Source organism: Triturus cristatus, chromosome 1_1, assembly GCF_964204655.1.
Source record: "Triturus cristatus chromosome 1_1, aTriCri1.1, whole genome shotgun sequence".
Classification (NCBI taxonomy): domain Eukaryota; kingdom Metazoa; phylum Chordata; class Amphibia; order Caudata; family Salamandridae; genus Triturus; species Triturus cristatus.
The window spans coordinates 39,354,720-39,421,681 of record NC_140579.1 but is presented as its reverse complement, the minus strand read 5'-3'; the positions used below and the strand labels follow the sequence as shown (position 1 = coordinate 39,421,681).

At 47.2% G+C, this 66,962-nt stretch overlaps 1 long non-coding RNA gene across 1 annotated transcript; it reads left to right on the top strand.

Annotated features, from left to right (window-relative positions):
- Nucleotides 1-6,662: 6,662 nt before the first annotated feature.
- LOC146869291 (uncharacterized) lies at nt 6,663-62,863 on the top strand. The gene is made up of 5 exons (XR_014981391.1): nt 6,663-6,767; nt 8,545-8,645; nt 43,683-43,752; nt 49,939-50,009; nt 62,707-62,863. It is a non-coding gene; the product is annotated as an uncharacterized LOC146869291 (long non-coding RNA).
- The last annotated feature ends 4,099 nt before the right edge of the window (nt 62,864-66,962 follow it).

The following is a 66,962-nucleotide window of genomic DNA, read 5'->3' as shown; positions in this document are numbered from 1 at the left end:
GTCACAAAATCTTGAATCAGAGAGGCGCTTGTTACCTCTTCCCCCTGATTAAATGTTACCATCCAAATAGATGCCTCAGGGGCAGCACTGACTGTGATTCCCAAGATAAAACTAGCACGTCTGAGTGATCGCTCCTTCAGCTACTTGACAGCAAAGCAGTGAAACTCCCTCCCTTCTGGTGCAGCGGTGGCCGGACCGCCACCGTGAGTTTGGCAGTCCTCGGACTGCCAAACTCATAGGCCCTAAGTAGTAAACTAAAATGTGTGAGGATCTCCCCGTAGAAAAGATAGGAGAGGTGGAGCTTTACACTCGTTGGTTTGTGAATAGCATTTTGTTCTATTTTAGTAGTACTATTGTATACTTAGTATACTACCAAAAGTAGTTTGCAGTTTGTGAATAGGACCCTCCAAATTTACCTTGCATGCCAACATTTTGAAAACCTTTATAGCAAGGTTTTGAATTAGAAAAGATGAAATCTGTATTTGTCCATTGACTTCCATTAGGGTGAGAGTAATTTCAGACAAGGGAGTAAAAGTCAATATTTACTTTAGGCATTTCATTTAGTGCAGGCATATCCCCAAGAGGCAGCAGCAGCATCTAAAACATTAGGCCCTGTACATACAACAATATTGTGTTGGGCATTAAAATGACAAGAACTTTGTGATAATGGGACGTTATAATTTGGAAACTGCCCTGTGCAGATAGTTTTTCACATTTAAAATTTGGATATATTTACAATTGAAGTCACAGGACAAAAAAATATTCTGCCACATTCACACAATGGTTTGGTCATGTGACAAACAGAGACCATTCCAAACCTGCCCTACCTTTGGCTCTAACTTGTATTACAATAATGTCCCACCTATGTGCATTAAAAGGCTATACATTTTTCCAATGGCGTATAATATTATAATTACAAACTACAATAGAACATGCTTTGGCAAGCCAGTAGGTCTGACTTCTATTTTGAGTAATGACTGAAATGCGATGTAAAATCCTGCATCAGTGAAAAGACAAATCAAAATAGGATTGCTCTTTGAATAAAATGCATCTCGGAGATAAATAATTTAATGTGTGATGATAAAGTGTACTTTTCAGATTTAAAATAGCCCGTCATGCATTGCAATATAACCAGTCCATGGAAGGCAGAATGATACACCAAACAGCCAATGGCATGACGTGAGAGGGTAATTCTCCTGCGAGATCGAGCCAATGTCCATTCTAAGGCCCTCTTTAACATAGCCCGGTTAATTGCAATATGTGCATTAATTTTTCTTACCACACATATTGTGATTAAGACATTGGTGGTTGATACTGCACTCCTGCAGGATTCTCTCCATAAAATTCGGCAGATCAAACCTGCTTGAATATATCGAGGGAAAAATGTCCGATAATTACATGGATTTGCAAATTTTGCTTTGTTAGGCACCAAAACAAGCATTTTAGTCCCCATTATTGTGGACACACTTGTAATTGGAAGTTATCAGACCGGATTAATTCCAACCCAACATAGTCTGATTTTATGTGCTCCTGGAAATAGCCCAAACACCGGGCCACTCATAATGAGAGTCTATGGATACGTTAAAGAATTAGTAACAATAGATGTTGCTGTTAGCTAGACCAAAAAGGTGTTGTGTGTGCACTAAAACCTAAATAGACTTAGCAGTGGTTTTTTTAAACATTTCGGCTGGTAGACGATCCTAAATCCTAACCCTATTACCCCAATCAACATTGGCTCTCAACCTTTTTTTTACTACTTCAATTTGTTTTTGTCATTACGGAACATCACCCCAAAACCCATGCTTCTAGGTACAGTGCCGGCTTTAGCGCTGGTGGTGCCCAGTACGACAATCAGTTTTGGCGCCCCCCATGACGACCACTGGGCAAAAGTGCCCCTTATCTCTCCATAACCCCATTCTCACGTACATTTAATTTGCTTTAAAGCACTGCTAAAGGCTGGATTTACTCATAAGAATGTATATCTACCCAAACTAACCTTTTTTTAGCAACCCCCCTGAGGTCAGCACACCCTCCCCAGGTAAATGCCCGGTGCGACCACACCAGTCGCACTGCCCTAAAATGGGCTCTGTCTATGTATTGTCCTAAGTGGGTTATATTCATACGGCACAGGGCTAGGCCCTTGGTGATGTGATATGTGATGCCAACTGTGATATCATCGGTGATATGACTGGTGAGGTGACATGTGATGTCACCAGCAGTGTAATTTGTGATGGTAACTGTGACATCATATGTGAGGTAATTAGGAGTGCATTTGAAAGAGAATTGTGGTTGCTTCGCTAACTATAACCAGGGCCACTGGAATTATGCAGCAGGAGAGGGCCAAATTATGCGGCAGGGTCAAGTAAATTATGCAGCAATATAAGCCAAATTATGCAGCATGATGCGGCACATTTTGTAATAGTGTTACTTCGTTAATTTGCCATTTTTAAGTCTCGCCTAGCGTTGCAGCACGCATGTGTTGCTCACTCTGCGAGAGATATTGTGGATGAGGAGATTTCAGAAGGGGACTTGAAGCCCCGCCCCTCATTTTCATTGGCTGGCGCCATCGTTTATGTAAAATGGTGGCCTCCGATTGAAACTGAGGCTTTTTGGTTTCCGCCCTTTCCGTCCGGCCCATCCGGACTGGATCGTCTGCTTTTCGGCTGTCGTGAAGCAATTTCTTATCTTTGGGAGCCGTGTACTGCCGGATCATGTTTCCGACAGCTTGTTCATTCTCTTTTGTGATCTTACCCAGTGATGCCATAAGAGAAGTTCTCGCTTCCCTGGGTTCTCTTTCAGAACACCGTGTATCCCTTCCATTTTGAACCTCAATGTCCCAGCTTAGGATGACCGATTATTTCGCCCAGAGCAAGGATGACACCCCGCACTGCTCTGGGCTCCCGAGGAAGCAAGAGCCACAAGCTGCTGGCCGAGCAGCCTGCCGTGCTCAGCCCCTCCCGGAGCATCGAGCTCTCTCTGCCCCGTATGCCGCCTGGCACTGACCCACCCACCTTGTGCACCCCCCGCTCCTCGGCCACCAGGAAGAAGCGAGCTCGTCCAGAATCCCACAGCGACCCCCATACCGTGGAGGCCAAGCGATCAGCCTACAAGAAGCTCATTCTCCCTGGGGAAGTGCTGCCGGTCTTTGAGCAGGTAAGATTCTGATTGATCTAGAGAGGGGGGAGGGTTTGCACAGAAGTTTGGAGAGTAACTAAAGAGGGGGAGAACGCGACAACAGTTTCCAATGTCGCATATATACAACAAACTCGAGCTCTGGAAAGGTCCTTTTCACCTAAATTTCCCCCCATTAGCGCCTCGAGGGAGGTACGTTTACTGGTTAATGACAAATGTGTAATGTACGATCCCGTGGATTAGTGTGTGTGTGTGAACCTTTTGTAGGTGCATTGAAGCAGGGCACTTATACTGGAGAATGTAACTTGGGGGGGATTTAAGTGCAATAATGCAGGAGTTTCTAAATTGGACGAGTCTGTACAAAACAGCAGCAATGGAAATGGGCGGAGGTACCTCGATTGGTATGATGTTGTGGGCCTATGGTGAGCGATATCGTATAGATAAGGAGGCATCCAGTATACCCATTGACTGTCCTACTTGGGTTGAAAAATTGAATAAATCCTACGGATGGGTATACCTTTCCTGTAAGTGAGAGTGTATAAACCAGTGGAGTTAAAGTGGCGACAAATTACTTGTGGCGTTCTTGTGAGCATTTTGTGGGTGGCGTACCCCACCGTACTTGTTTTGTATGGCCCTCGCCCTCCCTCACCGCTCGACCTCCACGGCCACTCAGGTCCGCTGCCCCTCCACGGCCATTCGACTTCACTGTGGATTCATCTCCTCCACTGCCCGCAAGCGGCCCTCTGGAGGGAGGTTCCCCTCGAATTGGCAAGAATAGGCAAATTTTTCAAAGCAGTGCAGGACTTCCTTAAAAACTCACGACAAAGCACTGAGATGATCATGAATCATTAACTCTTAGCCTTTGGATCACGGACATTAAGCATTGTAGAGTTTGACCACTTTGTAATTGAGTTTTTTAACTTTAGTTGAAACAATTAATCCATTTTATGGTGGATTTTAACTCATTTTTTTTTATTTTTCCCACAAAAGATAAGGGTAAGAAAAGAAGAAAGAGAGAAAGCCTGCACACCCAGAGTTTTCATTTTTCGGGCATAATATGCCAGCTATACTATAGGGTCTTGCACGGAACCATTATTCTCTTTTGCTTTTGTATACTATGTTCAATTGGATTCCCTTTGTTTATGTTTGAGAAGGTGGGCAAAGGTGTGCCTGGGTGGAATTTTTACTACCAATCGTCTGCTGTGAGAGACCAGGCACAGGCAGCAAATTCCCTAAATTTTAAAGGGCTTCAGATCACTGACTGCTCTTCAAAGTCTGTTGGAAAAGGGACACATACACCCACTCACAGTCCGACTTAGAGACTCGTGCATCCACTCACAGACGCACTCAGACACTCATGCAGTCACTCACAGACTGACTGATACACTCATGGAGGCACTTGCAAACCTACTCAGACACTCTCACACCCACTCAAAAACCAACTCACACACCCACACACAGACCCACTCAGATTCTCATGCACCCATTCAAAGACACACTCAGAGACTCACGCACCCACTCACACACCCAGTGAGACACTCACGCACCCGCTCACACACCCAAGGTTACAGGGGCTTTATTGTTAGGAAATAGAATTAAAAAAACCTTTGAAATTCAATGAAAAAACTAAAGGTTACAGGGACGCTATAGTTAGGAAATAGAATTTTAAAAATACTTTTAAATCATCCCGTGAGTATAAGTGTTTCGTAAACATTTCTGAGACTGAAAGATATATACTAAGCATCAGCATAAGTTAAATTGGTATTCTTTCTGGTCCAGGGAGGACCTGGCATGGCAGCTCGGGCTAGACTATTCCCATGGGCAGCAGGTTCAAGACTGATTTGCATATGGCTGGGTTCAAACTGGAGTGGCATGGTGAGCAAAATAACAATGGATTAAACCCAGATCTGTGATTGGAGGTGAATGTTTGACAATGTTAAGCATTCTGCCCATCATTTTTTTGTGTTGCTTTTTCGCCCTAAGTGGTAAGGGCATTGCCAGACTAGGGTTCCGTGCCCTCTATGCCACGGGTTTCATGCTAGCCTGGCTGATGAGGGATGATACCCTGAAACAAGTCCCAGGAAGCTTGTTTCCGGTCCAGGGAGAACCTGGCCTGGCAGTTTGGGCTGCACTGTTCCCATGAGGAGCAGGGTCAAGACTGATTTGCATATGGCTGGGTCAAAACTGGGTGAGCAAAAGAACAATGGATTAAACCAAGATCTCTTGACTGGTGGTGAGTGGTTGAAACGTTTCAGCACTCTGTCCATCATCTAGTTGTGTTTGGGGTGGGCCCCATCACAGTCACTGGGCTGATGTAATTGAAACAGCTCACACATCCAGTCAGTGTGATTGCTATTGTGGAATAAGTGGTACTGGAGCAGTACTTAATTTGTGCAATTGGTAGTAGGTACTGGGCACATGCACACATTTTTGGGGGCCGGGGCTTATTTTTCATCAACGTACTTTGACCCACAGCAAGACTGACATACGCACAAAAGGTGCAAATGAGGAAGGTAGGAAGAGCAAGATGAGGAAATAGTGACAGTAGGAGAAATCATGAGTGAAAATAACCTGCAACTGTGAGGTAACAAGACATGAAGTGTAGGGTGGCGGAAGAAAGAGACATTGAGGTGGGGTCAAGATGAGGCTGCACCGTTAATACCTTGCCCCCCTGCACCTAACAAATGAGGCACTGCTAGCTTCTTTGTACTTCCTGACACAGACACCAGACAGCAAGGGCATACAGAATAAATGAGTAATAACAAGCTACTTGGCAGCACAGGAAACTTATTTTGTTACTATATAAATGTAATTTCAATGATTGACCTAAGACCCTTAAAATGAGGATCAACAGAGAGCTTTGCAATACAGGTGGCGTCTTCTCACTCACTATGGAGACAACCCGAGCGCATGCGCGCGTTTTCCAATCAGCTGAAGAATGTTTCTGCTGCAAAGGTGCCTCCGGATGTTTGGACCTCTCCCAGCCTCCAGGGGGCGCTCCATGGTAACAGATACCAAGCGCTCCCTTTTGTTTTCAGACATACATGTCTGTGTGTGTTGCGAGGGGCATGGGTCACTCTGTGAAGGGACTGTCCGTGCTGGTTGGGACTTTGGATCTCCCCTGCCCCGCCCTTCAAAACTTAGGAGGGGGTGCTGGAAGATCAAACAGAACGATAGAAGAATCACAAACGTATAGCACACATCATCATACGTTTCGTTCTCTGTCCGTCGGTGCTTGGACTTATTTTGGCCTCTGAACAAAATCTGCTATCCTCGAGTTACCTGCAAATAAGCGCGGTGCGTACATTAATCGACCGAGCTAGCTGCACATCTGGGCAGCATCGCTGCCTGGCCTTGAATGCTTCGTGGGGTGGACGGGGACTCAACCATGTACGGCCCCGAATAGGGGCCTCTATAGCAACGAGAGAATGGACGGCTCTTGTTGAGGGCTCTGTTGCCCGACAACCACATTCTGATGCTAATCATTGTCCCTGGGCAGGAGGAGCCCAAGCAAAGAGGGAGGCGGGCATGGGAGGGGCCTCACAGGGCAGCAGGCCCTCCCTGCCAGGGTCCACACACAGCTTTCAGCGATTGCAGACTGACGGATGCCAATGCACTGAGGTACCCACTCGTGTGTGAGTACACGTCCACGCTGTCCTGTCTCTCTGGCTGCTGATAAGAGGTGTTCAATTTCCCACTGTCCTAGCGCTCTGCTAATAGAGGGGATCGCTCCACACTGTCCTGATACAGGGTTTTCTTCCACACTGTCCTAGCTCTCTGCTGAAGAGCTGTTCCCTTCCATATTGTCCTGTCTCTATGTGGATAGTTTCCCCTTCCACACTGTCCCCTGTATGTCCTGTCTATCTTCTGATAGAGGTGTTCCTTTCCTCACTGTCCTGTCTTTCGGTTGACAGAGATGTTCCCTTCCACACTGTCCTGTCTCTGTGGTGGCAGAGGTGTCCTCTTCCACACTGCCCTGTGCGGATAGGGATATTTCCTTCCACACTGTCCTGTATCGGTGGTGATAGCGGTGTTCGACTCCACACTGTCCTGTATTTTTGCTGCTATAGATGTTCCCTTCCACACTGTCCAATTCCAGTACTGATAACGATGTTTCCTTCCACACTGTCCTGTACCTGTGCTGATAGAAGTGTTACCTCTCACACTGTCCTGTATCTGGGCTGATAGAGGTGTTACCCCTCACACTGTCCTGTACCTGTGCTGATAGAAGTGTTACCTCTCACACTGTCCTGTACCTGTGTCTCACACTGTCCTGTACCTGTGCTGATAGAGGTGTTACCTCTCACACTGTCCTGTATCTGGACTGATAGAAGTGTTACCTCTCACACTGTCCTGTACCTGTGCTGATAGAGGTGTTACCTCTCACACTGTCCTGTACCTGTGCTGATAGAGGTGTTACCTCTCACACTGTCCTGTATCTGGACTGATAGAAGTGTTACCTCTCACACTGTCCTGTACCTGTGCTGATAGAAGTGTTACCTCTCACACTGTCCTGTACCTGTGCTGATAGAAGTGTTACCTCTCACACTGTCCTATACCTGTGCTGATAGAGGTGTTACCTCTCACACTGTCCTGTCTCTGTGCTGATGATGATGTTTCTTTCCATACTGTCCTGGCTCTATGGTGATAGTTTTCTCTTTCACACTGTCCCCTGTTTGTACTGTCCTGTCTCTGTGTTGGCAGTGTTCCCTTCCATACAGTACCATGTCTGTTGTGAAGGTACCCCCTCCCTTAGCCACCCCACACTGCCCTGTGTGTGCATGTGTTGACAGATGTTTGCTGTGTTCTGTTCTCATAGGGGTGCCCTGTGCTCCCCCTTCCGTGTATACTCTAATGAAGGTGTCCAGTCTCCCAGCTAAACCATCAGATGACCACCTCGTTACCTAGAATGCAACGCTCAAGTCTTGGATTTTCGGATGGGATGCTGATGCATTCTGGGAGTGTCTTCCAAATTATTGTCATTGAACACACCTGAAAACAATGATTTGCAATAGAAAAATGCAGGACTTGACCAGTGCTACCTTTGTGCCCTGGAGTCATCAATCAATCACTCATTTATATAGCGCAACATTATCGCCCATAGGAATATCTGGGCGCTGAGGTTGCCGCCTCTGCATCGAAAAGCCAGGGCTTGCATCCCATTCTGCAGTCTGCGAGTGAGGGTGCCATGTAGAGGGGGACGGCATTCCAGGCCTTGGCGGCGATGTAGGAGAACGGGATAGATGAGGGTGACATGTGCGAGGGCGAGTGAAGTGGAGCGCAGGTGTCTCGAGTGCAGGAGTCATCGATAAAAGAGGTTTCACTGAAGGTCCGTCGCCCTTTGACCCCTTGCACACTTCAGCAGCACGTGACAGTGCACTGTCTCCACGTGTGTCTTTGCTTCCCTTCTAGCCTAGAAGAGTTGGGCTGTTGGCAGGATGACCTCGGCGTACCACTGGGAAGCCCGTCGAAGGCAGCGCTTGTTGGACAGGAGGCGGCACGAGAATGAAGAGGTGGGTGACTTCATCCTGCCAGGCCTCTGGCACCTATGGGCGGTGCCACTGGAATTAAGCGGCAGAAGGCGGACCAGCTTTGCCCCAGGGTTGACTAAATTATGTTGCAAGAAAAGGCAAATTATGCTGCATATGTGACACAGTATGTCAATATTTACATAATTTGGGGCAGATTTACAAGCCCTTTCAGTCACTTTTGCGCCTCCGTCGCATCACTTTTTGTGATGCAGTGGCGGCTTAAACAATGTGGCACGTTGCTGCCCATTTACACGGTGACGCATCTAGGAAGATGCGTCCCCTTGTAAAGCTCTGCACCACATTATACCTGCGTCAGGTATAATGTATGTAGGGTGGGCGTTCCCGCACAGGAAAGCCTCGTAGAAGTGACGTGCGCCACTTCTAGGATGCCACTGCATCAAAACCTTATGCCTGCTCGGAGCTGGCATAAGGAGTGACACAGCACAGTAAGTATAGGCCTCCCCATGCATTGCTGGAGTTGCGTTGTGCTTGCGACACAGCTCCAGCAATGCGTGACTTTGCACCAACAGATGCGCCAGAATTTCTCACGCATCTATCAATCCTTGCGCCATGGTGCGCCGTATTGTAAATATGGCGCACCCATGGTGGTGCAAGGGTTTCACATGGAGGCGCAGGGAAACTGAGACATCTCTACAGATGCGTTAGTTTCTTGTAAATCTGCCCCTCAATCTTTTGAACCCACATTGATAATGTTTGAGCTAAAGTTATAACTCACTATCACCAGTCTAAAACCCGAAAACAGCAATCCCCAACAGAAAGGTGACCAGTTAACATTTGAAGTCTCCCACTGTATTTTTATTAAAGTTTGTTCTCTTTCTGCTACCATTTATTTGAAATTAAGCTGACATCAGCAAATTATGCACTAGATAATAGATTAAGTGGCAAGTGTAGTAAATCCATTAAAATGTGGAAAAAGACGTAGCCGCATAATTCCAGAGGTCTTCTCAAAGGGTTTTTGGAAGCACGCGGGCAGTGGTTGTGGCAAGCATTGCCTGTTTTCTCTGAAGCCACAGGAACCGGATGCTACTCCAAGCTATTACTTCCTAGAGTTTGACTGCCAGAGAGTAGCAATGTAGAGGGTCAGAGGTTGCTTATGAAGTTTGATGAAGGTTAGAAACTCTAGTTCAGTGCATATGAATACTACACAATGAATGGACTGTCCATTCAGTAGTATTAATTTTATAAGTAAAGGAATTTTATTCTATTTAAGTCTTATACCGTAGTATAAGGAATAGATTTGCAGTTATTCAACAATTCTACCTTAATGCAGAGGTAACAACTTTCTTTAATGAAAGCAGCTTCCTATGAAATTTGTTAGAGGGACATTTGTGTCCAATCTAAACACGGGGGCCATGAATCTGAGTCTGTCTTAATCCAGGTGCTTTTTGTTGAACTAGATAAATAGCGATAACCTGACACACGCTGCGATAAATAGCGCCTGTTGCAATTTTCTGGGGATCATGCAGATTATACTGTGTACATCACCACAAACTGCATGGACAGTAAATGCTATACAAGTTTCACGTGGTTGACCTGCTAAAATGTAATGAAGGGTGAGATATTTAACACACCTGGTAATTACCGAATGCTGCAAATATCACCCAACCCGTAATTCCGACCCCTGAACAAAAAGGGGTTTGTGCAGGGGTTGAAAACCCCGACCAACTCATAATCAGGGTCTGTGTGTCTGATTTGTGAGTTCAGCGTTTGCAAACCTAGCTATACACTTATGTGTACTTGCAGCAAATTTGCATGAAGATCCACGCGGCTTACAACGGTGAAGTTGCAAGAGCATCCTTTGGTCCATCGATCACCGACTGGGGAGAAAGGTCTGACATGTGGCGCCAAAGGCCCCAGTAGGAAGTTACTGTGATATAACGCATCAGTCTTTGTTTGGCACAGGAGCATGTCAGCAGGGAGCATTCAGAGAGAACATGCACTCTCAACGAGTGGTTACTTCCTTCTCAGCATCAGAAAGGAGATCTGAGCAGGAAGCCTTGGCTGCTGAGGGCCAGAGGGTGACAGCAGCAGGGAAGACGAGCAACTCAAGGAGACCTGCCGAAAGGTAGCAGTCAGCACTGAACGGCTCTGGGGGTTATCCCCTCCTTACAACACCACTGACACAGCGCCTCGGTTGACAGTGGGCATGATGAGGGAAGAACAGCACCAGTCAATTCCTTGGTGCTCTGCGCTCTTCATTGTTGGCCACAGTAACTGCAATCTCTAGAGGCCTCTCAGTATTAAGCTGAAGGCCTTTCTGGCAGCACTCTCAGCAGCAGGGCGTATAGTTCTACTGCTAGTTGAGGTAGGCTGTAATAACCCAGGTCAGTATAGATCCTTTCCTTCATGTTGTAGCACAGCTTTCCTCAGTCCTGGAACCTGGTGAATACTCTTTCAGCAGAGACAGCCACATTTCCTGCCTATAGTTCGGTCCTTTCCTTCTAACCAAAAGGTGAAGTCACCTACCCGAGTCATAGGCCACTCTACATTCAGAAACAGTGGTAACAGGCAATTGATCACTCAGGTTGTACTTTTCTCTTGAAATGTTAGAAGGATCCAATCAATGCCAAGTGAATCCTGCTGTAGATATATAACTGTTAGACCTGGCACTTTGGCGCTGGTCTCCCTTCCATTCTTTTCGTTGTGCCTCATGTGTTTTGTTGGTGTTGGCCGCTCAGAGCACTGTGCCACTGCCAACCAGTGCCACAGTGCAAGTGCTCCCTGTGTGAAATTGTATATGTTGGTTGAATTCCATGATTGGCTTATTTGGTTTACTGTCAGCCCCTAGTACCGTGCACCAGGAGTGCCAGGGCTTGTAAATACAAATGCTGCTGGTGGGCTTGCAGCACTGGTTGTGCCACCCACAAAAGCGGCCTAGTAAAATGTGTCTAAGGTCTGCCATTGCAGAGCCTGTGTGCAGTCTGGTACTGTCATGATGACTGGGCAAGTGCACCTACTTGCCAGTCCCTAAACCTTCCCTTAACTTCATATTAGTCACCCCTATGGTAGGCCCAAGGGCAGGGTGCATTGTAAGCATAAGGTAGGACAAGCCCTTATGTGTGTGGCATGTCCTAATAGTGAATTTCACCCATTTTCGTTTTTCACTATTGTAAGGCTACCTGTTCTCATAGGCCAGAATGGGCTCTTAGAATTGTTACATCCTATGTTCCTAACAGGCCCAGGGAACATGGTAGAAAGTCGAGTTTAGTATGCCTGAACTCAGAATAATAAAATACCTCTTTTAGCAAAGTTTATTTTAATGTTCTGGGTTTGCAAATGCCACTTTTAGAAAGTTGGCATTTGCTGGCCTAACCATTTCAGCCCGCCTCTGCTCTGATGTGTATTTGCTGTCTGGTTTCTGTGACTGACAGGGCTGGGGAATTCCAGGAGACAGGCTGGGGCAGCCAGGTGGTGAATAGGAAGATTACATTCAGATGGGTGGGGGGAGTACACCTGCACTCTGAATAGGGCTGTGCTCTGCCACAACAATGCTGGCTCCACCTCCTGTGGAGCATCTGATGTCTCTGCCATGCACACTGAAAGAAGAAGCCAGAGTCCGGTAAACAAAGTGCTCCAGAACTGGGTTGAACTGGGCAAAGGCCCCCTGGCATGAAAGAACAAAAGAATTGTGGTATAAGTATAGGAGCCCTGCTCCTAAGAAATCATATCCTGTCCTGCCAAGAAGAAACCTCTGTCCGACGAGGAGGAACCGGGAAAGCTGTAGGAGGAGTACTGTCCCTGACCTGGGGGATTGGCCTGCAGTGGTTGCCTTGCTACTGAAGAGGAGGAAAAGACTACCAAGACTTTGCTTTCAAACTTGTTTTAAAAGATCTCCAAGGGCTTGTGTGTGAGCTTGCCCCCTGAACGAAGTCCCAGGACCAGTGGACTTCATCACCGTGAGAAGAGCTCTGGAAAACTACAGTTTTCCCCGTAAGCGACGAAGCCAAAATGAAGTATGCGTCTCGTCCCTCGATGCGTACACTGAAAAGCCTGTGCCCAGCTGTCCGGCCCGAACAACGTGACTAAAGCCCCTACGAGCCGTAGCTCGCACCGTAAAGGAAGGACCTGTCCGGCCCAACAACGTGACTAAAGGCCCCCTATGAGCCGTAGCTCACACCGTGAATGAAGGACTTTGCACCGCACTTTGCTTTTCATCCTACGAACCGTACTACTCCCCGTACGCTCCTTTCCCCTGCTGTGGAAGGGCTGCGGCGCGTAGAGTAGCTGCGTACGTCTCGCAGACTCGGAGCGTACTGTGGCTTCGCACCGCACCTACGGTAAAGGCGCCCCTCTCAGGGTATGGCACGTACATCGCATCGAAGAAGCATCCGCACCGTACAACGCACCGTCCCCTCAAGCAACATGACTAAGGGCCCCCTACGAGCCGTAGCTCGCACCGCGAAAGGAGGACATCGCAGCGTACAGCGTTTGTTGTTTCACCGCACCGTCCGTGACGAACTCTCCAAGACAAAGGTACTGTGTACGTATCGCACCGCAGGGTGTACGCTCCGTACCGGAGCGCTTGCAGCGCGTGTAAGACTCGTTCTGAAGCTTCTTTCATCACCGTACGAACCGTACGAAGCAGAACGCACCGCATAGAACCTTAAAAATCACGCTGATCAAGAAATCTTTTATTTGCTAACAGTATTGTGGACCTGCTTATCGTTATTTGGTCTTGTGCTAAACCTTATATAAATATATACTATTTTTCTATAATCCCAGTGTGGAGTCTCTTTGTGGTGGGTCGCTTGGTTACTGTATGAGTTCACAAATGCTTAACCTATGACGCTCTGAGATAACGCCTTGTCTGCTCGCGCCAAGCTACCTACAGAGTGAGCAGGGGTTATTTTAAGAGGGTAATCCCCTCATCCTGACTAGAGGAGAGGATCCCTTCTTGTCACAAGTAGCTACCTGTGCCAACCAGAGATCCCGACTTCTAACATTGGTGGTCAGCGGTGAGGATTACGAATTTGCATTTGTGATACATATACAGTGATTGGTGAACACTACATAGTGAGGGCAGACCAATAGCACAACCACATACTTTTTAATTTTGGTTTTGCTGGAAATCGCCATTTTTTGAGAAATCATGCCTGGTTGAGTCATTGTGGAGAGGGCAGCATCTGTAGTCTCTGAAATTGAAAATATTGAATGGGAAGAGGAGAGACTAGCGAGCTACACCAAGGCCCAGCTGAAGGGCTCCTGCAAAAAAGTTCAAAGTTCCCAAGGTTGGATGTAAGGTCAAGGCAGATCTACAAAAGGCGATGAGGGCCTGGATTGAGTCCAGGAGAGGCTCTGAAGATTTGGTGGAAATTGAGCGGGCAGAGAGCATCAATGGCTCTGGCAGAGGCCTGTGGACAGAGGAGTTGGCAGACAGGAAAGAAACCAGGATGCATGAAATGGAGATGGCAAAACTTAAATTGAATGGGCAACTGTAGCTGGAAAGCAAAAAGCTGGCTCTGGAGGAAAGAAGAATCCAAATGGAGCATGAGATGAAATTGAGGGAGCTGGAGTTGAAAGCCCAGGGCTTAGGGAGCACACCACCAGTGCAGGTAGAATCCAGGGTGTACATTCCCAAAGATGTAGTTAAGGAATTTTTTAAGAATGATGACATAGGGCAGTGGTTCAAGGCCTACGAGGTAGCCATGTCCTCCCACCGGGTCCCTGAGAAGGATTGGGGAGCGGGGTTTTGGGGACAGTTCCTGAGTGAGGGGCGGGACACACTGCTCGATTTACCTGCTGATGTTTACAATTCTTATCCCCATATGAAGGAAACTTTAATGAATAGGTATGGGTTAACTCCTAAGTTATATAGGCAGAGGTTCAGGGGTTGCACCAAGATTCCTAACAGTACATATGTGGAGTATGTCACTTTTTTTTGCAGAGCACTGGATGGTTGGGTGGGTGAAGGGTAGCAAGGTTGATGATTTTCAAGGGCTTCTTGATTTAATTGCATGGGAGCACTTGTCCAGTAACTGTTTTCCTGAGCTACGCCAACACCTGATAGATAGTAGGCTGACTAACCCTAGGAAGCTTGCTGAGGAGGCGGACCGCTGAGTCCATAAGGGTCACGTGGGAGACTCCGCCAAGGGTGGGCAGGGTCCCCAACAGAAGAGTGGGGGGGGACAAGTGTAAACAGAGGGAGTTCCAGAAGCGGCCCCAAAGTAATCCCCAAGGGAACCAAGGGAAAGGTTCTCAGCCTCCCCGACCCCAGAAACCGACTGGGGCCCCGACAGGTACCCCTTTTCAAAGAGGGCCCCCAAACTGTTACAGATGTGGTGAGCTGGGTCATTTTGCCAATGATCCCAAGTGTCGCCAGATTGGCAAACCAGCACCCACTGGTGCACCCCCCTAGGCAGACGGCTAGTGTAGCCATGTCTTCCCTGGACCAAAAACAAGCATCCTGGGACCGGTTTCGGGTTCATAACCCTCCTCAGCCAGGCTATCTTGAATCCAGTGGCAAAGTGAGCAAGGGACCCACGTCTGGGCATACCCTGCCAACTAAGGGCGAACAAAGCGATACCAAAGGGGATGATGGACGGAGCGTTTGAGCGAATCAAACACTCACACCCAGTCAAATGATCTGGGTTTAATCCATCATCATTCTTTAGCTCACTCCACCACCCCAGATCAGACATGGCCATATGCAAATCAGTCTGACCCTGTGCCTCATGGGAACAGTCCAGCCCGAACTGCCAAGCCATGTCTTCCCTGGACCGGAAACAAGCAACCTGGGACCGGTTTCGGGTTCATAACCCTCCTCAGCCAGGCTATCTTGAATCCAGTGGCAAAGTGAGCAAGGGACCCACGTCTGGGCATACCCTGCCAACTAAGGGCGAACAAAGCGATACCAAAGGGGATGATGGACGGAGCGTTTGAGCGAATCAAACACTCACCCCCAGTCAAATGATCTGAGTTTAATCCATCATCACTCTTTAGCTCACTCCACCACCCCAGTTCAGACATGGCCATATGCAAATCAGTCTGACCCTGTGCCTCATGGGAACAGTCCAGCCCGAACTGCCAAGCCCTGTCTTCCCTGGACTGGAAACAAGCATCCTGGGACCGGTTTCGGGTTCATAACCCTCCTCAGCCAGGCTATCTTGAATCCATTAGCAAAGTGAGCAAGGGACCCACGTCTGGGCATACCCTGCCAACTAAGGGCGAACAAAGCGATACCAAAGGGGGTGATGGACGGAGCATTTGAGCGAATCAAACACTCACCCCCAGTCAAATGATCTGGGTTTAATCCATCATCATTCTTTAGCTCACTCCACCACCCCAGTTCAGGCATGGCCCTATGCAAATCAGTCTGACCCTGTGCCTCATGGGAACAGTCCAGCCCGAACTGCCAAGCCATGTCTTCCCTGGACCGGAAACAAGCATCCTGGGACCGGTTTCGGATTCATAACCCTCCTCAGCCAGGCTATCTTGAATCCAGAGGCAAAGTGAGCAAGGGACCCACGTCTGGGCATACCCTGCCAACTAAGGGCGAACAAAGCGATACCAACCAACTGGAACGGCATGGTGAGCAAAACAATTGATGGATTTAGGCCCAGGTCTCTGTACTGGGGTGAATGTATGACATTGTTCTGCATTCTGTCCATCAACTGTTGCTTTTGCATTTGTCACCCCAAGTGGGAAGGGTATGCCCAGACGTGGGTCCCGCGCTCTCCATGCCACTGGAATCAAGCTATCCTGGCTGAAGAGGGGTGAAACCCCGAAACCGGTCCTAGGATGCTTGTTTCCAGTCCAGGGAGGACCTGGCTTGGCAGTTCGGGCTGGACTGTACCCATGAGGCACAGGGTCATGACTGATTTGCATATGGCTGGGTTCAAACTGGAACGGCATGGTGAGCAAAAAAATGATGGATTCAGGCCCAGATCTCTGTTCTGGGGTGAATGTATGACATTGTTCTGCATTCTGTCCATCAACTTTTATTTTTGCATTTATCACCCCAAGTGGGAAGGGTATGCAAAGACGTGGGTCCCGTGCTCTCCATGCCACTGGAATCAAGCTATCCAGGCTGAAGAGGGGTGAAACCCCGAAACCGGTCCTAGGATGCTTGTTTCCAGTCCAGGGAGGACCTGGCTTGGCAGTTCGGGCTGGACTGTACCCATGAGGCACAGGGTCAAGACTGATTTGCATATAGCTGGGTTCAAACTGGAACTGCATGGTGAGCAAAAAAATGATGGATTTAGGCCCAGATCTCTGTATTGGGGTGAATGTATGACATTGTTCTGCATTCTGTCCATCAACTGTTGTTTTTGTGTTCAGTAGAAATGTCCCTTGTCTCATTAGGATACCGTGAATCGGTCCCCAAAACCCAGCTGCCTGATAACACTAAGAAATACAGGCAGTGGGTGAACATAAATGGCCATAGGGTTGAAGCTCTGAGAGATACAGGAGCCAGTGTGACAGCTGTCAAGTGTCACCTGGTGTCTCAAGAGCAGGTTGTCCCAGGAGCATTCTATCCGGTTGTTGCCGCTGACAACACGGAGAGTCACTGCAAGGTGGCTCAGGTTCCCTTTGAGTGGGGGGGGGGGGTCTCTGGTATTCTTCAGTTAGCTGTGAGGCCCCCCATGCTCACCTTGGGCTAAGGTGGAGCGGAGTGCTCACCTGGAGATATTGGGTATGCCTGATTGGGCGTGTGTCACCACACGGTCCATGGCAGCGAGTAGAGGTGCTCAAGAGGTCCTGGAACCTGAGAGGGTGGCCAAGGAACCGGCCTTAGGGAGAAGAGGCAGGGGGCGCGGGAAACCAGCCCCTGAAGTTCCCACGGTCCAGGAAGAAGCAGACCTTGAGGGGGATGCCCTGGAACCTACAGGGGAACAGATAGCTCAACTGGGGGACCTGCCTGAGCTGACCCATTGGCAGCAAGAAGGAGCACCCTCCAGGGAGGAATTCTGCAGGGAGCAAAAAAGAATGCCCTTCTCTCGTGGGTATGCGGCAGCAGGCTGCAGACCAGGCCAACGTTGATCAGTCTGGAACACATTTCATTTACTGGGAGAACAACCTCCTATATTCAGAGCCTAAGGTTACTGAGCCTGGGTCAGCCCTTGTGCTGGTACCCCAGCGCTTCAGAGCCTTCCTACTGGGGCTGGCTCACGATGTGCCATTGGCAGGACATTTGGGGCAGGACAAGACCTTTGAAAGGCTTGTCACCCACTTCTTTTGGCCCCAAATGCGCAGAGTTCAGACACTCACTGCAGGACCTGCCAGACTTGCCAGGCAAGTGGAAAGAGTGGGAGGAAGCAGAAGGCTCCTCTCCAACCATTCCCTGTGGTCAGTACCCCCTTTGAGCGAGTGGGGATTGACATTGTGGGGCCACTGGACCCCAGGACAGCCATGGGCAACAGATTTATCCTGGTCCTGGTGGACCATGCCACCCAGTACCCGGAAGCTATCCCTCTGAGGACAGTGACGGCCCCCGTGGTGGGACGTGCACTGATGGGAATTTTCTCCCGAGTGGGATTCCCTCTAGAGGTGGTGTCTGACCGGGGCACCAATTTCATATCCAAATATATGAAATCCCTTTGGCAAGAGTGTGGTGTAACCTACAAATTCACCACACCTTACCACCCCCAAGGAAATGGGTTGGTTGAGAGATTCAACCGTACCCTCAAATGCATGATAATGGGTCTGGAAGAACCCATGAGGCATAAGTGGGATGTCCTCTTACCATGCCTTCTCTTTGCTTACCGAGAGGTGCCACAGAAGTCTCTAGGGTTCAGCCCCTTTGAGCTTCTGTATGGCCACCCAGTGAGAGAACCTCTATGTCTGGTCAAAGAAGGCTCGGAGCAAAAACCTCCCCAGAATGTATATAGCTACATGCTGGCCTTCAGGAACCAGACTAGGCGTTTCAGAGAACTTGCTGAGGCAAATCTGGAAGCCAGCCAGGAGGAGATGAGGCAGTGGTACTACCAGAACGCCACTCTGGTAGAGCTTCAGCCTGGACAAAAGGTGTGGGTCTTGGCCCCAGTGGTGCATTGTGCGCTCCAAGATAAGTGGACCGGTCCCTTTGAGGTTGTGGAGCGCAAGAGTCCAGTTACCTATTTGGTGGACTTGCGGTCTCCCAGGAACCCCTTGAGGGTCCTGCACGTCAACCGCCTGAAGCCCCACTTGGAGAGGTCCCAAGTGGGCATGCTCTTGGCAACAGATGCTGGGATGGAGGATGAGACCGAGACTCTTCCTGACCTCCTGTCAGCCAAGGAACAAGATGGGTCAGTGGATGGTGTCATCCTCTCTTCCACCCTGACCCTGAGCAACAGAATGATTGTCACCAGTTGCTGGGACAATTTTCTGACCTGTTTTCCCTGATTCCCGGTGTCACTGAGTGGTGTGTCCATGATGTGGACACTGGGGATAGTACACCCGTGCGGCACAAGGCCTACAGGGTGACTGACAGGGTGAGAGCATGCATCAAGGAGGAGGTCTCCAAAATGTTTGCCCTTGGGGCAATTGAGCCCTACAGCAGCCCTTGGGCCAGCCCAGTGGTCTTGGTCCCAAAGGCTGCAGCGCCGGGAGCCACACCCGAACTCCGGTTCTGTGTGGACTACAGAGGACTCAATGCAGTCACCAGGACTGACGCACACCCCATCCCCAGAGCTGATGAGCTCATAGATCGGCTAGGGGCTGCCAACTACCTCAGCACGTTTGATTTAACGTCTGGGGATTGGCAGATCGCCTTGACCGATGGGGCCAAAGAGAGGTCAGCATTTTCCACCCCAGATGGGCACTACCAGTTCCGGGTTATGCCCTTTGGGATGAAGAATGCCCCTGCCACCTTCCAGAGGTTGATCAACAAGGTGTTGGTTGGACTGGATTTGTTCAGCGCCGCCTACCTGGATGAAATCGCAGTGTTCAGCTCAACGTGGGAGGAACACCTGCGCCACCTCTGGGAAGTGTTGATGGCGCTGTGGAGGGCAGGCCTCGCGATCAAGGCGAGTAAGTGCCAGATCGGGCAGGGTTCCGTAGTGTACTTGGGGCACCAAGTAGGGAGTGGCCAGGTGGCACCCCTACACCCCAAAATAGAAACCATCCTGAATTGGGAGTCGCTCAAAACCCAAACCGAGGTGAGAGCCTTCCTTGCCCTCTTGACAGCGCTGACTTCACGGAAGCAGCCCAGGAATGTGATTTGGACTGACACCTGTCAGAAAGCGTTTGAGGCCCTGAAAGCTGCTATGTGCACAGCGCCCGTGCTCTTGGCTCCCAACTTCTCCAAAGAGTTTATCGTTCAGACAGACGCTTCAGAGCACGGTGTGGGGGCTGTTCTTTCACAGATTAATAAAGAGGGCCTAGATCAACCTGTAGCCTTTCTTAGCAGGAGGTTACTTCCACGGGAACAGAGATGGAGTGCTATTGAGCGTGTGGCATTTGCTGTGGTCTGGGCACTGAAGAAGCTAAGACCCTACCTGTTTGGGTCTCACTTCCGGGTTCAGACATACCACAGGCCCCTCAGATGGTTGATGCATATGAGGGGTGAGAATCCGAAGCTGTTGAGGTGGTCCATTTCCCTACAGGGTATGGATTTCACGGTGGAACATCGCCCTGGTACAGATCACGCCAATGCTGACGGTCTGTCCAGATTTTTCCGCCTTAGTGATGAGGAACTCCCTGGGGTAGGGTAGTTCTCCCAACATTTCAGCTGGAGGGGACACGTGTTAGACCTGGCACCTTGGCGTGGGTCTCCCTTCCATTTTTTTCATTGTGCCTCATGTGTTTTGTTGGTGTTAGCCGCTGTTAGACCTGGCATCATTGGCATGAGTCTCTCCTCCATTTTTTTCTGTTTGCCTCCTCTGTGTACGATGTTTTTGCTGGATTATTGCTTTGGGCACTGTGCCACTGCTGATCAGTGCCACAGTGCAAGTGCTCCCTATGTTAAATTATTACATTGATTGATGTTACCATGATTGGCTTGGTTGACTTACTGTTCAGACCCTAGTCTAGAGCACTGCGTGTGCCAAGGGCGTGTAAGTTAACTGCTGCTGGTGGGCTTGCAGCACTAGTTGTGCCACCCACAGGAGCAGCGTGTAAAATGTGTCTCAGGCCTGCCACCGCAGCGCCTGCGTGCAGTCCCTGACTGCCATGTCGACTTGGCAAGGAAACCTACTTGCCAGTCTCTAAACCTTCACTTTGCCGCATTTCAGACACCTCTATGGTAGGCCCCAGGGCAGGGTGCATTGTTGGTTATAGGTAGGTCATGCCCTGATGTGTGTGGCATGACCTAATAGTGAATTACAGCCCTTTTCGTTTTTCACTATTGAAGGGCTACCTGCCTCCAATAGGCCAGACTGGGCAGACTGATTATTAACTCCATTATAATCTATCTGACTCAGGGAGCATGGTAGCAAGTCGAGTTTAGTATCCCTGAACTCAGAATTTAATAACACACCCTTTAGGATGGGTGGTTTTTAAATTCTATGTTTGAAAATAGAACTTTTAGAAAGTGGCTATTTTCTTGTCCAACTATCTACCGGTCTCTGCTGGTTTGGTGTGTGTGTCAGGGGCTGGGTGGCTCCCGAGGTCTGAATGAGTCAGTGGGGGGTGAATGGGGCGTTTACACGTAGAGTGAGGGAAGAGTAGCCTGCCCTGCCTGACACAATACTGGCTCCACCTCCTGCTGGGCGACTGATAGCCCTGCTCCTGCCAGTGACAATACTGGCTCCGCCTCCTGCTGGGCGGCTGAGGACTCTGCCCTGCTCAGTGAATAGGCCAGGTGCCTCTGCCTGGCAACACCCACAACAAACCTGAGATGGTGGGAATCTCCCTGCTTGGACAAAGGGAACAAAGGAGAAATGGGGTATAAAAGAAGGACCCCTGAACCAAGAACTCAGATCACTTCTGACAAGGAAACCTGTACCAAGGACAAGAAGCCTGCTGATCTAAGGACTTGCCTCCCCCTTTCTGCCAGAGTGCTGTTTTGCTGTGGAGGAACCTGAAAGCTGCTTCTTTATTTTTGCCAAGGAACAAGGAGAGAGGAACTTGGTGTGTACTCTCTGAACACTTGCTAGGAAATCTCCAAGGGCTGGAAGAGTGCCAGTCTCCTGTTGAAGTCACAGGGCCAAAGGACTTCACCATCTGTTGAATTGCTGGAAAGTGTTGTTTCCAGTACACAAGGGAGAATCTGCAGCCTCGACGCCGCCGACGCCGCCGAATCCAGCTCGACACCGTGAGTAACGGCTCCAGTGTCCCGAGCCTTCGACGCCGGCCGCCGGGCCCGAACGACGCCAGCAGCAATGCCAGTGAGCAGTGGGTATCGGCCCCGGCTCCAAGTGACCCCGTCTCGACGCCTGTATCGACGCCAGTGAGGAGTGAGTATCGGCTCCACCTCCAAGCGACCCCGTCCCGACGCCGCTGCTGATCGCATCGACTCGACGCCCTTCTCGACGCCGTGAGAGCTGCTCCGGCCCGACATCCCTCGACGCCGCTGCAGATCGACCCGACTCCGAGGCACGATCGACGCCGACCTCGACGCCGACATCTCGACGCCGTGGATCATCGATTTCTTCATTTCTCAAGGTACTGTACTTGTGGGGTCTGTTGCAACTCCAGGCTCGACGTAGCGCTCCTCGCGGTCGACGCCGAACCGTGGGAATCCTGTAGACTCGACGTCGTGTGACTCCCGTGGGAGTTACATTGTTGCCAACGAACTGTGTTTCAGAAGAATACGTAACTTTGTTGCTAAAGAACTATTTGCCAAGAAGAAACCTTACTTGAACTATTATCTTTCCTTCCAAAGAGTATTTATTAAGACTGTGGTATATTTTTGTCGTTATTTGGTCTTGTGCTAAACCTTATATAAAAATCCTATTTTTATAATAACTTCTGTGTCGTGTCCATCTGTAGTGTATTCACTTTATTACTGTATGTGGTCATAAATGCTTAACACACTGCCTCTAAGATAAGCCTGTCTGCTCTGCCAAGCTACCAAGGGGGTAGCAGGGGTTATCTGAGTGTGTAATCCCCTTGCCCTGACTAGAGTTGGTTGGTCCCTATTTGTCAGAAGTGTATACCTCTGCCAACTAGAGACCGCCGGTTCTAACATTGGTGGTCAGCGGTGGGATTGAACTTTGCATTTATGACTCATGTGCAGTGATTAGTGTACGCTACATAGTGAAAGCAGACCATAACGCAGCCACATTCTGTTTTGGTAGGATTGCCTATTTTTGTTCTCCGCTTTCCTGGATCTGATTTTTTTAAACACTGCCAGTTTTGACCATGGAGAATGCCGGAGCCACTACACCTGTAGAGATTGCTGTGGGGGAATTTGATAAGGAGAAGATAGATTCCTACACGCTAAAAGATCTAAAAGGATTTTGCAAGCAGTTTAAAGTTCCTACCACAGGTGTCTCAAAGAAAGAGGGCTTCCTCAAAGCGCTGAAGGCCTGGTTAGAGGCCAGAAATCCCTCCGATCCGGTGGTGGTACCGGAAGAGGAAGAAGAAGAGGAAGAGGAAGACCCCACAGGTGGGCCAGTGTCATCTCCAGGCAGTAGTGCGTCCTCTAGGAGCCTTTCCCCCGAATAATTAGAAGACAGGGAGAGGGAGAGGGCGCACAAGTTAGAAATGGCAAAACTTAAATTAGGAGGGCAGTTGGAATTAGAAAAAGCAAAGAGCCTGAGAGAAGCTGAAATGGAGAGCAAAAGATTAGATTTTGAGAGAGAGAAGTTAGCATTTGAACGTGAGAAGATGTTGAGGGAGATGGAACTTAAAGAAAAGAGTTTAGAGTTGAATCCCTCTGGTGGCAGCACTCCATCTGTGCCTGCAGAAAGTAGGTTTTATTTTCCTAAGGATGTGATCAAAGATTACAGTAAGAATGAAGATATTAGCCAATGGTTTAAAGCGTATGAGTTAGCATTGTTGGCCCACCGGGTCCCTGAGAAGGATTGGGGAACGGGGTTGTGGAGCCGCTTTACAAATGAAGGGAGAGATACCTTGTTGAGCCTTCCTGCTGAGGATAGGATGTCTTATACTCATATGAAAGATGCTTTAATGCTGAGATATGGCTTAACCCCAGAAAAGTACAGACAAACCTTTAGAGAATGTAAGAAGTTGCCTGGTACTACGTGGGTTGAATATGTGTCTTTTTTCTGCAGAACCATGGATGGTTGGATAAAGGGTAGCAAGGTCGATAGTTATGATGCTCTTTATGATTTGTTTGCTTGGGAGCACTTGTCTAATAACTGTTTTCCAGAGCTACGCCAGCACCTTGTTGATAGCAAGATATCTAACCCTAGAAAACTTGCTGAGGAGGCGGACCGCTGGGTCAGTACCAGGGTCCACAAGGGTCCAGTGGGAGACTCAGCCAAAGGTGGGCAGGGTCCCCAGCAGAAGAGTGGGGGGGACAGGGGTAAACAGAGGGAGTTTCAGAAAGGGCCCCAAAGTAGTCCCCAAGGGAACCAAGGGAAGGGTTCCCAGCCTCCCCCTGTAAAGAAGCCAGAGGCCCGACAGGTAAACCTGTTCACAGGGGCCCCATGACCTGCTATGCCTGTAAGCAGGTGGGACACCGTTATTATGATCCCCAGTGTCCCATGAAGGATTCGAATGCACCGCCGCGTGCACCCCCTCGTCAGGTAGCGAGTGTAGCCCTGGGAGGGGATGAGATGGGTGCCCCCGATGGGTGGGGTCCCGCAGAAATGTCCCTGGTCTCTTTAGGAGACGTGGAAATGGTCCCTCCAACCCCTCTGCCTAGTAACACTAAGAAATATAGGCAGTGGGTGACCATTAATGGCCATAGGGTGGAAGCTCTCAGAGACACCGGAGCGAGTGTGACAGCTGTCATGTGTCACTTGGTGTCCAGAGAGCAGGTGGTCCCTCATGCATTCTACCCCGTTGTAGCTGCTGACAACTCACAGAGTAAGTGTGAGGTAGCTCAAGTTCCTTTTGAGTGGGGGGGGGGGTCTCAGGTACTCTTCAGGTTGCTGTGAGGCCCGCCATGCCTGTTGATTGTCTCCTGGGCAATGATTTGGAGGACTCCCCTTGGGCTAAGGTGGAGAGAAAAGCGCATCTGGAAATGTTGGGTCTGCCTGAGTGGGTGTGTGCGACCACCCGGTCCATGTCAGTTAGTAAGGGTGTTGATGGGGCCCTGGAGCCTGAAAGTATGGCCCAGGTCCCAACCGTGAAGAGAAGAGGCAGGGGGCGCGGGAGACCGTCCCCTATCGTTCCCGCGGTCCAGGAGGGAGCGGACCCTGAGGGGGATGCCCTGGAACCGACAGGAGAACAAGTGGCCGAACTGGGAGACCTGCCCGAGCTGACCCATTGGCAGCAGGATGGTGGTCCCTCCAGGGAGGAATTTTGTGCTGAACAGAAAGTGTGCCCTTCTCTGGTGGGTATGAGGCAGCAGGCCTCAGCCCAAACGACAGGTGATCAGTCAGGATCACATTGGATCTACTGGGAGAACGACCTCCTGTATGGCGAGCCTAAGGCTGCTGAGCCTGGGTCAGCCCGTGTGCTGGTGGTACCCCAGCGCTTCAGAGCCTTCCTACTGGGGTTGGCTCATGACGTTCCGTTAGCTGGACATCTGGGGCAGGACAAGACCTATGACAGGCTTGTCACCCATTTTTATTTGCCCCAGATGAGAAGGGATTCAGATATCCATTGTAGGACCTGTCAACAAGCAGAAGGCTCCCCTCCAACCTTTTCCCGTCGTCAGTACCCCCTTTGAGCGAGTGGGAATTGACATTGTGGGGCCACTGGACCCCAAGACAGCCATGGGCAACAGGTTTATCCTGGTCTTGGTGGACCATGCCACCCGGTACCCGGAAGCCATCCCTCTCCGCACAGTGACGGCCCCCGTGGTGGGACGGGCACTGATGGGTGTTTTCTCCCGCATGGGGTTCCCCAGAGAGGTGGTGTCAGACCGGGGCACCAACTTCATTTCGAATTATATGAAGTCTCTGTGGAAGGAGTGTGGGGTAACCTACAAGTTTACCACTCCTTACCACCCTCAAGGTAATGGGCTGGTTGAGAGATTCAACCGGACCCTAAAAGGCATGATCATGGGTCTTGAAGAACCAATGAGGCGTAAATGGGACGTCCTCTTGCCATGCCTGCTGTTTGCTTACCGTGAGGTGCCACAGAAGTCTCTAGGGTTCAGCCCATTTGAGCTTTTGTATGGTCACCCGGTAAGAGGACCTTTGAGTCTGGTTAAAGAAGGCTGGGAGCAATCTCCCAGGAAACCTCCCCAGGATGTATATAGTTACATGCTGGCCTTTAGGAACCAGACTCGGCGCTTCAGAGATCTTGCTCAGGCAAATCTGGAGGCCAGCCAGGAAGAGATGAAGCGGTGGTACGATCAGAATGCCACTCTGGTTGAGCTTCAACCTGGTCAGAAAGTTTGGGTCATGGCCCCTGTGGAACCTTGTGCGCTCAAGGACAGGTGGACTGGACCATTTGAGGTTGTGGAGAAAAAGAGCGATGTCACCTACTTGGTGGACTTGAAGTCTCCCAGGAACCCCTTAAGGGTCCTGCATGTCAACCGGTTAAAGCCCCACTTAGAAAGGTCCGAAGTGGGCATGCTCCTTGCCACAGATGCTGGGATGGAGGAGGAGAGTGAGCCTCTTCCTGACCTCCTGTGTGCAAAAGAAAAAGATGGGTCAGTTGATGGTGTTGTCCTCTCTGACACACTGACCCCTGAGCAGCAGCAAGATTGTCGCCATCTGTTGGTACAATTCCCTGATCTGTTCTCCTTAATCCCTGGTGTCACTCAGTGGTGTGTCCATGATGTGGACACTGGGGACAGCACTCCTGTGAGGCACAAGGCCTACAGGGTGACTGAAAAGGTCAGAGCATATATCAAGGAGGAGGTCTCCAAGATGTTTGCCTTAGGGGTGGTTGAGTCCTCTAGCAGTCCTTGGGCCAGCCCAGTGGTCTTGGTCCCAAAGGCTGCAGCGCCTGGTGCTTCACCAGAACTTCGGTTCTGTGTGGATTACCGAGGACTCAATTCGGTCACCAAGACTGACGCGCACCCCATCCCCAGAGCTGATGAGCTCATCGATCGGTTGGGGGCTGCCCGGTACCTTAGTACGTTTGATCTAACGTCTGGGTATTGGCAGATCGCCTTGACTGATGGGGCAAAAGAGAGGTCTGCATTCTCCACACCAGATGGGCACTACCAGTTCCGTGTGATGCCCTTTGGGATGAAGAATGCCCCTGCCACATTCCAGAGGTTGGTTAACCAGGTATTGGCCGGGCTGGAAGATTTCAGCGCCGCCTACCTGGACGATATAGCAGTGTTCAGCGCCAGCTGGGAGGAACACTTGCGCCACCTCCAGGAAGTGTTGTTGGCCCTGCGCAGAGCAGGCCTCACAATCAAGGCTAGTAAGTGCCAGATTGGGCAGGGTTCAGTGGTGTACTTGGGGCACCAAGTAGGGAGCGGCAAGGTGGCCCCCCTGCAACCCAAGATAGATACCATCCTGGCTTGGGAACCGCCCAAAACCCAGACTCAGGTGAGAGCCTTCTTGGGTCTCACGGGTTACTACAGGAGGTTTGTCAAGGGGTATGGCAACATTGTGCACCCCTTGACCTCGCTGACTTCCAGGAAGCAGCCGAGACTTGTGATCTGGACTGACGCCTGTCAGAACGCCTTTGACACCCTGAAAACTGCAATGTGTACAGCACCGGTCCTCCAGGCACCCGACTTTTCGAAAGAATTCATTGTTCAGACAGACGCTTCAGAGCATGGTGTGGGGGCTGTTCTAGCACAGATGAATGAGGAGGGCCGAGACTTACCTGTAGCCTTCATCAGCCGGAGGTTACTTCCCAGGGAACAAAGGTGGAGTGCGATAGAGCGTGAGGCATTTGCTGTGGTCTGGGCGCTGAAGAAGCTAAGACCCTACCTGTTTGGGACTCACTTCCGGGTTCAGACAGACCACAGGCCCCTCAGATGGTTAATGCAGATGAGGGGTGAGAACCCAAAGCTGTTGAGGTGGTCCATTTCCCTACAGGGGATGGACTTCACGGTGGAACACCGCCATGGTACAGATCACGCCAATGCTGATGGTCTGTCCAGATTTTTCCGCCTTAGTGATGAGGACTCCCTGGGTGAAGGGTAGTTCTCCCCACATTTCAGCTGGAGGGGACACGTGTTAGACCTGGCATCATTGGCATGAGTCTCTCCTCCATTTTTTTCTGTTTGCCTCCTCTGTGTACGATGTTTTTGCTGGATTATTGCTTTGGGCACTGTGCCACTGCTGATCAGTGCCACAGTGCAAGTGCTCCCTATGTTAAATTATTACATTGATTGATGTTACCATGATTGGTTTGGTTGACTTACTGTTCAGACCCTAGTCTAGTGCGCTGCGTGTGCCAAGGGCGTGTAAGTTAACTGCTGCTGGTGGGCTTGCAGCACTAGTTGTGCCACCCACAGGAGCAGCGTGTAAAATGTGTCTCAGGCCTGCCACCGCAGCGCCTGCGTGCAGTCCCTGACTGCCATGTCGACTTGGCAAGGAAACCTACTTGCCAGTCTCTAAACCTTCACTTTGCCGCATTTCAGACACCTCTATGGTAGGCCCTAGGGCAGGGTGCATTGTTGGTAAAAGGTAGGTCATGCCCTGATGTGTGTGGCATGACCTAATAGTGAATTCACTATTGAAGGGCTACCTGCCTCCAATAGGCCAGACTGGGCAGACTGATTATTAACTCCATTATAATCTATCTGACTCAGGGAGCATGGTAGCAAGTCGAGTTTAGTATCCCTGAACTCAGAATTTAATAACACACCCTTTAGGATGGGTGGTTTTTAAATTCTATGTTTGAAAATAGCACTTTTAGAAAGTGGCTATTTTCTTGTCCAACTATCTACCGGTCTCTGCTGGTTTGGTGTGTGTGTCAGGGGCTGGTTGGCTCCCGAGGTCTGAATGAGTCAGTGGGGGGTGAATGGGGCGTTTACACGTAGAGTGAGGGAAGAGTAGCCTGCCCTGCCTGACACAATACTGGCTCCACCTCCTGCTGGGCGACTGATAGCCCTGCTCCTGCCAGTGACAATACTGGCTCCGCCTCCTGCTGGGCGGCTGAGGACTCTGCCCTGCTCAGTGAATAGGCCAGGTGCCTCTGCCTGGCAACACCCACAACAAACCTGAGATGGTGGGAATCTCCCTGCTTGGACAAAGGGAACAAAGGAGAAATGGGGTATAAAAGAAGGACCCCTGAACCAAGAACTCAGATCACTTCTGACAAGGAAACCTGTACCAAGGACAAGAAGCCTGCTGATCTAAGGACTTGCCTCCCCTTTCTGCCAGAGTGCTGTTTTGCTGTGGAGGAACCTGAAAGCTGCTTCTTTATTTTTGCCAAGGAACAAGGAGAGAGGAACTTGGTGTGTACTCTCTGAACACTTGCTAGGAAATCTCCAAGGGCTGGAAGAGTGCCAGTCTCCTGTTGAAGTCACAGGGCCAAAGGACTTCACCATCTGTTGAATTGCTGGAAAGTGTTGTTTCCAGTACACAAGGGAGAATCTGCAGCCTCGACGCCGCCGACGCCGCCGAATCCAGCTCGACACCGTGAGTAACGGCTCCAGTGTCCCGAGCCTTCGACGCCGGCCGCCGGGCCCGAACGACGCCAGCAGCAACGCCAGTGAGCAGTGGGTATCGGCCCCGGCTCCAAGTGACCCCGTCTCGACGCCGGTATCGACGCCAGTGAGGAGTGAGTATCGGCTCCACCTCCAAGCGACCCCGTCCCGACGCCGCTGCTGATCGCATCGACTCGACGCCCTTCTCGACGCCGTGAGCGCTGCTCCGGCCTGACATCCCTCGACGCCGCTGCAGATCGACCCGACTCCGAGGCACGATCGACGCCGACCTCGACGCCGACATCTCGACGCCGTGGATCATCGATTTCTTCATTTCTCAAGGTACTGTACTTGTGGGGTCTGTTGCAACTCCAGGCTCGACGTAGCGCTCCTCGCGGTCGACGCCGAACCTTGGGAATCCTGTAGACTCGACGTCGTGTGACTCCCGTGGGAGTTACATTGTTGCCAACGAACTGTGTTTCAGAAGAATACGTAACTTTGTTGCTAAAGAACTATTTGCCAAGAAGAAACCTTACTTGAACTATTATCTTTCCTTCCAAAGAGTATTTATTAAGACTGTGGTATATTTTTGTCGTTATTTGGTCTTGTGCTAAACCTTATATAAAAATCCTATTTTTATAATAACTTCTGTGTCGTGTCCATCTGTAGTGTATTCACCTTATTACTGTATGTGGTCATAAATGCTTAACACACTGCCTCTGAGATAAGCCTGTCTGCTCTGCCAAGCTACCAAGGGGGTAGCAGGGGTTATCTGAGTGTGTAATCCCCTTGCCCTGACTAGAGTTGGTTGGTCCCTATTTGTCAGAAGTGTATACCTCTGCCAACTAGAGACCGCCGGTTCTAACAGCCGCTCAGAGCACTGTGCCACTGCCAACCAGTGCCACAGTGCAAGTGCTCCCTGTGTGAAATTGTATATGTTGGTTGGATTCCATGATTGGCTTATTTGGTTTACTGTCAGCCCCTAGTACCGTGCACCAGGAGTGCCAGGGCTTGTAAATACAAATGCTGCTGGTGGGCTTGCAGCAGTGGTTGTGCCACCCAAAAAAGCGGTCTAGTAAAATGTGTCTAAGGTCTGCCATTACAGAGTCTGCGTGCAGTCTGGTACTGTCATGCTGACTGGGCAAGTGCACACACTTGTCAGTCCCTAAACCTTCCCTTAACTTCATATTAGTCACCCCTATGGAAGGCCCAAGGGCAGGGTGCATTGTAAGCATAAGGTAGGACATGCCCTGATGTGTGTGGCATGTCCTAATAGTGAATTACACCCATTTTCTTTTTTCACTATTGTAAGGCTACCTGTTCTCATAGGCCAGAATGGGCTGTTAGAATTGTTACATCCTATGATCCTAACAGGCCCAGGGAACATGGTAGAACGTCGAGTTTAGTATGCCTGAACTCAGAATAATAAAATACATCTTTTAGAAAAGTTTATTTTAATGTTCTGGGTTTGCGAATGCCACTTTTAGAAAGTTTGCATTTGCTGGCCTAACCATTTCAGCCCGCCTCTGCTCTGATGTGTATCTGCTGTCTGGTTTCTGTGAGTGACAGGGCTTGGGAATTCCAGGAGACAGGCTGGGGCAGCCAGGTGGTGAATAGGAAGATTACATCCAGATGGGTGGGAGGAGTACACCTGCACTCTGAATAGGGATGTGCTCTGCCACCACAATGCAGGCTCCACCTCCTGTGGAGCGTCTGATGTCTCTGCCCTGCACACTGAAAGAAGAAGCAAAGTCCAGTAAACAAAGTGCTCCAGAACTGGGTTGAACTGGGCAAAGGCCCCCTGGCATGAAAGAACAAAAGAATTGTGGTATAAGTATAGGAGCCCTGCTCCTAAGAAATCAGATCCTGTCCTGCCAAGAAGAAACCTCTGTCCGACGAGGAGGAACTGGGAAAACTGTAGCAGTACTGTCCCTGACCTAGGGGATTGGCCTGCAGTGGTTGCCTTGCTACTGAAGAGGAGGAAAAGACTACCAAGACTTTGCTTTCAAACTTGCTTTAAAAGATCTCCAAGGGCTTGTGTGTGAGCTTGCCCCCTGAACGAAGTCCCAGGACCAGTGGACTTCATCGCCGTGAGAAGAGCTCAGGAAAACTGCCATTTTCCCCGTAAGCGACGAAGCCAAAACGAAGTGTGCGTCTCGTCCCTCGACGCGTACACTGAAAAGCCTGTGCCCAGCTGTCCGGCCCGAACAACGTGACTACAGGCCCCTACGAGCCGTAGCTCGCACCGTGAAGGAAGGACTTTGCACCGCACTTTGCTTTTCATCCTACGAACCGTACTACTCCCCGTACGCTCCTTTCCCCTGCTGGGGAAGGGCTGCGGTGTGTAGAGTAGCTGCGTACATCTCGCAGACTCGGAGCGTACTGTGGCTTCGCACCGCACCTACGGTAAAGGTGCCCCTCTCAGGGTACGGCGCGTACATCGCATGGAAGAAGCATCCGCACCGTACAACGCACTGTCCACTCAAGCAACGTGACTAAGGGCCCCCTACGGGCCATAGCTCGCACCGCGAAAGGAGGACATCGCAGCGTACTTCGTTTGTTGTTTTACCGCACCGTCCGTGACGAACTCTCCAAGACAAAGGTACTGTGTACGTCTCACACCGCAGGGTGTACGCTCTGTACCGGAGCGCTCGCAGAGCATGTAAGACTCGTTCTGAAGCTTCTTTCATCACCGTACGAACCGTACGAAGCAGAACGCACCGCATAGAACCTTAAAAATCACGCTGATCAAGAAATCTTTTATTTGCTAACAGTATTGTGGACCTGCTTATCGTTATTTGGTCTTGTGCTAAGCCTTATATAAATATATAGGGGCAGATTTATGTTTCCTGGCGCATCCCTGCAGATCAGCAGGGATGCGCCAGGAAAGATGCGTCACGCAAGTTTACCCTTGCGCCACCACAGATGCGCCGCATTTACAATGCAGCGCATCGTGGCGCAAGGATAAACAGATGCGTGACGCATCTGATGGCGTAACGGCGGCGCATTGCTGGAGTCGCGTCGCAAGCACGACGCAACTCCAGCAATGTTTAGGGGCTGCCCATACCTAACATGCTGCGTCATGCCTTACGCCTGCTTCAAGCAGGCGCAAGGTTTTGACGCAGCAGCGTCGGAAAAGTGACTGAGTGAAATCTTGTAGATTTCACTGCGTCACTTTCAGAGGCTTTTTCCGATGGAACGCCCACCATGCATACAATAAACCTGACGCAGGTTTAATGTAGCGCAGGGCTTTACAATGTGACGCATCTCCCTAGATGCGTCACGTTGTAAATAAGGCGCAGCATGGCGCATGGTTTACGCCGCCGCTGCGTCACAAAAGTGACGCAACGGCGGCGTAAAAGTGGCGCAAGTCTAATATAAATCTGCCCCATACAATTTTTCTATAATCCCAGTGTGGAGTCTCTTTGTGGTGGGTCGCTTGGTTACTGTATGAATTCACAAATGCTTAACCTATGACGCTCTGCGATAACGCCTTGTCTGCTCGCGCCAAGCTACCTAGAGAGTGAGCAGGGGTTATTTTAAGAGGGTAATCCCCTCATCCTGATTAGAGGAGAGGATCCCTGCTTGTCACAAGTACCTACCTCTGTCAACCAGAGATCCCCAATTCTAACAATAACCATTCTCTGCAAATTAGTATCCAAAATGTGCTGTCATACTGTGTCTTTTGGTGATGGTCAGGCATCCCATAATATCCATTGGATTTATGTACGCGACCCAGACACTCCTTCAGCCATTCAGTGGCTGTTGGCTCAGCTCTTCTTGCCATAACTGGAAACAGGATGCAAGGGATGGACAGGAAGTTCATCATGTTGGTTAAGGTGTTCTGCTGTAGCCAGGCTTTTGTCCAGTCCTTTGCTCATTCCTTACTTTTCTTAAGTCATAGGTTGCCATTGTGGAATAGAATAAAATTTCTTTACCTATAAAACGAATAGTACTGACTAGACAATCCATTTATTTTGTTGTGTTTACGTGCACTGTACCTGAGTTTCGACCCTACATCACTGCACCGTAGTTTCTACCGTAGATCGTTATCTATCTTAATCCAGAGAAGGTAAACAGAAAATCTTCTTTCAGATCCTTTCAAGGGGCTGTGAATTCAGGATCGGGCACCCAACTTCCGGCTTACAGTAGTTGTTGCATGAAGGGATGGAAGAACAGAGTGGGGCACAGCGGTACACGCAGAAAGAGCATACACACTTTCTGACTACCACTATCTCTAGGGAGCACTCTACAACCTTAGGCCTGCATACATATAAGTCGACCCCCATACTTTGATTTGCCAGCCCTCATGTATAGACACACTCCTCATACACATACCTCTCACCCCCAAGAGGAATGAGGAAATGGGGAGCCCATTCATGCTTAACAGTCTGAATAATACAAGAAATAAGTGGGCAAGAAATATGATTGTGAACAGGACGGGGAATATGAGGTGCATGCAGGGAAGGCAAGAGATGATGAAGGCAGATTATGGTTGATCGATGTTAAAGGAGAAGGAGAAGCGAAAGTCAGTAGTAGCAGAGAACAAAGTAGGATCTTAAGCTACAGAGTGGAAGAATTGCAGCAATAATGAGAAGTGACAAAGCCAGGGGGAGGAAATCAGGTAGCACCTCTTGGCAGATGTGTAAGGGGAAATTTTGCTTGGTATCATGGGCAGACCAGCTGTCCTCATTTGCTTAATCCGTACCAGGTTATCCATCCTCACTGGATAAATAAAATTTTGGTTGCCCCCAGGAATACCTCACTTGCTGTTTCAGTTTTTGCCAGTCTCATCCTAAACTCTTTGTTGTCTTTTCAACTCCCTCTTTAAGGCCATGCGGCCATTAATCCTATATGCTTGACAGCGGCAGTACCTCTCTGTTCACACTTCCATTCTGCTCTATACTGGATTGGTTACTGTCCTCCAACTTAGTTACGAGACATGATCCTCAGTTGGTGATATTAACCCCTTAACCACGGCGCAACTTCTCCCGCGGTGCGGTAGAATTAAAGAGCCGGCGGGGCTGCGACGGCCAACGGACGTGCGCAGCACCAGGGAGGAAGTGCTTGCGTCGGCCATTGGCCAACGCAAGCACCGAACGGGTTAAGCTTTTCCATCCCACACCCAGGTTCTGGAAGAACACCCCATATCCATCAGGAGCACCCCAGCACTGCTCCAACTTAGGAAAGAATTGTTGCTTCCTATTTAATGTAAGCAGCAGCACAGGGCCAATCCCCCCTCTCATTAATTTGTTTATTAAGGTTTTCAAAGGTGGGAGGGATGCCCTGAAAAATTTGCAGGAAAAAATCTGAACCTTATGCATCTGCAGGTCATCTGTGCTGGGGACGGGCGTCAGAGTTTTATTTCATATATGTCCGTTGTGTGGCATTAGATATGAACTCCTTAGTCGCTGCAGTTGTGCACAGGTAGCACGACTGATTTCCCCCAAACTACACTGCCACATGTGCAGGCCCAGTTTGATTTCTTAGCCCTTCCATCACCCTTACGCCGCCCCGTATTATTGGCGCAGTCTCCCTCATCGCCAGTACAAATCATCTTCTTTCCTTTAATTGTGCCTAAGGATACATGAACTTGGTACTTGATGTTTCAGAAGATAAATGCCAGCAGCAACCCTGGAATTAACAGTTCACATGAACATTTTAAACAACTTTCTTAAAATGGCTGCAACTTTGGAGCTCAAATTAAACATACGGGGCAGATTTACGTTCCCTGGCGCATCCCTGCAAATCAGCAGGGATGCGCCAGGGAAGATGCGTCACGCAAGTTTGCCCTTGCGCCACCGCAGATGCGCCGCATTTACAATGCAGTGCATCGTGGCGCAAGGACAAGCAGATGGGTGACGCATCTGCCGGCGTAAGGTTGGCGCAGTGCTGAAGTTGTGTCACAAGCACAAGGCAACTCCAGCACTGTTCCAACCTGGCCTATCCCTAACATGGTGCGTCACGCCTTACGCCTGCTTGAAGCAGGCGTAAGGATTTGACGCACCAGCGTCAGAAAAGTGACTGCATGAAATCTTGTAGATTTCACTGCGTCACTTTTCCGAGGCTTTTTCCTATGGAACGCCCACCCTGCATACATTAAACCCGACGCAGGTTTAATGTAACGCACGGCTTTACAACGTGACGCATCTCCCTAGATGCGTCACGTTGTAAATCTGTCGCAGCATGGCGCTAGCTTTGCGCCGCCACTGCGTCACAAAAGTGACGCAACGGTGGTGCAAAAGTGGCGCACAGGGCTTGTAAATCTGCCCCTTGCTCTCTACTAGACTTGAGGAATCACGCCCACCACATCAGAGTGTGATGCTTTATTTTGTTGAGTCCCAAAAATATAAGTTAAAAAAGCATTGGCAAAGCCCATAGGTTGCACAAGTTCTATTGACATTGCAATTTTTCAACCCTGTTGTCCAGCAGCATGGCTGAAGGTAATATTAAAAAAGGGCACTATGATGACGCCATCAATGCAGACTGCTTCAAAGCACTTTTATTTTTTTACTTTCAACCTTGCTGGCAACATGGCAAAAAAAAACATTCATTAAGCCTAATAGTTCTACTATTTTGAATTGTCAATGTTTTTAAACAATGTTAACTTTAAGTTATATTGCACAGCAGCTCACCGCTCCACAATATGAAAGAAAAAAAAAAAAGAACAAAGTCAATAGAATTTGCAGAGGCGAAACCTATTGGGTTTGCCAATGCTTGTTGGATTTGAGGTCTGTGTGAGGGGTTCTGGAACCAGGAGACACGAAGACTTGCTTGGTTCAGCTAATTTGTCCGCGTGAAATAAACACAGCACGATTCTGCCGAGGCTTTAGGAGAAAACGTGGATTTATGCTACGAAATTGCTTGTTTCGCAGCCTGATGCTAATTTGAGCACAATTTTTAATGGCCAGAGGGCAACATATGCCCAAGGATGTGGTACCTTTTAATTGAGTACGAGCGCCCCGGTAATTAACGACTACTTTTGCTTAGGGTTTGCCTGGATCTAGTCATTACACATGATGATGTCTGCATCACCCACATACATTTCAGTGGGTCAAACCTGCCGAAATTTAATGGGGGGAAAAGGCCTGGTAAATCCTGAACATGCAGATCTTGATCGGGAAAACACCGCCATCGGCTTGTGCTCCATTTGTGAGTCTAATAGTGTAACAAAGGGGCCTCAGATTTAAAAATCGGTGTGATCCATACTGCGTCCCTCAATGGTGACTCGCATTTAAGCTCGAAGCTTTGCTCGCCGAGCGGTGCAATGCAACAGCTCTGATCCTTAGAATTCTTCTGATCCATGTCATCCAAAGAAGGTAGGAAGCGTAAGCACCATGAATAAAAGCAGCAACTTTGCAGCGCGTGAGCCTTTGTCGCTTCTGACACAGATTCAGAGCTCGCTTTGCACGCAACATTGAGCCGAATTCTCATATTGCGGCAGCGGGGGGATGTCTCAGGTGTATCACCATTCAAAGATAATGGGCGCTTCCTGCTTGCAAAGTGATAGGTGTGAGAGAAGACTGGAGCTCTATTACAGGTAACCCAAAACCTCTTCCAGAGCTCATCGGCAAATGCCAATTCAGGACAGCGGAGAATGGCGGAGGTGGACAGGTTCTGTACAATGCGGTGATGGTAGCAGGCCCTCCTTGCTCATTCAACCACAGACATGTACAATGCGGTGATGGTAGCAGGGCCTCCTTGCCCATTCAACCACAGACATGTACAATGCGGTGATGGCAGCAGGCCCTCCTTGCTCATCCAACCACAGACATGTACAATGCGGTGATGGTAGCAGGCCCTCCTTGCTCATTCAACCACAGACATGTACAATGCGGTGATGGTAGCCGGCCCTCCTTGCCCATTCAACCACAGACATGTACAATGCGGTGATGGTAGCAGGCCCTCCTTGCTCATCCAACCACAGACATGTACAATGCGGTGATGGTAGCAGGCCCTCCTTGCTCATTCAACCACAGACATGTACAATGCGGTGATGGTAGCCGGCCCTCCTTGCCCATTCAACCACAGACATGTACAATGCGGTGATGGTAGCAGGCCCTCCTTGCTCATTCAACCACAGACACCTGTGTGATTTCTGCAATGGTCTCTCTGCACAGAGCAGGAAGGGACACTACGCATTGTGAGTGGACTAGTGTCAGGTGGCCTGGGTAAAGGGATATTCCTCTTTAAAACTGCAGGTGTTACATTGAGGAGGGCGGAAACTGTCAACAAGCATTAGCACAGCCAATGCGCCTGGCTTGCATTTTGATTTCTGACTAAATTATTTTTAAAAAGCCTGCTACAGTGCAAAAGAAAAACAGAACAATGTTGCTTTTTTAGACTGTACAGGGTCAACCAACATTGTTAGCCGAAATCTCAATATAATAAATACATCGGCCGCTCCTTCTAAGCGCTGCATTGCAGAGCAGAAGCTCTCCTGTCCTAATGTATGTCCATCTCGCACAATCTCACCAAAGCTGTTAACATACATTCGTATCTCATCACTGGGCCAGCTCCTCAGTAATACATATATCACCCTAACAGTAAATAATTACCATGGTAAACTTAACATAGAAATGTGACTGTCATGTCAAAAGTAGAAGAAACAGATGCTTTTGGCATCTTACTCTTGTGAAGAATTCCTGCATACATGCTTGAGGTTTTTCGGATTCAGATACCTAAGCATAAAATATTTAATGCATATCAGCATCTGTGCTGATGTAGAAAGGCACATTTAATATTATTGAAACTGGGGACCACTCCATGAATCTACCACCTCTACAAGAAGATGCTGCATGCACCATTCACCTCCTCTAAGCTCTGCTCCTAACAACCCCTGGTTTGTGTTCTACTTATTACCCACATTGACCCAGGGCTCTATCATGCACCATTCACCTCTATATGAGAGGCCCCAAGCAGTTATAATGTCTACTGAAGGCTACTCACTTGCTCCTCCACTTTTATGGGAACTAGACTATGAATGCTCCACTGCACCGGGCTTCCTCGGTGTACGCGTGGCTATCCCTTGCATCCATCACCTCTACTGGTGGCTGCTCCGTTTATCTTCCATATTTACTAAAGACTTGTTTGTGAATTCAGCGCATTGACTTGAGCTCCTCTGTGACTCTTCACATCTACTGGAGGCGCTTTACACACTGCTCAGATTTATCGGGGTCCGCTTACTGCTGTCACAATATATACTAAGACTGCTACATGCCACCATCACACGCAGAGCGAAGTGCTCGATGTGTCTGGGACTTCTAATGGTTCCACGCGTACAGCACATCAACAGAGAGATGCATCCTCCACATATACTGTTGGCTGTTTAATGCACCTACCTTCGCTAACAGTAGAAGCACTGTGTATCTTCCATGTCTACGTTGAATGTTTTCCCCACAATCCGTACCTCAACTGGAGCCTGGGCCATGCATCTTCCTTATTTACTGTGGGTTTTTCAGTGAACTCACTATAATGGGAGCTGTTCCCTGCATTCACCACATCTACTGGGGGCTGATCCCTGCATCTGTCCTATCTACTGGGGGCTGATCCCTGCATCTGTCATATCTACTGGAGGCTGATCCCTGCATCTGTGCTATCTACTGGGGATGCTCCATCCATTCCGTACACATCTACTATGGACTTCATGTTTTTAATCTTCTCTTCCTCCAATCTACGCTACCCTTCAATGTAATCATGAAGACAGGAGGGTCACCGGATCTGTAGATTTCGACAATAATATAATATGGTCCAACAACTCCTAAGGGACCAATATCACTTCATTAATGCTTATCTCTAAAACTCTGCTCACAATACCTCCGCAATTCATGTGCCAACCCCCAGGAAAGAATAACACATTCCTGGGGAAATAGATTGACTTAATTATAACCCAAATGCTAATCTCTGAGATCAGCATCATTCTCTGTGACCTGAGTTTGAACAGGGAAATGCAAACAACACAGCTTTCTATGTTTCTTCAAGACATCGATTGCTCGCTGCAAAGCGTCTATAATCAATATCATTATTGCCAAAGATCTCCTTCTATCAATAAATGACCCTATCTCGGGCGATCGGTCCCACGGTGTTATATTTCATATCTGTACCCTAATATAGGTCCAAGGAATATCGTACACTTTCCCTACATGAGCTCCCGTTATTTCACATGAACGAGCCTTATAAGGACATAACTCCAAATAAGGACAGAATGCCTTATAGGGACATCACACCTTATAAGGACTGTAGCCTTCCATGGACTAAACCTTTCACCTAGTTCCATGCCGAGGGTGGGTTTTTCCCAATCGATATTGCTAAGACGTCATCCTTAGTGCACATGAATAATTGATGAGTACACTCTCCAGGGGGTACACTTCACCTCTCCCATCGACACACAAGGATAAATCCCCAACGTCATCCTCATACTGAACAAGGGGTAACACACGTACATAGACTGTAGAAATTCAGCACCTCTTGCTATCAGAAGGCAGGAGGGAACCAAGACTTCAAGACCGACACACTGACCAGAGACGCTGCAGCTTCGGCATGCCATCGCTCCAGCTGACAGTGGTCTGACGATCCCTTGCGGGGAGTCCAGCTCAAGTCCGGGACGAAGTCCCACACTCTCACTATTCAGGTATGGGGGTTCGACGCAATGCTAGCGGGAGTCTTGGCTCTTAGGCTTAGGCTCTGTAGCACCTACTCACATGCTAGGTACACTTAGGTACTTCTAGTTAGGCATCTTAGGAGTACGCACTTTATTTTTATAAATGCATTTCATAATCATGTATATGTTTGTGACTATAACAAAATGGTAGAACAATACTATTCCTTTTTATTCACTGTACTGCTGGTTCTATAGCTCTGCTACTGTGTACAGTTGTAACAGCGCACTCATTTTACATGAGAAGAACTACGGTACAATAAATTCGTATTGTAAAAACGCTCGACTGTTTCTTCTCTGTATCTCTCTGAGAGCAAAACAAGCTAGCACGAGTGACTGGGTGAAAAGTAGTATATTGTTTCCACGAGTCTGAGGTTATTGTGTTCTGAGGTTGCCAAACACTAATCTCTCTGATAGCAGGAGATTCTAGTGGCACTGTGAGCTAGCTAATGCAAACCATAGGCTAACATATGCGTCGGGGGTGCACGGAGTCAATCTGCCACCAGACCCACAGTATATGTTATCCGTAAACAGCGTAGGTCCTGCATGACAGGGTACTATTAGGACTACACTACAATGGTTATTAGCTTCCTTTTGCCTTTGCATTCACCGACTGCAAATCTCTGTCAATGAAAAAAGGAAACTTTATAGGTTGCCTTTTGAAAAGCAAGAAGACTGAAGCCTTTAACCCCTTGGTTTCTTGATAGATGACCATGAAGAAAGAAAATCCCTCAGGGGACCAGAGGACACTTGTAAGCAATCCCCTTCTCTTGAGACTCTGAATCATGGTAGCACTGCCATACAGACTACACAAACCATTTTGAGGTCTAAGTTCTCACATATCAAATAACATAACATGTGTATTTATAAAGCGCACGTTCACCCATAGGTCTCTTGGCGCTGAATAACAGATGTTTATTGTTACCCAACTCAATGGTACTCATTTTATTGACCTCAGATGGATGAAAGGCTGAGTGGACCTGCCGGGATTTGAACCTGTGACCATAAGGTCAAACACAGGCACCTGCAGGGGAATGATTAGTCCACTGAGCTACCAAACCCTCTCTTTTGGACATTGCTAAATGACACCCACATTGTCATCTACAACTCAATGACCAGCCTAAATGGAGTCCCCAATTCCAGACGTAAATAATTTGTAAAATTCTTTACTGAAAAAAAATCACAACCTCCAAATTGTCGCTTCTTTCAATCCCTGATCCCCTAGATGATGAGAATCTAATCACGAAACCCCAGACATCCTCCTCTCATTTTACAGTTTACTTGGAGCCTCAGCTGCTCAAATTCATTTCCAATGTTAAACACTCAAGTCACTTCACCAACATGGCGCTCAATAACATTTGTAAAGAAGTCACTTCACCAACATGGCGCTCAATAACATATGTATAGAAGTCACTTCACCAACATGGCGCTCAAAAACATCTGTATACAAGTCACTTCACCAACATGCCGCTCAATAACATCTGTATAGAAGTCACTTCACCAACATGGCGCTCAATCACATTTGTATAGAAGTCACTTCACCAACATGGCGCTCAATCACATTTGTATAGAAGTCACTTCACCAACATGGCGCTCAATCACATTTGTATAGAAGTCACTTCACCAACATGGCGCTCAATAACATTTGTATAGAAGCGGCCAAACACTTGATAACAAAATGGACCAATTTTCTGAGCTTATGCAAAGTGTATTTCTTAACTGTTTAAAAACTAGTCAAGCCTCACCTGTTTGGAAAAAACCCCAGCGAACCCCAGTGACCGCAATAACTTTGGAGCAGCATAAGGTCTAACTTTCCTGGAAAGGTGATTACAAGCTGTGCTGCTTCCTACATTTCTCAAAACATACAAATAAACAATCTCTTGGCCAATTTTCAATCTGTTTCAGACAGGATTGAGACGCTGATGCTGCTCTTCTACAAGTTGTCGATGATCTGCTTCCTGGACTTAAGTCTTTCCTACATAAATGTGCTCCTTGACATCTGCGATACAGCCAACCATATCCCCTGATCAATAACCTTTAGAATCGAATGGACATTGATGGTGTGGTACTGGAGTGGTTCTCCTCATCCCTGCCCATCAGCAACACTTTATCCTGCAAAGGCAAGTTGAAAATAGAAGTCCTTGCAGGCTCCACCCTGTCACCAACTCGCGACTCGTCACTCGCGCCGCGCAAAGTCGAGTAGCGCTGAGAGGGCATCCACAGAACCCTTAGTAAATCGAGCCCAGGAGTCTTTCTGTTTCCCTTATGCCTCCCACACATCCCTGTGCTTAATATTGTGCTCAGACTTAATTGGTCGAACAGAGAAAAATCTACATCCACACTGGTTGACTAGTTGACCGCTCTAATATGAACCACTACTAACAAATGTGAGATGTTGATTCCAGTGAACATATTGGCTATGTCATTGCAAAATGTGTTTAGGGCGATATTCCCCAAACCGTGGTTCGTGACCTGGGCGATTTTTGGTGGGTTGCAAAAGTCAAAGCAATAAATAAATATGCCTTTAAATTCTGTATTTATCTTGTCACGTTTGCTGTGCCTCAAAGACAGAGGACACATGTCAGGCTATGTCTACTGCTGGTTATTTTATTTAACATGGGTGTTTACCAGTGGCGGTTGGTGACACACAAAAATGGTAGGGCACTATACGAGCAGTATTTTTGTTTATAGCACGCTGTGCAAACTTGACCCACAGGTATTGCAGAGCTTAACGTGAGCACCAGTTACATTACAGTATTTACATAAAAAAAATTATAAAGAAAAATTACTCGTTTATCTGCCCTTAAATGCCTGCAGCACGTCCTCAATGTTTCACAGTCCCTGGCTCTGAGCACGAGGTCCCACAGCCAACAACTGTAATCAATCTAGATGCTGCTCTCATGCTGTTAATAACCTTAAGGAGCATGAATGAAGCGTCCGGATTGGCTGGAGAAAGCTGGCTCAGTTCTCCTAAAGGCACTGGAGGCCTGGGACTGCTCTCCACCCAGGTGTCTAAGACACCTCCTGCTGGGGAGGTTTGAATTGCGCAAGTCAGGCTGGCTGGCGCAATTTAGCCGGCCAACCAAAATGCACTTCAAACTGAAATGGAAACTTCTCGCTGCTGCCAATCAGGAACAATAGCTCACTGGCCCCACCCCACCTTCACACATGGTTCGGCTGGCAGGAAAAAAATAAAGTGGAAATAAAATTATTTTATTACCGTTTTATTTTTCACGCTTTCTGCGCAGCAGTGTGGGGGGTACCCTCCTCTGGCCTTAGGGAGGAAACCCCGCTATTGTGTTGCTCACAAACTCATTTCACTTTGCAGTCAGAGAAAGAAAAGTAAAGTGAACCTTTTTTCCCAACACATAACTAAATGTAAATAAAACTCGGTGGTAAACTATACACATTCAGCAGTTCAGAAAGCAACATTGAAGCACATTTTTTGCAAGTCAGAGTGTAATGGAATCAAAGATTTTAATAGGATCAGAAAAAATCAGAACACTTTACTTGGTGATGCACAAATAATAAGTATTCACTGAACCCCGATTTCCACACTTATCATTTGTGTGCAATATAGTTTGATCAGTAACACTATGTGTGCAAATTTAGTGACCATTTCGATACAAACTGTGCTGTCTGTAAAGACAATGTGCTCCCACACAATGCTTTAATTACATTACAAAATCGCCCGCCTCATGTCCATTGAAGCTAGATGGGCTGCGAAAGTGTGGTAATAAAAGTTGATCGTGGTTCTAAAAAGTTTAGGAAGCACTGGTTTAGGGCAAGCGGTTCTTGGTACATGTATTTACAAAATTTCTATTCATGTGTTTTGCAGACGGCGAAAAATGAACTGAATACTACCAAACAGACAAAAAGATCTGAAGAACACATCCTGCCACAGTCAGGTGCGTATGAGCAGTGGCGGCTGATGGCCTTATAAAGAGGTGGGTACGTACAAGTGAAATATATGTAAAACGAACAGTAAATGCTTTATAAATAGAACTAGTGTGATTACCTCTGCAATATGAATTCCATTTTGAAGCCTAGCATAGCTGCAAAATGGAATTCGTACTGCAGAGGTGATCATCCACATACTATTAACAAGCATTGGCATAGCCAATAGGTCTCGCTTTTGGGACCTTCTAAGTATTTAGTTATGCAGCACAATATCCTTGGTGCAACCACATCAACTGTTGCGTGGCTAAACACTTATAAGGTCCCAAAGGCAAGACCTATTGGCTATGCCAATGCTTGGCGTGGTTGTGTGTGTGGTTGTGTGTGGTTGTGTGTGTGTGGTTGTGTGTGTGTGGTTGTGTGTGTGTGTGTGTGGTTGCGTGTGTGTGTGGTTGTGTGTGTGGGTGTGGTTGTGAGTGTGTGTGTGGTTGTGTGTGTGGTTGTGTGTGTGGTTGGGTGTGTGGGTGTGTGGTTGGGTGTGTGGTTGTGTGTGTGTGTGGTTGTGTGTGTGTGTGGTTGTGTATGTGTGTGATTATATGTGTGGTTGTGTGTGTGTGGTTGTATGTGTGTGTGCTTGTGTGTGTGGTTGTGTGTGTGAGTGGTTGTGTGTGTGGTTGTGGTTGTGTGTGGTTGTGTGTGTGTGGTTGTGGTTGTGTGGTTGTGGTTGTGTGGTTGTGGTTGTGTGGTTGTGTGTGTGGTTGTGGTTGTGTGTGTGTGTGGTTGTGTGTGTGGTTGTGTGTGGTTGTGTGTGTGGTTATGGTTGTGTGGCTGTGGTTGTGTGTGGTTTTGTGTGTGGTATTGTGTTTGGTTGTGGTTGTGTGTGTGGATGTGTGGTTGTGTGTGGTTGTGTGTGTGGTTGTGTGTGTGTGTAGTTGTGTGTGTGTGTGGTTGTGTGTGGGGTTGTGTGTGTGGTTGTGTGTGTGGTTGTCTGTGTGTGGTTGTGTGTGTGGTTGTGTGTCTGTGTGGGCGTGTGTGTGGTTGTGTGTGTGGTTGTGGTTGTGGGTGTGGTTGTGTGTGTGGTTGTGTGTGTGTGTGGTTGGGTGTGTGGTTGTTTGGGTGGTTGTGTGTGTGTGTGGTTGTGTGTGTGGTTGTATGTGGTTGTGTGTGTGGTTGTGGTTGTGTGTGTGGTTGTGTGTGGTTGTGGTTGTGTGTGTGTGATTGTGTGTGTGGTTGTGTGTGTGGTTGTGTGTGTGGCTGTGGTTGTGGCTGTGTGGTTGTGGTTGTGGTTGTGTGTGTGGTTGTGGTTGTGGTTGTGTTTGTGGTTGTGGTTGTGTGTGTGGCTGTGTGTGTGGTTGTGTGTGGGGTTGTGGTTGTGTGGTTGTGTGTGTGGTTTTGTGTGTGGTATTGTGTGTGGTTGTGGTTGTGTGTGTGTGTGGTTGTGTGTGTGGTTGTGTGTGTGGGGTTGTGTGTGGTTGTGTGTGTGGTTGTTGTGTGTGTGTGTGTGGTTGTGTGTCTGTGTGGTTGCGTGTGTGGTTGTGTGTGTGGTTGTGTGTGTGGTTGTGTGTGTGTGGTTGTATATGGTTGAGTGTGTGTGTGTGGTTGTGTGTGTGTGTGGTTGTGGGTGTGGTTTTGTGGATATGCGTGTGGTTGTGTGTGTGGTTGTGGTTGTGTGTGTATGTGGTTGTGGTTGTCTGTGTGTGGTTGTGTGTGTGGTTGTGTGGTTGCTGTGTGTGGGTGTGGTTGTGTGTGTGTGGTTGTGTGTATGTGTGTGTGTGTGTGTGTGTGTGGTTGTGTGTGTGGTTGTGCGTGTGGTTGTAGCTGAGATCTAAAGCGCTACATAGGTTTAATCGACTAACCAGTCGCCAACATGCTGTGCTTTTAAAGAGAATGTGCCAAAAGTTTCCAGCTTCCTCATCATGTCCTCATGAAAGCGCCAACGAAGGTACTCCCTGAATGATGCAACGGACATGAAGCAGCCGCTGCGATCAGAAATAAACACTGTGAACATTGTCCAGTTTCACAGTAACATTTCCTTAATGTTCTTTAAGTCACAAAACAGTAATACTAAAAGCATCTCAAAATAAAGGAACACAAACATAAATTAAAGAATACACTACATAATACACTTATAACCAGAAATACCTCTATTGCATCTGCCAGGAATTTATAAAGGTGTTCCTGTCAGTCGTAAATGCATTTAATGCTGCAGATTTCTCCACTACAAATGCAGAGCAATCCCCACTCAAAGAGTGGGGATTGGCCATTCCAAGGCCTGGTGTGCCCTCAGAGTTTGGAATACCCACGGATATGTACGTTTGAGGGAATTCCCAAACCCTTCTCTGACCCCTTTCCACCCTGGAAATCGTCAGACATTTTAATACAGCAAAGTCCTGAAGTAACTCCCCATCCAGGATGGGAGCCTCTAGCTTTAGTGGGGGTGTAGGGGAAGAGTTGTCTCCATGGTGAAAATGTTTTCCTGTAGAAATAAAACTGCATTTGCACAGAAGGCTCCACTTCCCTTGTGCATATTTCTATGCACTGCATAACTGCTCAGTTGTCATAGGAGGCCATGTGAATATTTATATAACATTCCCAGTATACAAGGCATCCTGGCATGCCTTTCTAGGTATACTATTCGGAATGTTGGTGAATGGTATTACCCGTCCAGATTTAAATCGCCACCCATAGTTTTACGTTCGTATTAATGAACAGAAAGTTTGAATCCACATGCCCAGTTACATATTATGAAATGTTTGAGATTACATTTGCAAACTTGTTTCATGCCATATCTTTGTTTGCCCGCTACTTTTCAAATATGGCTTAATTCTTATACTACTAACCCATATTGTGATTGCACAACACATACCTCCCATCACGGTGACAGGCTTAGCAGCTACTTACAGCCATGTCAAGGTTTTTGGCTGTTAGGAATGTGTTGAGTACCCAGCACAGTGCAATTACCACAGCTGCATGCATTTGTAAATGTGTAGGTGTAAATTATGCATAGACAGTTTAGACACTGGAAAAACATCTACCCCACGAGGCACAGCTACTTTAAAGTTTACATGTTGCGATTGCTGATGTATAGCACTTAGAATACGTCATGTACTTGGCGCAAGCACACAGAGCCCACAAAAGTAACTAGGGGCCAGATGTACGACCATTCAGTTTAGCGAATCGCTAAACTGAATGTACAACAGTGTCTCAGACACTGTTTGCGATTCACAATGGGGTCGCAAATGACATGCCTTATCAATATTCATGAGACAAGCGCAATTTGCAACCCCATCGGGAATGGCTAGCACTCCCAGGGATGGTGGCCTGCTGGGGTCAGCAGACCACCATGTCTGTGACTGCTTTTTCAATAAAGTTTTTTTCTTTAAATGCAGCCTGGTTTCCTTAAAGGAAAACAGGCTGCATTTAAAAAAGAAAAATTTAACTTTTCAGTTTCACTTTTTAAGGGTAGGCAGTGGTCCATGGGACCCCTGCCTGCTTTAAAAAAATATTTTTGCGCCCATTCACAAAGGGGAAGGGGTCGACCCATTCCCGTTTGCGAGTGGTTTACCACCTACTTGAAGAAGGTGGTAAACTGCAATTGTTGTGCGACCGCATTTGCATTTACATTGGTGTTAGATTCACTATTAGGAAGGGCCACCCTTGGCACGCCCCTTCCTAATACCGACTCGCAAACCATATTTTGCGAGTCGCAAATAGTTTAGCAACTGACAAAATATGGTTTGTGCATTGGGCAGACCAATTTTGCAGTGGCAAACGGTCTGAATTCCCTTTTGCGACCGAAAAAAATGTTTGTACATCTGCCCCTAGGTTTCCAAATGGCATAGTGATGGTAACTCTTTACATAGCATGTATATCCACATGTTGCAGATTGCTGGCACCACCATCATATTGGCTGTTCTTTCTATATTGTGTACACTCATGGCATCATGCCATCTGCGCCCGACACAACGCTGCACATGACATAACAGTGTTAATTCTTGGCATAATGTTGGGTTGTGCGGTTAATGATGTGCCTTCCCTAATGGTGGTAATACTTAGAATATTGCGAGTATTCTTGCTATAATGACCGAATGCTGAACCTGTCATGTTTGGAAGTACCTCATGCATAATACTGCCCATAACATCATGGATGACATTCTGGGCCTACTGTGGGCTTCCATTCCATGCACTTCCAGTTGCATTCAAGTGAAGCTGTGGATTGCAGATTGAAGCAACACTTGACACTTTGCGGAAAAGCGGTCCTTTGCCTCTTACTCTATTGTTGTCAAGGCACAACCTATTCTTTGTAAATATTTATAATTCCCATTCATCTATCCATCGATGCACTCACCAACCATTCGTTTATCCACCCATCACATAACTACACACAAAAACTCACCAATCAATGAAAATATCTTTCACTTAGTCTAGGTTTCTATAAGTATAAAACCATATGGTAAGTGTTCATATGATAGAGGTAGTGTGCAAGGATATATACAAGACATAAGATTCAAACATACTGACAGATGGTAAAGAGGCAAACACTAAGGCTGAATTGTGGGGTACTAAAAACCCCTGTTAAAGAAGAATCAAGTCCCTATTATATTTAAAATAGGAAAGCGACAACTATTATGGTTGACATATACTAGTTGACCAGTGTAAGGGAAGTAGGTGTACTGTTCTTATTCATTTTAGTAATCATAGGAATCCATAAAGAGCGGCGTGGTCATCAAAAATAGCACATCTTGTATTCATACATCTCTTCCTACCAAACATTAGGAAACAGTACAATAATATAAAAGAAGATGTGCCTCATTGTAATTGTGCCCATGGAGAAGTAGGGGGTGGCTCCCTGCCACGGTGCAGCACATGGAGAACTTGGGAGTTGGGGGGTTCCTAAGGGCCCAGTTACAAGGAGACACATTCTGCAGGTTTGCCACGCAATCAGGCCTCCTGCCCTCCTGCCAATACAGAGGCACTGGAAGACACCCACTGCCCGCAGTTAATCCTCTCACCCTACTAGCAACTCTCACACATTCAGCCCTTTATGAGCTGTTAAGGGGTGCTAGTAGGTGGCTGAGAGGGAGGGGCCGTAGCTCAGGATGTTTCTGAATAAAGCTGCTTCAGGAGCAGGGTCGTATTGATATGCTTACATCCCTAAATGTGTCACCCTCCATGCAAATTCGAAGGGGCCTCGCATATTTTCTTTCCACTCAGGATCCCCGAATCCTAGAACAGTCCCTGCTCTCAGGGCAGTGGGGCTGGGAGCAGTGTGTGGTCCTCGACAATACATATTTGCCTCCTAGGAACAACCTAAGGTTGTGCTCTGCTTCCTCTGGAGTGTACAACTGCACCCACATTCTGCTGGGCATGGCCCAAGACCATGCCCAGCAGGCACTGAGGGCAAGGGTAGACTTACTATTCAACGCGATGAATATGAAGGCAATTCATATCATATAAAATCACCCAAAATCTTCAGTTAATGGAACCTCATAACAATAATCACAAAACCAATAAAAAGGATAGGTATGGGGTTCATTACTCACCCTAATACTCTACTTATGACCTCACATATGATATCACAAATTACATTACAGATCACAACACTGGTGACCCCACATGTCACATCAACACTGACATCACCAATGACATCTCCACTTTATGGGCAGGTGTAAGGGTGGAACACTATTGCAAGCAGCTAGATGCCCTAATAGAGCTTAAACAGAAAAAATGACAAAACCTACATAAAGTCCTCCAAATACTACTATCCACTGGAACAAGACTTTGGTAATACTTCGCTCCTCCCTTCTCCTAATCCTAAACGGTTTAAAATTACGGATCAGTGGAAGATTTTCAATGATCAAAGCACGTGGCCGGCAGCAGATCTTCCCAAAGAATAGAATAAGGCACTTTTTTGGCCTTTTGTAGTAATTTAGAACTATCACTAGATGGCATCCTAATACTTGTTTGTACCTTTCTTTACTCTATGGAAGCAGAAGCGCTGTTAAGAAACCCCCTCTACAAGTACTAACTGTGGTACAATTTTACTTCTCTAATACATATCTTTTTCCAGAATCAGGGAGAATATTTTTCTTGACAGAACCAACATAAGTGCATATTTTTCTTGATAGAACCATTATTAGAGTTGAACTTTAAACATTTATCAGAGTTTATCAAACCAAGGATATCCTCTCTTTCAGAAACACCCATGGATCTAATCTCAGAAGAAGATCGTAGAAAATATGGAGCAAGACTGGTCGGCAGATACAATGTAAGTTGCATCTGCACATTCTTGCATTCCTCCAGCATTTCTGCTCCATGATGGAATCCACTTGAATCTTTCTTTAGAGATGAAGATAATTGGATGGTTTTATTAACACACCCATGAATTGAAATGACATCACTATCAGTGGCGGTTGCAGCAAAACAAAAGTGTGGGGGGAGGCGGTGGGGGGGGGGGGTTTAGGGGAAAAAATAATAATATAAAAATACCTTACCTGTCGCTGCTGATCCAGCGCGTTACCAACCTCAGGTACTCAACTACAATATACTCACCTGGGCCCATAAACACACACTCATTCATATTGGCGAGTAGATACCACTGGTGTCAATTTATTGTGCTAATACCTGTAAGATTAATTTATCAAATCATTTCTTACAAAACCTCTTGGTCCAATATATTTTTCTCTGGTCAATGGATCTTTAAGTTAACTAAATAGATGAAAATTACATAGAGTAAACTTTCTTTAAATAATCACAGACTCTGGAGAGTTTTAAATGTTTATCTAGTAAATTCATGTGAGCCAAGTACCAAAATACAGTTAGAACACCGTTTTCTTCAAAGAGAGGAAGGGAATTAAATTTAATTAGAATAATCGTTAAACTATGTTGTTACAATGACAGAACCTGAATAGGGAGGAAACAGAGAGAGCAGCACAATGACATACTACACAGAATTATAGTTACCTAGAATGGTGTGAAAGCCAACCCCTTGGCCAAGGAATTGGAAAGGGTCCCCTCTGACAGATCAGGTGACAAAGGCTCAGGACAGGATTCAGGAAAAGATAAATGACCTCTTCTAGATACGAAGCCTGCGTCGCACCCCTCTCTGACACTATCTTCTTCCTCGATTCTTCCACGATTTTCTTCTGTTATGTGTCTTCTCGATTCTTCTGCAGTGTTCTTATAATTAAAAGTGGCTGCTTTAGTCCACTGAGCACCCAGACCCAGCTTAATCATGGCATCCCTGCCTATGTGGGTGTCTCCATGATACATCCTAGCCATTTGTGAAAGTCTGGCATTACTTGCCTGCCATCTAGGTAAATCCATACATCATCTTCTGACCTCTTTTGGCACCCTACTTTCACCCATTCTTCCTTTTCTTTCATCTCTGCCTCATCTTGCAGCTGTCTTACTTCTTCCCATGTTTCCAATCCTGAGAGTAACATAAGTTGGCAGCTAATTCCACTTGTTTCAATTTTCCTATTTATCGCCGATTTATTTCTGGCACAGTATTGGGCAACCTAGTCAGCATATCTATTACCAGCTGTCACATAGTCATCTCCTGACTGATGTGCGGCACTCTTGACCACTGCCACTTCTTCTGGCTCTTTTACGAACTTTCCATTTTTAATTGGGGATCCTGAAGAAGTCAAGAAATCCCTCTGCATCCAGAGTTGGCCAAAATCATGCACAACCCTGTAACCATACTGACTATCAGTAAAAATGGTTACTTTCCAATTTTTCCCCATTTTGCAAGCTTTAATCAAAGCTATCAATTCGGCTACTTGTGCAGATTTGACTCCTGGTAAATAGGATGCTTCGACTATTCCAGCCAATGTACATACAGCGTAAGCAGCACTTAGCCCTCCCTCCTCATGACGCATACACGAACCATCTACAAACAGCTCATGTTCGGCATTCTTCAGAGGTTCTTCCTGTATGTCTGGACGGGGCTTGGTGCAAAGTTCTGTCACATCCAAACAATTGTGCTCGACTTCATACTTCACCTCTTCTCCATGAACATCTGGTAACAAGGTGGCAGGGTTCAGAACAGTACACCTGACTATTGTCACGTTTTCAGCACCTAAGATGATTCTTTCATATTTAGTCATCCGAGTAGGAGTGAGATATTGAGTTCGAGTTCTTGTTAAAAGAATCTCAACTGAATGTGGAACATTTACCTTTACCAGATGTCTCATTACAATTGATTCGCTTGGCTCCGGACTCATGCATGTTGCAGCTATTACTTTTAAACAACCAGGTAAAGCTGAGGCTACAGGGTCCAAAGTGGCAGAGAAGTATGCCACTGGTCGTCGCATCAAACCATGTCTCTGGGTTGAAACTGAAAGTGCACAACTATTTCTTTCAGAACCAAACAGTGCGAATTCTTTTGTGTAATCTGGCATACCTAAAGCTGGGGCTTCACACAAGCATTTCCGTACATTTTGTATGGTCAAGTATTTGGGTAAATTGCACCTTCCTTCACAGTTACTTTTACTGGGTCTACATTTGCCATTAACCCTACATCTTTTCATGGAAAACCCCACACATCTGGATTGACTGTCGTTTTGACCTCGTCTGTTAAATCGTCTTTTGTCATCATGGAATACATCTCGTCTACCTCTGTGCCTTGTTTAGCTAACATGATTTTCTTGACTCTGTCTTCATCTGGGGTTTGAATTGCAGCACCATCCGGTGTGCAAAAAATTGTGCAATTCATTTTGCACAGTAGATCTCTTCCTAACAAATTTACAGGACTGGAGTAGCGCACCTCAAATTTTGCATTTCCCTGAAATTGCCAATGCGTACCTCCATGGGTTCTGTAATAGGGGTTCTAATCTGTTTATTGGAAACGCCCACTACTTGGATCGCTTTTCCCGAGAGGGGTAGGTTTGGAATGTCTGCTGTTCTCACAGTAGAACGGGTAGCACCAGTGTCCAATAAGAAGGTAATATCTTTTCCTTCTACTTTACCATCAACATATGGAACTGACTGATCTACCATTAAGGATGCGCCAAGTACGCACTCCTTTTCCACTCCCCTCAGGCACCTTCATTGGTCGCTGTCATGTAAATAAGGGTCCTGTAAAAGAAATTGCGAGGTTACAGAATTTTTCTTACCACTTCCTCCTTGAAATCTGGTGTCCACACCGTACTTGGCCTGGTTCACAAAATTTGGCATAGGGGCAGGTGGCAACTGACTCTGTAGATTTACAACCTGCTGCGGTTGACTCATTATCACCTCATTCTGCATCTGTGGATTTAAATTTTGATTTGGGCCATTATTATTCTGTATATTTTTACACTTGTTTTTCCAATGCCCCAATTTTCTGCACCCATGACAAGGAAATGTTTTCTTTTCCTCCTCTCTACTCCTTCGTCTCTTTTGTTTTCCCCCATTAATTATATTTTGGCCTTGCCCCTTTCCTTGATTTCCTGTCTGGCTGTTTAGTTGGAATTCCTGCTGTTCTGCTAATTACACTTGGGCTCACATCACCTTTTCTTTTAATTTATTTCGTTTATTGTCAATCTCATCTCCGCAATACTTTGCGTATTTGAGAATATCATCTATGGGTCTCGCTTGCCAACACAACATGTGTTGAAGAATCATGTCTCCAATTTCTGGTTTCAATCCTGTCACAAATCGATACACAAAGGTGGCGATTACGATCCGTTAAAAAATTTCCCCGTGCGACTCGTATCCGGTCTTTTTACCGTACGAATCGTACAAGTGCCGTACGAACTGGCAATCACGATTCGCATGGGAAAAAGACCATACGAATCGCATTGGGAATAATTCCCCACACGTCCTCGGGTCGGAAAAAGTGTCCGACACGTCCTCGTACGATTTACCGTACAAACGTGAAAAGCGAAGTCCGACCGGGGAATCACGATCCGTCCCGGGCGTCCGAATGTACAACCGTATGGTTAAAAGACCGTCCGCACCGAACTCCTATAACAACCATGGAGACGTCCAAACAGGTGCCCGGTACGTGCCGTACCCCCCCCAGCCCCCGCATGTACGCGCCGTACCCCCCCAGCCCCCGTATGTACGCGCCGACCCCCCCAGCCCCCGTATGTACGCGCCGACCCCCCCGTGTATGTACACCCGTGTACGTTCGAGTCGAACCCCCCGTGTACGTTTGAGTCGAACCCCCCGTGTACGTTTGAGTCGAACCCCCCCGTGTACGTTCGAGTCGGACCCCCCCGTGTACGTTTGAGTCGAACCCCCCCGTGTACGTTTGAGTCGAACCCCCCCGTGTACGTTCGATACGAACCCCCCTGTGTACGTTCGAGTCGAACCCCCCGTGTACATTCGAGTCGAACCCCAGTGTACGTTCGGGTCGAACCCCCCCGTGTACGTTCGAGTCGAACCCCCCCGCGTACGTTCGAGTCGAACCCCCCTGTATGTACACCCGTGTACGTTCGAGTCGTACCCCCACCCGTGTATGTACGGTGCGTACCCCACGCGCTGGGGGTACGCACCGTACATACACGGGTGGGGGTACGACTCGAACGTACACGGGTGTACATACAGGGGGGTTCGACTCGAACGTACACGGGGGGGTTCGACTCGAACGTACACGGGTGTACATACAGGGGGGTTCGACTCGAACGTACACGGGGGGGTTCGACTCGAACGTACACGGGTGTACATACAGGGGGGTTCGACTCGAACATACACGGGGGGGTTCGACTAGAACGTACACGGGGGGGTTCGACTCGAACGTACACGGGTGTACATACACGGGGGGTCGGCGCGTACATACGGGGGCTGGGGGGGTCGGCGCGTACGTACGGGGGCTGGGGGGGGGGTCGGCGCGTACATACGGGGGCTGGGGGGGTCGGCGCGTACATACGGGGGCTGGGGGGGGTCGGCGCGTACGTACGGGGGCTGGGGGGGTCGGCGCGTACATACGGGGGCTGGGGGGGTCGGCGCGTACATACGGGGGCTGGGGGGGGTCAGCGCGTACATACGGGGGCTGGGGGGGGGTCGGCGCGTACGTACGGGGGCTGGGGGGGGGGTACGGTGCGTACCGGGCCACCTACTCTGGTCGATTCGCGCCGTACTTCGCTTTTCCGGCACTTTTTGGGTGCCGTGAAAATATTGCCGTCCGGACTGCTGTCGGTTCGAATCGTAATTCCTGGGTCGTGAAACGCTGCCTGAAAGCGTCCCGACGTCACGTCGCAGCATTCCCGGATCACATTCGTATGTATGTTTTCGTCGGTCGGTGTTTTTTACGATTCGTACGGAAATGGTGTTTCCGTGCGAATCGTAATTCCATGTTTGTAAAGTTTTACGACCGGGTACGAGTCGGACGGGGAAAACGCTCCGACCGACGGTTCGTACCCGGTTTTTACCGGATCGTGATCGGCACCAAAATGTCCCATATCTTTATCTCCAATGTTCTCAAAACCTCTATATTGTTTAAATATCTGCAGCAAGCATTCATAATAAGTATGTACGGACTCATTTCAGTCCTGGGTCGTTCTATCTATCTTTACCCAATCTGTTTCTTTTGGAGAAATTTTCCCTTTCAAGAAAGTGATCACCTGGTGATATTTCTTCATTACTTCTTCTGAAGGGGCTCCTGTTTTCGCATCTCTCGGGTACTCATCATAGGCCAATCCACAGTAATTTTAGATTCAGCAGGTACCACTATGTCAAATAAACCATCCAACTTTTTTAACAACACTTTAGAAACCTTCACAAATCTTTCAACTTGCAGATACTCCTCAACTGGCTTTTCTCTTAACTTCGGGAAATCATTTGTAAATGATAAAAGATCCTATCTGGTCCATGGAACATGTATATATCCTCCTCCAGTCACTTCTCTCATTGGACATAATCTTTCTACCTTTCCTGTATCTTTCATCAAAAATTCAGAAGTTATTCGATTGGCGTGTGCTTTCTCCCTTTTTTGCATCCATCTAGCTTTCCATTTATCCAGGTCGCCCCATTTCTGTAAAATGTTCATTCATTCTTTAACCTGTAATTTTCTCCCAGACATATTCATATTTTCCGGGTCCTTGTCACTGTATTCTGCTCTGTATGGTTTCTGTAATACCTTGGATTTCCCTATTTGAACCCCCATTTCAGAAGCCTGGTCTGTCAATTTCTCATGGAATATTTTTGCATTTCCAGTGATACTTTTGCAAATGAACAGTAACTCTTCTTCATTGTAAGTATTTAACCTATCTAGTCCCACGTTCCCAGCTATCATTTCTTCTAATTCCACTTTCAATTTGTAAATATCTAGAATTTTCAGTGGCTGTTTTGGCTTGTCTATTCCCTGTGCCCATCTTTCTATTTCTTCTGGGGATACTATTGTGGCACTCTTGACTAGTGTAGATGTTTCTATTTGTATTTACTTTGAACAACTCGATGTAACTCTTCTCGGGGTTTCATTTATCTGTCCTCTTATCGGTAAATCCATTAATGATATTACCGATTCACATTTGCTGCCTTGATCATCAGTTATTATATTCTCTTTTCTGGGTTGTATTGTAGGTGTGGACATGATTGGTGGTTTGTGAGTAATTGTCTTATCTCCATATAATCGAACCACCGGACCTATAGTCACTGGTATAGTTAGTGCTCCAGGGTGAGTACTCAATTGGGTTATTTTCTATATCTATTCCTCTGTATTCTTATTTATTGCCTCTCTTTCTTTTTCCTGAAGTACCCTTCCATTCGTTGGGTCATGTATAACTTGGGGAACTAATGGTGTTCCCAAAACTGGAGCACTAGGAGTAGTTCTACTCGGTCCCTCTAGGTAAGGTGGAAGGTTTTTCATTAAAATGTCCTCCAAGAAATCATCTTCTGATTCTCCACTACCTGTCATCGTTAAATGTTTGGTCTTCTCTGTGCACTTGCCTCCTGATAATATAGGATATAATTCCTCAGCCACTATTGCTTGCCTCCATTGTTTCATCTGATTATCTCGTGATTCACGTGGTAGCCTAGGATAAAACCCTCTAAAGCTTCTACTACTTATGGATCTATCACGCTCAAACGCTTCAGTCTCCCATTCCTCTAAAGCTTCATATTGGGTTAATCTTGGTCAGGGCTCCAATTCATACATTCTTAATCTCAGATTATGTCAAATTCTCCCATTGAACATACCATATTCTGGAAAAGCTAGCACTCCATCACTTTTTGTATATTCTATCCAATTTTCCAACCATACACAAGTATGATAGCCTCTTTCCATCATCATGTATGATGCAGGCGTTTTCGGGGGAGGGATAAGGATTCCAACTCTAGTCTTAACAGGTTTAACCTTTTAAAATAATTTTTAATTTTCTGCATAAATGTCATCTTTCTTTTTTCTCTGTACATTTTAGGTGTTGATCTTTTTATATATTGTTCTCTGGCAAATCCTAAATACCTTCTGTCTGGGTGATTCCCTATTAATGTTGGATTGTGTCCCCACATGCAAAGCCCACTGTCAATTATTATTGTAGCTTCTATTTTACTAGCCAATCAAATGTTCATTATTACTGTAATGCTTAACCAATATCAGCGCGGCTTATATTCTTTCGACCAATCAATTCGTTTCCACACTACACGCTTAGCCAATACTAGCACGGCTTTTCTGTGACATCAGTATCACTACTTACTACTGACCCCTCCTTTACAATTTCACGTCAGTCACACGCCCACTGTTCCAACCAATCCCAGCACGGCCCTCTGTGACGTCAGTGCAGCACCTGCAACTGACCCCTCCTTTACAAGGTAACACAAAAACTTATTTTCTTTGGATTTTCATACAAAATTCATTAATTGACAACATAGAAACATTTGCTACTCTGTTTGCTCTGCTAAAATCAGAAAGTCCATTTTCTTTTACTGCAAGTAAATCTTTCCGCTTACCCTTCATACACTCCGAGGAAAACTCTTCCGCTTACTCCACACTGAAGCACCGACGAACCTGCTACTCCTTCGGTATTACCCTTTCTAGGTGATGTAATTTCACCAGCGAACTCTTTGCTATCAATCACGCTCACTTTTATACGAAATAATCCCTAAAGTAGCACTGTCAACCTTGCATACCCTTACAGTGCAATCTTTAGCAAAAGTGTGGTTTCCATTCACCACCCGCTATTCAATATTCTCGGGAATTTCCATACAACATAAAACAAATACAAAACGGGTTTGTTAATATATAATCAATAATTCCAATAAAACAAAAAATTTCACCTAACTAGTTAATAAAATTAACCATAGCTCTACTACCAGCAAAACTGGTCCAGCGGGTTACCAACCTCAGGTACTCAACTACCATATACTCACCTGGGCCCATAAACACACACTCATTTATATAGGCTAGTAGATACCGCTGGGGTCAATTTATTGTGCTAATACCTGTAAGGTGAATTTATCTAATTATTTCTTACCAAACCTCTTGGTCCAATATATTTTCCTTTGGTCAATGGACCTTTTAGTTAACTAAATAGATGACATTTACATAGAGTAAACCTTCTTTAAATAATCACAGACTCTGGAGAGTTTTAAATGTTTATCTAGTAAATTCATCTGAGCCAAGTACCAAAATACAGTTAGAACACCGTTTTCTTCAAAGAGAGGAAGGGAATGAAATTTAATTAGAATAATCGTTAAACAATGTTATTACGATGACAGAACCTGAATAGGGAGGAAACAGAGAGAGCAGCACAATGACATACTACACAGAATTATAGTTACCTAGAATGGTGTGAAAGCCAACCCCTTGGCCAAGGAATTGGAAAGGGCCCCCTGGGACAGATCAAGTGACAAAGGCTCAGGACAGGATTCAGGACAGGATAGATGACCTCTTCTAGATATGACGCCTGCGTCGCACCCCTCTCTGACACTATCTTCCTCCTCGATTCTTCTGCAATCTTCTATTATGTGCCTCCTCGATTCTTCCGCGATGATCTTATAATTAATTGGCTCAAAAGTTCTAAGTCTGGAAATGGCTCTTCTTCAGTATTCTCTTAATTCTCAGACAGCATCTCGGTCTCTCAGCATTCTCCATCTCGCTGTGTTAACTAGACTAACTAAACTACCTCAATTATACCTTTCGACTGGCATGTACCACCCCTAAATGTTTCAAATTTATGAAACTTCTAACACTGATTGGACAGGGAAAGGGGAGATGATCATCACACCATGCTAAGTTTAATATTTTTCTTTAAGTTCATTGTTCTATGTTCCTGCCCCTTAATTTACTTTCCCATGCTTTATTTCCCCACCCGAGTTCACATTTTTATTAATCAAAATTATACAATTTAATAACTCCTCCATTCACGTGTCAGGAAGAAGGTTCTGTTCCCAGGACAAACAGGGCTCATGGCCTTGGATGAGTTTCAATTCTTTCGTCATGGTTCCTGGCAGGTTGCAAATACGCATGTGCAGACGACAAGGGGGCATGGACATCTGTCATCCTTTGAGGCCCAAAATTCGAACTAATAAAAAGTCAGAAAGAAACATATTAAATTCAAAATAAAATGATTTTACTGTATACCACCTATCTCTACTCTAACCCCCTTTACTTATATAAATCTTTCGCATTAGCATTTTATTAAATTTGCAAGGTTTAGTTTCAGCATAAGCATGCGCATTAACATGTGAGTTCCAAGCGGCCATTTTGGAAGCGATTGTGCGGCTGCAAAGATTTCCCTCCAAACCATAGGTACGTCACTACTACGTAGATGTAGTTGACACATCCGCAGTAAATCCCGCGTTAGCAGCCATTTTAATCACTTTCGGGTAACTTGTTAGTACGACACATAGGCAAGCTTCCTTTAAGCTTAAGTGTACAAATTTTATGATGCATTATTAGTATTTATGAACACAATTATTACGGTATTACAAGTTATTTGAGAAGATTGCTTCCGAGGAAGTCTCTTTTATACGAGTCACTTCCGCCGATGGCCGCCTCAGTGCTTCTGTCCCGGCAGTCACTGGGAAAGCACAGGCTCCCCACCCAATCCAGACGCTGCTGTCATGTTATACTTAGCATGAGAGCAGCGCCAGGATTGGTCTGAGTGGTCTGGTCCGCTGCTCAGACAGTACTTGGTAGCCTGCGGCTTTTCTACAACCTTGTTGTGCAACACAGCTGGGTTGGAGAAATAGAAGTGTGCATGTCTGTTTGGCCGGCCTAAGGCAGAGCCTGCCAAACTGACATGCACACTTATGAGTGCCCACCATTCCTCCCTGTCATTGCCCAGCCCCGCTCTGCCCTACATACGTCTAGTCACAGAAAAATAAAATATTATTGTTTTATTAACATTTAATTTTTCTGTGACTGACTCTGACCTGTGGGGCAAAGCTCCTCCGCCATTACGGAGGAGCTGCCCCTGATCAACATATCCTTAAGGGCCACACCTACCCACCTTCAATATAGGAAAGAGCTGAAGAAATGCTTATTTTAAGAACAAAACATTGTGACACAGTAAAAAGGCCACTCCCTTCTCAGAAGCCACACCTACATTTACTCTGATTGCAATGCTGCCTTCAACCCCATAGACCAATTTGCTGTCTTTCTGCTATGTTCCTATTATATAAGGGATAAAGTACCACCTGCCTTACATAATGTGGAATTCAATAACCATATAGAGGAACAAGTCCGAAGGCCGAGTTTCTTTATAAGGTTATGGAACTCCGAGGTGACTCCCTATCATGTACACCAGGGGGTACTTTATCTCATATAATACATTGTCACACAATCACCTTTTCCACAAACCACTAAAAACCTTGGTGTGTAGCTCTTTCATATGAAAGAGAAAGCATGTTTGCAAACATGAAGAATAAAAATAATATCTCTAGTGCAAAATTAAACACATGAAAGACGTGTTAGATATTTGTTGCAAACAGATATTAGAAACAGTTTAATACAAGTCAGTTTAAAAAAAAAAAAGAACTACAGTAGCGCGGAATGTGTATAAACATGCAGAAAAATTCTTGCCTGCTCTAACTAAGCTGTGCAAAAAAACATGATCTCTCTGGTTTTCATGGCAAGCTAGAATAATAGCGCATAAGAAAGAAAAGCGATGTTTTTTTTTATTGCTTTAAACAGCTGTTTCAATTATGCTCTGAGACCTGACGTGCCTTTCGCCTCGGTTGCTGTCTCTGGCAACAGGCATTGTGACGTCAGAACTTGACTGTAACAACTTATAATAGTCGAGCTCTGATGTCTTTGCTTTATAACTGCCTACTGGGTCCGTCACAAGTAGCGGATTATAAAGAAATTAGAGAGTAGTTTTTATACAGTGATCACAAAATCTAATGTATTATATAAATATAACACATAGGGGCTGATTCCGATATCGGTCGGATGGGCTCCCACCGATGGTCGGAGCCCTTCCGACCAATTCGGATCGTGACGGCCGGATTCCTTTCCGACCGAGCCATTCTGATGGGCTCGGTCGGAATGGAATCCGACACGGATTTCCGGATTGCGGACAACAGGCTTGGAGATCCTGTCCGCCGTCCGGAAATCCCTCAGTACTCCCCCTGCTGCCTCTTTGTGACCGAGGGAGTACGATGGTAGTTTTCCACTGCCTTTTCGTGCCGTTTTTTCCGGCATGAAAAGCCAGTCGGAAACTGTCTTTGGGTTCCCCAGTAGGGCCCCCATGGGTGCGAGGCTGCCGTATGGAGGCCTGTGGGCTCCTATGGTGCCCCTCTGTGGATCCCTGCACCCGGTGGCAGGCACCTTGGGGTGCCGCCCACAGGGTGCAGGGATGAACTGCACCCCTGCTTTCCACGATGCAGGCATGCATTCGGCTGAGAATGCATGCTTGCATTGTGTTGTATACAAGTGCGACCGAACCCTGTTCGGTCGCATTATACTAGCAGGTCTGTAACCGACGACAGCAGGTCGGTCTGTTACGACTCCTGACAGATGTCGGATGGACCTGAGTCCGTTCGACATCGGAATCGGCACCTCAGTGACCTGGAATCCCAGTACAAAACATGTCTCTAATTTTCTTATTACAGACATCTCTATTCAACTATGGTAAGAAAATAATAATGTAGCAGCTCAAAAGTAGTAGCTTATTAACAGCTGATGTAATAATGCCTGTCGCCAGAGGCAGCATCCAAGCTGGAAAACAGGTAACAGAGCCTTAACACAGCTGCAGTTACTGAGTTTAAATATCTTTCTTTCTTATGATGTGTTTTTCTAAAACAAACAGCCATCAGCAAACAGGAAACATTTTCGTCAACATGTTTATTTTTTGTGTGCTGTAGATCATCATAGGAAAATCTTTATTCATGTTACTACTCATTATATTCATTATGAGCTACAACTTTAAAATAAAATCTTGTTTACATTAAATTGATTGTAATATGTTTTTACTAGTTACAATAAACTGATTGGAATATGCTTTTGCGACACATTACTAGCTGCTTTTTGCTGCGTAGGTTCCGCTTTTATACTACATGTCAGCAGCCATACTATTTCTTTCATTTGAAGGAGCAGGACACCAAGGATCTATGTGTTTTTTGGGATGGTGAGAGATAGTGTGACTATGCATTATAAAGAATAAAATGCCCACTGCTGTATGACTATGCATTATAACGAATAAAATGCCCACTGCGGTACCTTAAAAGGTACTGTAAGTTGGTTTGGAGTTCCATGACTTTATAAAGAAATTCAGCCTTAGGCCTTATTTCTCTATATTGTCATGGCACTTCCCTGCAGGCAGGGGTACCTTATCCCATATATCATATGCATACATTTATTCAAATTGGAACCAAGCATATATATATGTTTTTGGCTCAGACTAAACATTTCTTACTTTCATCATTTTTTAATTTACTAAATATGTTCTGTGTGAGGTTTTTGCATACATAGATGGTTAAAGTGCAAAGTGTTCCTACGCCCATTTTGTAAAATACAAATATAAGAAGCCAGATACTGACAACAACGAAGATGGCTGTATGAAAATACCCTCTAATTGATGTTTTTGCCTTTGCAGTCTGTGCAGTATGGTCAGCAGTGGTAGACACCAGAGAAACATCCAAGCTGCTAACAATCCTATCAACGTGTACCCGTCCATGTGGCTCTTGCATCTTCACTCAATACATTTAGAGAAGTTAAAATGCCTCAAAAATATTAAAGTGAACATATGACAATCGCGCCATTGTGTTGTTTTAATTGCATACAGCGTAGCAGCACTCCTAATGAATTAAATGTTTATTACATTTACACTTTTAAATGATCATCTTTTTCAGACTAATGTGGTGTGCAACCAGACACAAGACAGCTTGGCCCATTTTTAGTGCAATATTATCCCAATAAAGGGGATCGTTCTGCTGAATTAAAAGTGTTTATTTCTTAGCGTCTTAACAATTGTGAAGCACATGCAGGTTCCATAACAAATCCAGAAGAAATATTACTTACCTTCGGTAACAATCTTTCTGGTGGATTCCTTGACTCCCTGGAGAATCCTCATACCTGAATATCTCACGCGGCAGACCAGAAGTGGAAACTTCTAAAATAACGTTCCAGAGCAAGTAGGGGCGAATGTGCGGGGTCAACGCCTGGCATCAGGTCTCGTCCATTTTTAACCATGCCTTTCGAGGTGAAGAAGAGGTAAAACATCAGTCATTGTTACGATGCACCAGAGACATCTAATTTGGTATCTTATTAGAAGGCCTATAACTTTCCTACAGAATGGGTATGAAGGTGAAGGTAGTGAGGAATCTAAAGGCAGATAGAGTATCCACCAAAAATATTGTTACAGAGAGTGAGCAACATTTTCTATCAATCGATGCTTCGACCTGCAAATTCCTCACCTCTAAAGTAGATTTCAAAGCAATGTCTACTGTTGGACCTGCGTGCTAGAACTCACACAGACTGAGGCCATGTGCTGGGTTCAAGGTGGTTGCAGCCTTTCCTGTCCCTGAGACTCTGATCAGAAGGCCAACCAACTAAATGATAGGTTTCTTAGTTATATTACCCTATATGATTATACATGTCGAATATTTACTTGGATTGATTCTATGATGTTTCTCAATAATATGATGTAGTACCTTTTGGTCATTATATTTCTTCAATAAAGCATTTCTAAACTGAAAAAAGTAAATAAAAGAAAGCAGGCCAGCCAACTAGCCCTTGGAGTCAGTCTGGTGGTCCTGGATTCAAGGTGCAGGTCCAGTCCTTCACTCAGGCAGGAGAACAGTGCAACAGGATAACAGAGCAGCATTCCTTCATGTCGAGCAGCACAGCCATCCTAAGTCTTCCACAGGTCCCGATGTGTACTGAACAGTTGGGTCCGAGGGTCCAATATTTATATCTGGTATCCACTTTGAAGTAGGAGAAGGTTCTAGAGAATTCCCTTTGATGTTTTCTGCCTTGTCTTCTCTTCTCTGGCCTGATTCCAAGCTGGCTGTATTAACAATGCAGGCGTGACGAGTCCTTTGAGTAAAGGCAGGGCACAGCCTATTCAGTTGCAAGTAGGCCTGTTTCCAAGTCCGCCCCTCATCCTGCCAGTTGATGGCCCATCTACACACACCTAGGTGCCGATCACGATCCGGTAAAAAAAATCCCCGTACGACTCGTATCCGGTCTTTTTACCGTACGAATCGTACAAGTGCCGTACAAACTGGCAATCACGATTCGCATGGTAAAAAGTCCGTACGAATCGCATTGGGAAGTATTCCCCACACGTCCTCGGGTCGGGAAATGTGTCCGACACGTCCTCGGACGAGTCACCGTACAAATGTGAAAAGTGAAGTCCGACCGCGGAATCACGATCCATCCCGTGCGTTACAACCGTATGGAAAAAACACCGTCCGCACCGAACTCCCATAGCAACCATGGAGACATGTGCCCGCATACGCGCCGACCCCCCCCCAGCCCCCGTATGTACGCGCTGACCCCCCCCAGCCCCCGTATGTACGCGCCGTACCCCCCCAGCCCGCGTACGTTCGAGTCGTACCCCCCCAAGCCCCCGTACGTTCGAGTCGTACCCCCACCCGTGTATGTACACCCGTGTACGTGTCGAACCCCCCGTGTATGTACACCCATGTACGTTCGAGTCGTACCCCCACCTGTGTATGTACGGTGCAAACCCCCCCGTGTATGTACGGTGCGTACCCCCCCATGTATGTACGGTGCGTACCCCCCCGTGTATGTACGGTGCGTACCCCCCGTGTATGTACGGTGCGTACCCCCCATGTATGTACGGTGCGTACCCCCCGTGTATGTACAGTGCGTACCCCCATGTATGTACGGTGCGTACCCCCCGTGTATGTACGGTGCGTACCCCCCCATGTATGTACGGTGCGTACCCCCCGTGTATGTACGGTGCGTACCCCCCCATGTATGTACGGTGCGTACCCCCCGTGTATGTACGGTACGTACCCCCCCGTGTATGTACGGTGTGTACCCCCCATGTATGTACGGTGCGTACCCCCCGTGTATGTACGGTGCGTACCCCCCCATGTATGTACGGTGCGTACCCCCCGTGTATGTATGGTGCGTACCCCCCCCGTGTATGTACGGTGCGTACCCCCCATGTATGTACGGTGCGTACCCCCCATGTATGTACGGTGTGTACCCCCATGTATGTACGGTGCGTACCCCCCGTGTATGTACGGTGCGTACCCCCCGTGTATGTACGGTGCGTACCCCCCATGTATGTACGGTGCGTACCCCCGTGTATGTACGGTGCGTACCCCCCATGTATGTACGGTGCGTACCCCCCGTGTATGTACGGTGCGTACCCCCCCGTGTATGTACGGTGCGTACCCCCCATGTATGTACGGTGCATACCCCCCCGTGTATGTACGGTGCGTACCCCCAGCGCTACGCGCTGGGGGTATGCACCGTACATACACGGGGGGGTACGCACCGTACATACGGGGGGTACGCTCCATCCATACATGGGGGGGTACGCACCGTACATACACGGGGGTACGCACCGTACATACACAGGGGGTTCGGCGCGTACTCACGGGGGCTGGGGGGTGTTCGGCGCGTACCGGGCCCCCAATTCCACTCGCATCGCGGCATACTTCGCTTTTCCGGCACTTTTTGGGTGCCGTAAAAATATTGCCGTCCGGACCGCTATCGGTTCGAATCGTAATTCCTGGTTCGTGAAGCGCTGCCTGAGAGCGTCCCGACGTCACTTCGGCGCATTCCCCGGATCCCATTTGTATGTATCTTTTCGTCGGTCGGTGTTTTGTACGACTCGTACAGAAATGCTGTTTCCGTACGAATCGTACTTGCATGTTTGTAAAGTTTTACGACCGGGTACGAGTCGGACAGAAAAAAGCCTCCGTCCGACGGTTCGTACCCGGTTTTTGCCGGATCGTAATCGGCACCCTAATATCTCTATTGTGTGGCTGTCTGTGAGGAATAAACAAAGTCCAACTGTTAACTATACCCAGTAATGTGACCCAGGAACAGGCTGAAGGCACTAAATAGGGCAGGCAATATGGCAATTTTTTAAAAGTGCCATTTTCAAAATTGCAACTTAAAATCCAACGTTAGCATTAAAGAGGGGTTTAAATGACAATTTTTTTTACACCAAAGTCAATATATCTACCAGCTATGAATTGAAAGTTATCACTTATTAAATGTAATAAAGTAACTCAAAGGTATCCTACAGGGGAGGTAGGTCTTGCAGTAGTGAAAAACGACTTTGAGAGTTTTTCACTAAAAGGACATATAAAACTTAGAAGTATGTGCCCAACATTTTAAATAAAATGCACATACCCTATGGGCTATGTAGGGTCGACCCCAGGGAAGACTTATATGTTTTAAAAGGAATTTTTAGGCCTGGCAAAAGGTTTCTTTTGCCAGGTCAAAATGGCAGTTTAAAACTGCACACACAGGCTGTAATGGCAGTCCTGAGACATATTTACTAAGCTACTTAAGTGGGTGGCACAATAAGTGCCGCAGTTCCACTAGTCGCATTTAATTTACAGGCCCCAGGTACATGGAGTACCGCTTTACTAGGAACGTATAAGTAAATTAAAGATGCCAATTGGGTATCTGCCAATTTTACCATGTTTAAAAAGAGAGCACTTCAGCGCTGTTTATCAGTGGTAAAGTGCACAGAATCCTAAGGCCAGCAAATATAAAGTCAGCAAAAACAGGAGGCTAGAAGGCAGAAAGTTGGGGGAAAACCACACCAAGTATGTCAGGTCCAACACCCACCCCTGCAGGACCCTTTGGAGGAAGGTCAGATGAGGAAATCCAGAGAACTGAGCAAGCAATATGGGC